The sequence below is a fragment of the Lissotriton vulgaris genome, chromosome 5 (genome assembly GCF_964263255.1).
Source record: "Lissotriton vulgaris chromosome 5, aLisVul1.2, whole genome shotgun sequence".
In the NCBI taxonomy this organism is placed as follows: Eukaryota; Metazoa; Chordata; class Amphibia; order Caudata; family Salamandridae; genus Lissotriton; species Lissotriton vulgaris.
Window position 1 is genome coordinate 259,703,318 of NC_141693.1, and position 72,089 is coordinate 259,775,406.

At 47.5% G+C, this 72,089-nt stretch overlaps 1 protein-coding gene across 1 annotated transcript; it reads right to left on the minus strand.

The window, feature by feature from the left end:
• Positions 1 to 9,405: 9,405 nt before the first annotated feature.
• LOC147710646 (TAR DNA-binding protein 43-like) lies at positions 9,406 to 49,841 on the minus strand. The gene is made up of 6 exons (XM_086921322.1): positions 49,701 to 49,841; positions 24,609 to 24,855; positions 24,302 to 24,462; positions 16,335 to 16,475; positions 11,307 to 11,474; positions 9,406 to 11,205 (listed from the first exon to the last, which is right to left on the minus strand). Exons 2-6 carry the CDS (start codon positions 24,847 to 24,849, stop codon positions 10,573 to 10,575), a joined length of 1,344 nt encoding a protein of 447 aa, XP_086777448.1. The 5' UTR covers positions 24,850 to 24,855; positions 49,701 to 49,841; the 3' UTR covers positions 9,406 to 10,572.
• Positions 49,842 to 72,089: the final 22,248 nt, after the last annotated feature.

Consider the following 72,089-nt stretch of genomic DNA (forward strand, 5'->3'; position numbering starts at 1 on the left):
TTGTGAACCATCTCCGAAGCCTGCTGGCGCTGCCGCGGCCCTCTTCAACGTGAACTATCGTCTTGGCCTGCTGGCGCTGCCGCAGCCTTTCTCGTCGTGCACCACCTTCGTAGCCTGCTGGCGCTGCCGCGGCCCTCCTCATTGTGAACCACCGTCCTAGCCTGCTGGCGCTGCCGCGGCCCTCATCGCCTCGAACCAACTTCGTAGCCTGCTGGCGCTGCCGCGGCCCATCTTTGCGGACCCCCAAGCTAGAGCATTGTGAGCTCCCCTCTTGCTGCTCCCGTACCGAACCGGTACTAAGACTGTCCCGCTACCCCTTTCCCCTACAGAGACTAGAATTGGGAGGATCCTCGTGTCCTGACCCCACTGTATCGTTTATCACCTTGCCTCAAGAGTCTTATATAAAGTGTGTTGAACTCATCCTTGTGTGGTGTCCATCTGTGGGGGGGGGGAAGTTACTTGTCTGTACAATCGCCGGAGACGGCCCTCACCGGAGGCCTCTCCCCCTGTACTCGGCCGACCCTCCGGGTCCCCGTCTAACATTGGTGGCCAGCGGCGCGATCCGAGCCAACGCATAATCGTACAGAGAGTAACTCATCCCACGACACACAGCCACCATGACGACAAAAGAGAGTGGAACAACGGAAAAATTCCAGATGGAAAAACTAGAAGAATACAGCCACAGAGAACTAAAACAATTCTGCATAGAACTGGGCATTGCTACCACAGGACTGAGCACGAAAGAGGACTTCAAACACGCCTTGGAATCTTGGGCGGAGACGGGTATGGCCGTACCCCAAAACCAAAGCCTCGAGACAACCGAAACAAGCACTGCTCCGACAGAAGAAAGAAGACCGGGTCTCTCACCGGAGGAGGCCCGAGAACGGGAGAAGAGCAGGCTCCACGAATTGTAACTGGCTTGACTTAGCTTAGATGGAGAACTCAAATTGGCGGAACAAAAAATAACTTTAGAACACTTACGGCTCCGAGAGGAGCGAGAAGAGAAACAAAGGCAGAGAGAGCTGGAAGAGAAAAAACTAGCCTACGAGCATGAGCGCAACTTGAAGGAACTAGAGAGTCGGAGGCAGAACAAAGATCTCGGGGTCCCCGGGCACCCGAGCCCCCCTGTCACTACGGACCCCAAGGTCCACATCGCCAAGGATGTCGTCAGAGAATATTACCGGAACGATGATATCCAGCAATGGTTCAAAGCCTACGAAGTAGCCATGACCTCCCACCGGATCCCCCGGAGCGACTGGGGAGCCGGGTTATGGGGGAGGTTTGTCAACGAAGGGCGAGACGCCCTGCTGCAACTCCCGGACCATCAGATGACATCCTACGACCACATGAAAGCCGCCCTCCTCACTCGATACGGACTCACGCCCGAGATGTACCGCCAGAGGTTCCGCGACTGCAACCGGATCCCGGGTACGACTTGGGTGGAGTACGTGAACTTCTTTAGCCGAGCCTTCGAGGGGTGGATCAAGGGCAGCAAGGTGACCACTTACGAGCAGCTCTTTGACCTTATTGTATGGGAGCACCTCTCTAACAACTGCATCGTCGAGCTCAGGCAGCACCTCCTCGACAGTAAACTGACTGAACCTCGGCAACTCGCCATCGAGGCTGACCGATGGGAGAGCACCCGAGTTCCCCGAAACTGGCCCAGCGAACAAAACCGAGCCTCCCAAGGGCCCCATCGCCCCCGAGGGGGAGGAGGAGGCCAGGGTCGGGGCAGAGACACCGTCCCGGTGGCTCCCACCAGCAACACCCCGCCCCCGGCCGGAAGAGGGAGCCCCCCGAAGCGACCAGGTTTCCGCGCCAACGTTACCCGCCATCGATGCCAGCGACCCGGCCACTACGCCAATGATCCCAACTGCCCGAAAAACCAGAGCCCTATGCCCCGCCAGGTCGCTGCCGCCGCTCTGGGAGAAGAGCAAACACAAGAAGACACTGAAGAGTACGAGCCAGACCAGCCCGAGTGGGAACCAGCCGCCATTTCCCTGGTCTGCCTAGGGGAAAGAGACCTGATCCCGCGGGCACTCCTTCCCGCCAACAAGCAGAAGTACAGCCAGTGGGTCAACATTAATGGGCACCGGGCTGAAGCCCTCCGCGACACCGGGGCCAGTGTGACCGTAGTCAACTGGTGACCCCGGACCAGATCTTACCAAATATCCTTTGCCCAGTACGGTCGGCCGACAACTCCGAAAGCCTGTGTCGGATGGCCTGCGTCCCCTTCGAGTGGGGAGGAGTATCCGGAATGCTGAAAGTGACTGTCCGCGACGATGCCCCCGTGGACTGCCTCCTGGGGAACGACCTCGAAAGTTCTCCCTGGTCAGCCGTCGAGAGAAGAGAGCACCTGGGGATGCTGGGCCTCCCTGAATGGGTCTGCGTAACGACCCGGTCCATGGCCGCCCGCGCCATCCCCAGTCCCGAAGAACCCGAATGGCCAGAGCCCCCTCCCCCGATCGTCCAAGAGGGAGCCACCCTGGAAGCCAGTTCTCCGGAGCACAGCGAAGAAGGACTTGATCGGCTCCGGGACCTTCCCGAACTGGCCCAGTGGCGTCAAGAGCGTGGCCCCACTCAGGAACAATTCCGACAGGAGCAGAGAACATGTCCCTCCCTCGAGGGACTCCGGCAGCAAGCCCTCGCCCAGAGCACAGGAGACACCTCGGGGGCCCACTGGATTTATTGGGACAATGACCTGCTCTACAGTGAGCAAAAGATTGCTGAGCTGGGGGCCAGCCGGGTGCTGGTGGTCCCCCTCCGCTTCAGAGACTTCCTCTTGAACCTAGCACACGATGTGCCTCTTGCCGGACACCTGGGGCAAGACAAAACGTACAGCCGCCTGGTGACCCACTTCTACTGGCCCAAGATGCGGAATGATGTAACAAACCACTGCCGGGCATGCCCAACCTGCCAGGCCAGCGGGAAGAGCGGCCGAAAGATCAAAGCACCCTTGCAGCCTTTCCCCATTGTCACCACCCCGTTTGAACGGGTGGGGATAGACATTGTGGGACCCCTGGAGCCCCGAACAGCACAAGGACACCGGTTCATCCTGGTCCTGGTGGACCATGCCACCCGCTATCCCGAGGCCATTCCTCTTCGGACCGTGACGGCGCCCGTGGTAGGCCGAGCCCTGATGGGGATCTTCGCTCGGGTGGGATTCCCCCGGGAAGTCGTCAGCGACAGGGGCACAAACTTTATCTCTAAATACATGAAGCCCCTCTGGCAACAGTGCGGGGTCACCTACAAATTCACGACCCCCTATCACCCGCAAGGAAATGGACTGGTCGAGCGGTTTAACCGCACCCTCAAGGGGATGATCATGGGCCTGGAAGAACCCCTACGTCGCCAATGGGATGTGCTGCTCCCGTGCCTCCTGTTCGCCTACCGAGAAGTCCCCCAGAAATCCCTGGGCTTCAGCCCATTCGATCTCCTGTATGGACACCCCGTCCGGGGTCCCCTCAGCCTGGTCAAAGAAGGGTGGGAGGTGGCCCCCCAGAAGACTCCTCCTGATGTATACAAGTATCTCCTGACCCTCCGCAACCAGACCCGGCGATTCAGGGAACTCGCCATGGCCAACCTTGAAGCCAGTCAGGAGGACATGAAGAGATGGTATGATCAGCATGCCTCCTCCATCGAGTTCGAGCCGGGACAACAGGTCTGGGTGATGTCCCCGGTTGAACCCTGCGCCCTACAGGACAAATGGACGGGGCCCTTCAAGGTGGTAGAGCGCAAGGGTCCCGTCACCTACCTGATCGACATGGAGTCCCCCCGGAACCCCCTACGGGTCCTCCACGCCAACAGACTCAAACCCCACTTCGTACACTCAGAACTCAGCCTCCTGATGGCTACCGATACCGATAGTGGGACGGAAGAAGACTCCGAGCCCCTTCCTGACCTGCTGAGGACGCTCGAGAAGGACGGCTCCGTGGAAGGGGTCAGACTCTCCGATGCCTTATCCCTAGAGCAACGCCAAGACTGTCGAGACCTTCTGCTCCAATTCGCCGACCTGTTTTCCCTCATCCCCGGGGTCACCCCCTGGTGCCTTCACGACGTGGACACCGGGGATATTCCCCCTATTCGACACAGGGCGTACCGAGTGCGCGCCTGCATCCAGAACGAAGTCTCCAAAATGCTGGCTCTGGGAGTGATCGAGCCATCTGACAGCCCCTGGGCCAGCCCAGTCGTGCTGGTCCCCAAGGCTGCCGCCCCGGGCGTTGCCCCCGAGCTCCGGTTCTGTGTGGACTATCGGGGCCTGAACGCCGTTACCAGAACCGACGCTCACCCCATCCCCCGGGCGGATGAGCTGATTGACCGCATGGTGGCCGCCCGCTACCTGAGCATCTTCGATCTAACAGCGGGCTACTGGCAGATCGGCCTCACCCCAGGGGCCCAAGAGAGATCCGCCTTCTCTACCCCGGATGGCCACTACCACTTCAAGGTGATGCCATTCGGCATGAAAAACGCTCCAGCTACCTGCCAGAGACTCGTGAACTAGGTACTGGCGGGCCTCGGAGAATTCAGCGCCGCCTATCTGGACGACATTGCTGTGTACAGTCGCCACTGGGCAGACCACCTCCACCACCTCCGGGAGGTCCTGCACGCCCTCCGGCAGGCCGGGCTCACCATCAAAGCCAGCAAATGCCAGATTGGCCAAGGGTCCGTGACCTACCTGGGACACCAAGTGGGGAGCGGTCTGGTGGCCCCCCTCCAGCTCAAGTTCGCTGCCATCCAGGCCTGGCAACCCCTGTCACCCAAACCGAGGTCCGAGCCTTCCTGGGGCTCACCGGGTACTACCGGCGGTTTGTAAAGGACTATGGCAGCATTGTGGGGCCCCTCACAGAACTCACATCCAAGAAAAACCCCAAAACAGTCAACTGGATTCCGGACTGTCAAGCGGCCTTTGAGAAATTGAAGGCCGCCATGTGCACCGCCCCCGTGCTCCAGGCCCCCCGACTACAGCCGGGAATTCATAGTGCAGACGGACGCCTCAGATCATGGCATTGGGGCTGTCCTCTCTCAACTCAACACCGAGGGAGTCGATCAGCCAGTGGCCTTCATCAGCCGACGCCTGCTGGCCCAAGAACAGCGCTGGAGCACCATCGAGCGGGAGGCCTTCGCCGTGGTATGGGCCCTCAAGAAGCTCCGGCCCTATCTCTTCGGTACCCACTTCCGGGTGCAAACAGATCACCGACCCCTGCAATGGCTGATGCAGATGCGGGGAGAGAACCCAAAACTGTTGCGATGGTCCATCTCCCTGCAGGGGATGGACTTCACTGTGGAGCATCGTCCAGGCCAGGACCACGCCAACGCAGACGGCCTGTCACGCTTCTTCCGCCTCGGCGAGGAGAGTACCCAAGAGGATGGGTGACTGTCCCTGCCTTCAGCGGGGGGGGGGATTGGGGGGGGGGGGGGGACCGCATGTTGGACAGGCCTCGTGGAAGGCCCGCTCCCTCCCCGCATGACAGGGCCCGGACCCCTGCTCTCCCTCTATCCCCGACAAGAACCATCCCGGCAACCCACCGGGGCAACCCACGACCCGTTCACAACAGAACTCCAGCTCCCGAACACCCCAGTATCGGCTGGCCCGGGCCCCCGTCAGCACCACTGCCCCGGCCCAGCCGCCATCTTTGGACACTACATAACAAGGCTGCGTGGCCTCGGCTCGACCCCAACCCTGGGCCTGGCCAGGCCCCGACATCGAGGCACCACCATCCACCCAGGAGGTGAAGAGACCACTTGGCAGGTCAATGGGAGGAGTGTCAATGGCTCCCCTCCGCCAGGTGTCGATCGCCCCCGGCCTCCCTGGGCGCTGGCTCCACCCCCCTGCTGGGTGTCTGGACTCCCTCATCCCGGACCTCCCGACCTCCAAGTGCGAGGGTCCGGACATCAAAGGAGACCAGACCTATAACTGGGGCAGCTCCAGAGCAGGAAGGCAGTTGTATCCTGGAGTCGAGAGACACTGAGACAAACTCATCCTTGGAGGCCTGCTGGCGCTGCCACGGCCCTTTCTTGTGAACCATCTCCAAAGCCTGCTGGCGCTGCCGCAGCCCTCTTCAACGTGAATCATCGTCTTGGCCTGCTGGCGCTGCCGCGGCCTTTCTCGTCGTGCACCACCTTCGTAGCCTGCTGGCGCTGCCGCGGCCCTCCTCGTTGTGAACCACCGTCCTAGCCTGCTGGCGCTGCCGCGGCCCTCATCGCCTCGAACCAACTTTGTAGCCTGCTGGCGCTGCCGCGGCCCTCATCACCTCAAACCATCTTCGTAGCCTGCTGCCGCGGCCCATCTTTGCGGACCCCCAAGCTCGAGGATTGTGAGCTCCCCTCTTGCTGCTCCCGTACCGAACCGGTACTAAGACTGTCCCGCTACCCCTTTCCCCTACAGAGACTAGAATTGGGAGGATCCTCGTGTCCTGACCCCGCTGTATCGTTTATCACCTTGCCTCAAGATTCTTATATAAAGTGTGTTGTCCATCTGTGGGGGGGGAAGTTACTTGTCTGTACGATCGCCGGAGACGGCCCTCACCGGAGGCCTCTCCCCCCTGTACTCGGCCGACCCTCCGGGTCCCCGTCTAACAAAGACCAATGATCGGGTGGTATGCACCCTAAGAAGTCTACAAGTCATTCTCCCATCAGCCTTTTTGCCCACGACCCTCTCACTTTTTCAGCCCAGGAGTTCTTACAATGGACTCAGACAGTAAAATGGTCCAACACAACAGTGAACCCACGGTGCACGGGAGAAAGTTGTAGGCGGAGGGCCACAGGGGACGACGCGCTCATGAGGCAAGGTACAGACAGGGTGGCTCTCGTCAGCGGAAGTGTACTCAGTTAGACCGGTCCCGTTCACAATAGAGGGGTTTGCAGCTGCCTCAGGCCTGGACACCCACTAGGGACAGGCAGGGCCATTCAGTCAGAAAGCAAGGAGCCCGTCAACGGGCGGAAGGCCGGATGTTCAGCAGATAAATTCCGTGCCCACAGGCAGTCAGTGAGGAACGTGGTGCGTTCAGCTGCGAGGCAGTGTGTTCGGCTGCTCCCTGCAGCACCAGGCTGGCAGGGTCGCGGGTGGGGCACTCCGTGGGTGAGCTGATCAACAATATCCGTTTAAAATTGTAACGACACCGCTTTAAGCCCGTCTGCCTTTAATTACTGAAAGCCACGGGCGTAGGTTTCGCTTAAGTCCAGATGAGCAATCTGGCGGGTGTCGGTGTGTCCGTGGATAGGAGCCAGTGGTCTGCACCACGGCTGGTCTCACGCACACCTCGCTGCAGCAGGAAGTCGCGACCTCCCATTCGCTCCCGCTCTGTGGCAGACCCGCTCTATCACAGTCTGAAGTGATGTGTTGGAGTTCTCCTTCGCTACAACATGATATGCTTACTCTGGGGCCAGGCTACTCGGGGTAGAGAGGGCAGCTGACTTCCTGTTACCAGTCACATCAGATTTCAGAATTGAGCTTTTCCTTTATAAATCATTATTTTAAAATTGTGTTCCTCCACTTCGATTGAATGAACCAAGACTTCAACTCACAGAGTGCACTTTTCTTAAAGCCCCGGTACTGGGAAATATTGTCCATGTTGAATTGGAGTCAATTGGCAACCTTCAATTGAGATGAGTAATTATGTCAAGTGTCCAGTCAGGCATTCACAGTATGATACTGGAGCCCGCTTTAGAGTTTTTTTTTGGTGCCCTACTCTTAAATACCCTTCTATGCCTTTCACGTTGCGGAGTCATGTGCATACAAGCAAATCAACAAGTTAACTATTTTACATTTACATTGTACCATTAACAGTAGTACATTTTGCAAAGGCACATACATAGTACTTTGCAGTTAAGTATATCTCAGCAGACTGGTCCACAGTCACCCCATGACCGTGGGCATACTTGTAATGCAATGATGAAAATCAAATTAAGAAGGAAAGAGATTGCGTTAAGAAGCCATGCATCTAAGTTATTATATGTTTAAAAAGTTGATCTCCGTGGTACGTTAAATTCGAGTCATGCTGCATGAGATTGTGTGATGACGTTATGTTGTTATTAGCACTCTTCTGAGCCTTCAAATGGCTTGAACGCTTTCTAAAAGCCACAAATCTAATTAGCAGTGCACGCATAAATGTGGAATGGACATTTCAGTCTTATGTTCACTTATTAGAAACACATTTCTTTAAGCGATACTTATATTTAGTAAAGTGAAAAACCTTTTAAAACTAGCTGCAGACGTTCATCCTTCACGATAATCATAATTTAATGGCATCTTAAGTTTGTGAGGTGCGGTGTAAAAAAACATAAGAGTATAGTAGCTGGAGATGTGACCCTTTATAAGGTTTGCGCACTGAATGCAGGGGTGCTGTGCATTATACATGACGGTGACTGATGGGAGCTGCTCTGGGCCTTCACGGAATCGCCATCCGTGCTGCCCTCTGCAAGAGCGGTGCAGGCGCAAGCTCTGTGCGCCCCGGATGCAGCCCAGCGCCGGAGCCAGCTGTCTTGTGAAGGTGAGTTCAAGTTGCATTGTGTGTGGCTCTGTGTGTGTGTGCGTGTGTGTGTGTGTGAGAGTGTGTGCGCGTGTGTGTGTGTGAGTGTGTGTGTGTGAGTGTGTGTGTGTGAGAGTGTGTGCGTGTGTGTGTGTGTGAGAGTGTGTGCGTGTGTGTGTGTGTGTGTGTGTGTGTGTGTGTGGCTCTGTGTGTGTGTGCGGCTCCGTGTGTGTGTGTGCGGCTCCGTGTGTGTGTGTGCGGCTCTGTGTGTGTGTGCGGCTCTGTGTGTGTGTGTGCGGCTCTGTGTGTGTGTGTGCGGCTCTGTGTGTGTGTGTGCGGCTCTGTGTGTGTGTGCGGCTCTGTGTGTGTGTGTGCGGCTCTGTGTGTGTGTGTGCGGCTCTGTGTGTGTGTGTGCGGCTCTGTGTGTGTGTGTGCGGCTCTGTGTGTGTGTGCGGCTCTGTGTGTGTGTGCGGCTCTGTGTGTGTGTGCGGCTCTGTGTGTGTGTGCGGCTCTGTGTTTGTGGCTCTGTGTGTGGGTGCAAATGCAATAGGTCTCGCATTTGCGAGAGTTAAGCTATTGGCATTGTAAATGACAATGCCATTTATTTATCCGTTTTCAAAAGCAACACATAAATAAAATATTTGTCATTTACAATGCCAATAGCTCTAACTTTTGCAAAGACGAGACCGTTGCATTGTAAATGCTTGTTTGTTTTACCATTACAAAGGCTTTCCTTTGACACACATTATATAGGTCTTGCTTTTGACTTCACTGTTATTCAATTAGTTTGTTGTGTTAGCAAAACCATTATCAGCTTGAAATTTCTAAAATAGTTTTAGAAAATGCACACTTAATTCCCCAATACCATATCTTGTCAAATCATTCACAAATAAATGATCCTCAACAGTACACTTGGTCCTCAGTTAAATGAAGAGAATCTTTTTTAAAAACGTTTATTTAAGAGTTACCGCCATTTGAAACTTGTAAAAAACATTCGAACGCACAACGCATAACAGCAGCAGACATCATTCTAATAGGTTTCTTACAGGCATTTTATCTCTTACAGGCATTTAGACTTCCATATTGTGACATACAAGTCCCTTGTCACACATCCCATTGCTTGCTCCATAAACACAAGCTACAGTGCATTTTACCACGCTTACAGGTTATGAAAAGAAATTAGACCAAGTATATCATTCACAACAGTATATAAGAATGGGAAAATACAAATTAATTTCAAAACACATAGGTTAACGCATGGAAGCTTGTGCAAGTCGTCCAACAGATCTGCGGTCTTCCGAGTGCAGGAAACATTCGTACGTTACTTGCTCCCATTGCTCTGCACACTTTCTCACCAAAGCCACAGAGTCCAGATGCAACGAAAATCCATGAATGCAACACCAGTTTTCTGCATGCGCTATTCTCTTTTCTCCTTTCGCTCATACCCAAACCTCTCATTCCTTGGCACCACCATCAATTCCACAAAGTTCAAACAGCCGTCTGGTCCATCTCTCAGCCTTGCGTGTCTAGCGCTGGTATGAATCCATGAAATAGTGGATAAAAATGCAACACCCACCGTGTTAAGACGTAGTATGTGAAACGAGAGTAGTTGATTGGATAGCAAGTAGAAAAAATATCCTGGACAGAACATTTACTGCGCTGCTTTCGCAGAAGTTGGCCTTTCGAGGTCTATGGTCGCAAGTTGAGTGTAGAGACCAGCTGAAGCTTTCAGAGGGTGCTTTGAACACGAAGGAAGACGGTGTCTAGAAAACCACTCTCTCAATTTTGAAGACATGTTCTCCAAATCACTAAATTCGCAGACAAAGTGTCCAAGACCAAACTTAACGAAAGGCCTGACTAAACAGATCTGTAACTCCATGTTAAGTTCAGCTGACCAATAAATCTTTACATAAGTCTCATCGTGTGATTGTTTACAGAAACAACAAACACCATCTCACTTCCATTGAATATATGAATTCCTCAAATTAACAAAAACATTGATTAAAAACTAGTGAACGTTTTTTGATCCACCAAAGGAAAAATAAAGTAAAAAAATGCTTTGTCCCACATGTATTTTACAACATACTTACCATGAACAATAAAACTACATACCCCACCCAGAAGATCTAGCCTCCATGTTTGAAGAGCCAAAGCCTCCACTATTAAAATTAGTACCTGGGCCTGGATTAGATGAACCCCATCCTCCTGAACCCATACTGGTTCCAAAGGAGTTACTCCCTGTTCCAAATCCCTGGTTAGGTTCTCGCGGCATATTGCCTTGCGTAGGATTATTTCTGGGTGGCCCACCAGGCTGATTCTGCTGTCCCGCCAGCATTCCCATCATTCCCCAGCTGCTCTGCAGCGCAGCTTGTGCAGCTGCCATCATTGCAGGATTGATGCCAAAAGCTCCAAAATTCATAGCTGCGCCTCCTCCTGCTGCGCCTACTCCTCCTCCACCACCACCGCCACCACCACCCATATTGCCTCCTGGTGGGCCACCAAAACCAACACCACCAGCAGCAGCAGCACCAGCACCACCACCACCACCACCACCACCCCCTCCACCCCCACGGATGGGACCAAATCCACCCTGGTTTCCAAAGCCTCCCATATTGCCGTCAAATCGGCCTCCACCTCTGGCAAACTGCCTATTGGTATTCTGTTTAGGCTCAGCATTAGAGATATGTACACTGACACCTTTAATAATTAAATCTTCTCCGCATAGAGACTGGACAACCTGAAGAAAGAAAAAAAAACAAGAAAGAAGCCATCAAAATCTATTCCAGCAAATTGCAGATTTATGAGCTATGGTATCAACTGATCTCATTTGTACTGTACCTCATCATCAGCAAACGTAACAAAAGCAAACGCTCTGAAAGGCTTGGGAATGAAGACTTCCACAACTTCGCCATACTGTGAAAAGAACTGTCGGAGGTCATCAGCGGATATGTCTTCAGTAACACGGCCAACAAAAACCTTCCGACTGCGCGTAGTTTCATCTGGACCCTGTGAGCGAAAGTGAGAAAATGAAACCTGTAAAATAAGTGCAAAACAACGTCTGCAGAACAAAACAAATTCACTTAACCTATTGCACTTCCAAGCCACAAGCAGTAATGCGGGGGCTATATCCTGATTTTCTCCACTTCCTAAATTACGTGTGTTGGTGACACCCAAGTGGCAAGATCGGGAACTGCTTATTAAAGCTGTTGAAAACCAAAAGCTTTGCTCAACCGCACATGTATGAATAGGTACAATCCTGCAACTCTTCCTTTACACGGCTGACAACCCCATCCAGCTCCATCAGCTTATCTTTTAAAAGCGATCGTGGGAACGCTCAACGTTTTCTACATTTGGGCGCCCAAGGTGCTATGCTTTATTTATTCTTCTTTTGTTTGCCTTGATCTTTTTAATGTCCTTAAACACCATAGATGGTATACTACTCGAGCAAACCAGTGTATGTATCAAAAGCTGAACAAACCCTCTCGATTTCTTTGGTACTTCAAGTCAAGAACTTATTACTGAACATGTATGGCGAGAGTACCACATCTAACTCTAGAAACCGAATTCAACACCTCTCATGTCAACTAAGACTGGCACAATACTCCCAGTATGAATAGGGGTAAGTTACCGATTAATTTGCCTTCACCTGAGAAAAGCGGTGACCAACAAGCAGACACTTGTTTCAGACAGTCACTAAATATCAATTCCAATTAACCCCCTGCACTTCAACACTGACTTGGTCACTGCCTCCTTTTTGTAGAATCCTTGGCCACCGTTCAGAATAACGTATGTAATGATCTGTTGACACGAATCACCTAAAAATCAAAGGACTTCTTTAGATTTAATAGGCCTTTTCACTTTTCCTAAACTGAGCCAGTCAGAACATTAGGTTCGATACACTTAACCTAAATTTAGAAGACCCTCATTCTTAGGAAAACAGTCTCAACTGTTCGTGCAAAAAAATCCTGAGAACACTGATTTGATTTTGTTATTTTCTGCCTCCACTCTTTTGAAGATACGTCATGCAAAGTAGTTGCTGCAGAGGACTATCAAAGGTGCTGTAAACCTCCCTAGAAAAACATATGTGGCTGTTTGAGCACTAGTGAGCCACTGCAGAGCTGGTGGAGTTGTAGGTTCTTTATATATAATTCCATAGCTCAAGGCTAACATTTTCCATCACTGAAATACAAAGGGAAGGCAAAGTACTAAGGAGAGGTAGACCACAGCCATCAACACACTGTGGTAGAATTCGGAGAGCATCACACCAGATTTCATGTTTTATTCCAGATTTTGTTGTGTTTGATTTTATGTCAATAAGGCACAACAAACATGAAACCCTTCCATCTGTCGGGCGGCGTGGAGCCATCCAACGCCATAGTGCTTGTGTGCAGACAGCTCCCAGACGTCCAAGCACATGGCACTGGAAGACCCTCTGGTGCGTGAATTTCATTTCCCCATAAACAGCATCTGGAGCTGGGAAGAGCTTGCCCAGCTCCGAGGCGGTTTAGTTTTTTTCCACTAAAATGATGATCAGCGCACACGTCGCGCTGACGTCATTTCAGTGAAACCGAAACTGAAATGAGACGATCGGCTAGTTTCACTTCCTACCTGCTCATGGGGCTATCTGACCTCCTGAGCACATACCAAGACAGGAGAGGTATTATTGGAAAGGGGAAAATCTCCCCCTTTCAATGGTACCCCTCCTTAGTGGATCCCTGCTTGGGGTTCGCCGCAGAAGGGCAATCCCCAAGCAGGGATCCACCCACTAGGCACCAGAGAGGGGGGAGCAGCCCCTTGGGCAAGGGATTTTGCTCCTCTCCAATGCTTTGGGCATAATTTGGTCTTTCTGTCCCCCTCCCAGGGAGGCAGATGGGGGAAATAGCCCCTGATCTGTCCCGGGGAGGGGAGAGGGGGAGAAGCACACTAGGCACCAGGGAATTTGTTTTATAGCTATAGGTTCGGGGCAGCACAAAATGGGCATGCCAATACCTCCACACAACCCCCCCTGTCCCAAATGCCACATTCTTTATGCCCTCCTGGGAGGCAGATGGGGGCACAATGCCAGGAAGGAGGGGGGGGGGGAGGGGGGGCAATGCCTACTAGGCACCAGGGATTATGTTTGTTTTATAGGTAGGGGTGGGGTCTGGTCAGACTTGGCATGCAAAACACCCACCCTCAAAAAAGTCTTTCTGCCCTCTTCCCCCCACCCTCCCAAAAGGCAGATCAGACCAATAGACCATTATCCCCCCGCCCACCCCCCCCCCCAGAAGCCAGGAGAGTTTGTGTGTGCATGAACTGAAGTTTGGCTGACTTTTTACTGGCATTTTGCTGCCAGTGTGGTGGACTCGCGCTTGATGACCGTGCATGTAGATAGGTGCTTGCCTGGTCGTATGCTTGGAGTGGCGAATGGCTGGCAGTGTACATGGACTGGCACTGGGCTGACAGTGTGCGTTGATTGCGCTTGACTGGCGGTGTGCGGGGATGTCGCTTGACTCTTGGCTGGCGGTGTTGTTTCCATGGATCCCCCAGCGTTTTCTTACCCAGAATTCTGTGTGGGTAAGTTGTAGGATCACAGCGCAATCACAAATTTCTGACCACCCAGCGTTCCTTGCTCTAGGGTGAAGAGAGGCTTCTCCCTCTACCAGTACCCTTATCTCACCCACGGACAACTACCACAAGGGGAGGTGCAAAAGGAGAAAATCTGGTAAGAAATGATGTCCCCATTGGACATAGAGGACATCCACGCCGAGAAGAGATGGTAGGCTCTACTTGCTCGCCTTTGGGTGTTGGTTCGACTTTGAGGAAGAGGGGGGCATCGACTTCCAGAGGGAATTTGAAGTTGAGACATGGTTGTACATAAAAACATGTCCCTCTTCCCAGGAAGACAGCAGAAAGTACTCCAGGAGTCTTTTCGTCTCTCCTTATTGTCTCTTCCCTGAATCTCTCCCCTTGCCTGCTACTCTGCCTACCCCCTGTCCTTTGTGCCCTTTGACTAAGCACTCCTTCTCCCCTTGTTGGGAAAAGATCCAATATTTATACTCTGGAGTCTCAGCGAACCCGCTGAGTGAGTCCACTGCGCCAAGGGAGCCACTCACACTTGAAGTATGGTATGGCACCCCTTGCCAAAGCACTCCCTCTCCCCTTTTTGGGGAAGGATCCAGTATGTAGGCCTCGGAGTCTCAGAGACCTCTCTGAGAGAGTCCACTGCGTAAAGGGAGCCTCTCGCAATAGAGATAGGTAAGGGATACCACTTCCCCTGGGATCACAGCTTACTGGACTTTGGACGTTGCCTTGACTCTCCTACCGGTTTGTGTCCTCGTCACCCCTCCCCTCCTCTTTCCCACCATCATTATCTGTCTACTTCCCCTACTCCAACCCCCCCATGAATCTCTCACCTTGCCTTCTTTTCCCCTTACGTATTTGTGCTTATTGTTTATCTCTACCTTACAAGTAACTATGTTGCCATGCTCTAAGAACTGTGTAACCTTTGTAACGATGTAACCTGTAACTATGATATGATGCTCATGTAAAGCGCTCCGATACCTCCGGGTCTAGCCAGCGCTATATAAAACTTTTAAAATAAAATCAAATAAGACTAAGTTCTCCAGTCATCATCCTGGACTGTCGCCTGAGCGACTGGTAGATTCTTCGCCTCCTACGGTAACATCAGCGGTAATGATAGCCACTTCTTCTAGGCCAACACAGTCTCCTGTACCAGTAGCACCTCCAACTAGTCGTACAATATCTTTGTCATGTCATACCAGACCTCGCTCTAACAAGTCTACATGGAGATCAAGATGAAGATCGCATAGTCATCACTCAAGATCTCAAAGATGATCACGTACCAGATGAAGACTAGATTCTCCATCCCGATCTAGATCTTCAAGGCCTGTCGTTTGGTGCGAGTCCCTCCACACTATCAGACTACCTACCACAACAGATCTCTCGCCTGTCGGCAATTTCATTATAAATACTTTCCAGATGGTCTTTATTAGAGGAGCTATAATTAGAGGAGCTAACAAAATAACTATTGACTTGCCGACTACCACAGTCTCTAGGTTGGTCATGTTTGCACCAACGGTTCATCTCTGCCGGTCCCACAGGACAAACTGATACTCTGTTAACTGCTGTTCTGCACCCTCCATGCGAACTGCGCCATTTCCCCATACTTTAGCCGTAGATTACTGTGCATAGTAATAGCCTACGGTCTATTCCACACATACTGTTGCATGTACAATATGATACAATTTCTCTTTCCGTCTGTGGTCCTTATAAACACTAAACCTATTCCCCCAATTTCTGACCATGATCCCATCTTCTATTGTGACACATAGTGGGGTGTCTAATGATGCATGCATACGATACACATGCTGTGCTGCCTGAAAAGCCAACCAGTACTAGTCCACATGTGATAGTCTGAAACCTCAATGTTCTGTGGACGCATACAATTAGGCCAAATTAAAGTCTAGATTTCCAGCCATGCCACAGACAGAACTTCGATATTATTGTGATGTTATTATAATCATTTTGAAAATCTTTCTATTACTTGTGGGTCTCAATAAATAAATACTGTGTACTATTATTTTGAATGTCTGGCAAACATTTCTGTAGTGCACCACGATGCAAAATGGAAACAAAGGATTCAAAGCACAGACCCAGAAAAACAAGTCTGAGCTGTTGGGAGTCTGTATCCTGGTGCATTGTGGATTTTAGGGGTGGCCCCATTGATCACCTGGAAACCGAAACTCCTTAGAATTTAAACAACTTGTAAGATTCTAGGCCCAACACTTGGTGACCAGGGATCTACAGCTACAAAGGCTTCAAACACTTATCCCTTCAATATAATCAACACAAACAGCACCATACCTTTGAGTTTGGGAACTTGCAGTCACACCATCGTCCATCGATCATGTGGCGCTGTGACAACACTTTCACCTGAGTTTCATATTCTGTAAACCGCACAAACCCAAATCCTTTTGATTGGCCTGTTTTCGTATCTTTTTTCACCTGTGGGATTTAGAGCGTAAAAAGTTAAAAACAAAGCGTTTTTCTTCACCTTAAACGGGAGGACTACAGATTTAAAAATGAAGTAAACAATTTTTTTTTAAATTAGAATAAAACTAAAGAAAAGGCAGTTACAACATTTGTTTTTTCCTAATGATAGGATTTCTTCAAGTCATTTAGCTATAAGCACAAGTTACTACTTGTGTAACGATATATCTGTAAGAGACATTAGTTAGTGATAGATTCCTTACCTTAGAATATCCCCAGGCGTCAGACTGGATCCGGAAAGTTTTGCGTAGCAGTACCCTTGCGCGTCGGCAGGCGTCGTCTGCGGCTCCACGTCCGTCGGCGGCGGCGCCGTGATGACGTCGGAGTACTTAGACGCCGCCTCCGCGTGCTGACGTCAGTTCTTAGCCACAGCTTTTCCGCGCCAGAAGCGCAGAGCTATGACAAAAAACCGACACTGGTGCCAAGAAACTAGGGCCCTGAAAGGGGATGACCTTAACCCTAGATATCGGTTCGCAGAACGGGGAGGATGGGTGGGTCGGTAAGGAATCTATCTCTAACTAATGTCTCTTACAGATATATTGTTACACAAGTAGTAACTTGTGCATCTGAAAGAGACATGTTAGTGATAGATTCCTTACCTTAGAATAGATACCCCAGCAATACCATCCCCGTGGTGGTGGGTCTGCGAACCAATATTTACACCAGGAAGTCCTGGAGAACCGAGCGGCCAAAGAAACCGTCTCTCCGGACTTGACTGTCCAGGCAGTAGTGCCTAGCAAACGTGTGCAACGAGGCCCACGTAGCTGCCTGGCAAATGTCCTGCAAGGGCACACCTCGGCCCAAGGCAGTTGTAGTGGCTCGAGTGGAATGAGCCCGCAGCCCCACAGGAGTAACACGCCTGGATGCACATGATATTCCATCGAGAGATGGTCCTCTTGTGCACCGCTTTCCCTTTCTTAGCGCCCGCGTACCCAACAAAGAGTTGATCATCCACCCGGAACTGGCGTGTGCGATCCAGATAGAACGAGAGCGCATGTTTTGGGTCCAGACGGTGGAGCCTCTCCTCCTCTCTCGAGGGGTGCGGAGGCGGAAAGAAGGTGGGCAATGTGATGGACTGCCCAATGTGGAAGGCCGTGACCACCTTAGGCAAGAAGGAGGGCCTAGTCCTCAAAACAACCTTGTCCGGATGGACTGAAAGGAAAGGAGGCTTACAAGAGAGGGCCTGGAGCTCACTCACTCTCCTGGCAGAGGTGACAGCTACCAGGAAGGCAGTCTTCAAAGAAAGAAGGCGAAGTGGACAGTTATGAAGTGGCTCAAAGGGAGCGCACATCAGAAATGTTAGAACCAGGTTCAAGTCCCACTGAGGCATCACGAAAGGAACAGGAGGAAAGGTATGAGTGATGCCCTTCAGGAATCTGTTAACAATAGGAGACTTGAACAAAGAAGGTTGGTCAGGCAGCCTCAGAAAGGCTGAAAGAGCCAAAAGATAGCCCTTAAGAGTGCCCAGAGCAGAGCCCTGCTGGGCAAGAGAAAGAAGGAAGAGAAGAACCTCGGAGAGAGGGGCATTGAGGGGGTCCACAGCCTTTGCTGTGCACCATGCCACAAATCTGTTCCACCTGCAGGCGTATACCGTCTTTGTGGAGGGACGCCTGGCTGCCAGAATGATGTTGCAAACTTCAGGAGGCAAGTCAAATGGCCTCAACTGTCGCCGCTCAATCTCCAAGCATGGAGGTGGAGACTGGACAGGTTCGGGTGTAGGACCGTCCCCTGCTGCTGCGACAGAAGGTCCTCCTGAAGAGGCAGACGAATCGGGGGATCGACTGACATGCTGAGCAGCTCGGGATACCAGTACCTTCGAGCCCAGTCCGGAGCCACAAGGATGACTTGTGCCCGGTCACGCTTGATCTTCAGCACTCTGGGCAGAAGTGGTATAGGCGGAAAGGCGTACAACAGACCGCAGCTCCACTCGCGACGAAAAGCGTCTCCGAGCGAGTGCCGCCTTGGAAATTCCAACGCGCAGAACTGATGACATTGCGTGTTCTCTTCGGTGGCGAATAGATCTAACCAAGGCTCTCCCCATCGCAGAAAGAGGCCTTGCGCCACGTCAGAGTTCAGACGCCATTCGTGATCCATCGAGCACCGACGGCTGAGTTCGTCCGCCCTGGCGTTCAGAGAACCTGCCAGGTGTTGAACCACCAGAGTCACGCCCTGATGTTCCAGCCATTGCCAGAGACGCAGAGCCTCCTGGCAAAGGGTCCACGACCCCACTCCGCCCTGTTTGTTGCAGTACCACATGGCGGTAGTGTTGTCGGTGAACACCTGCACTGCGCTCCCTCGGACAGACGGGAGGAATGCTTTCAGTGCCAGACGAATCGCCCGCAGCTCCAACATGTTGATATGGAGCCGGGACTCCGCCGGAGACCAGATTCCTCTGATCTCTGCCTCTCCCAAGGGGGCCCCCAGCCCTGGAGGAACGCGTCCGTCACAACTACGTGTTCCGGTTGGGGAAGGGAGAGGGATCTGCCGTTGACCCAATCGCGGTCCGTGAGCCACCACTGCAGCTGTCTCGCAGTGCCCTCCGAGATCAGGACATGGCCGGACAGGTCGCCCCGGTGCTGGGCCCACTGAAACTTCAGGTCCCACTGCAGAGCCCGCATCCTCCACCGTGCGTGATGCACCAGAAGGATGCAGGAGGCCATCAGCCCCAGAAGCCGCAGCGTCAACCTGACCGAAACCCGGGATAACGGCCGAAAGACCGGAATCAGAGCCTGTATATCCCGGACCCGCTGTTCGGGCGGGTAAACCCGAAACTGCGCCGAGTCGAGAACCGCTCCGATGAAAAGGAGCTTCTGAGAGGGACACAGGTGTGACTTCGGCACATTGATGGAAAATCCCAGCCTGTGCAGGAGATCCGCCGTAGTCTGGAGGTGGTTGAGGACTGCCTGGGGCGAGCCCGCCTTCAACAACCAGTCGTCTAGGTAGGGGAAGACTGAAACCCCTAACCTGCGCAGGTGAGCTGCGACCACCGCCATCACCTTCGTGAACACCCGTGGGGCGCTGGTAAGGCCGAAGGGGAGCACGGTAAACTGAAAGTGCTCGTGGCCTACCGTGAACCGCAGGTAACGCCGGTGGGCCGGCAGGACGGGGATGTGGAAATATGCGTCCTGCAAGTCTAACGCTACCATCCAGTCTCCTGGGTCTAGGGCAGCCAAGACCTGAGCCAGGGTCAGCATTTTGAACTTCTCCTTCCGGAGGAAGCCATTGACGTTCCTCAGATCCAAGATAGGGCGTAGGCCCCCTTTGCCCTTCTTGGGTACCAGGAAGTAGTGGGAGTAGCAACCACGTCCTACTTCTGGCCCAGGAACGCGCTCGATGGCCCCCTTGGCCAAGAGGGCCGAAACTTCCTCCTGCAGGAGCCGCAAATGATCCCCCGATACGCGGTGGTGTTGCGGTGGCATGGCTTGAGGGGTCGTCTCGAAGGGAAGGGAGTAGCCCCTTCAGACGATCTGCAGCACCCACCTGTCCGAAGTGACTGTGCGCCAGTGAGAGTGGTGATGGCGAACCCTGCCCCCCACTGGCGTCACATGGGCCGAAAAGCACGGACTAGGAGGGTTTAGAGGCGGATGCTGCGGGGGCAGGTGTGGACTGGCTCCGCTTGCCTCCCCGACCGCCTCCACGGCGGTTTCCACGGCCGCCGCCGCGCTGGACGACAGTTTGCGGCGAGTGGCTGGCGGCACGCGTGGGGACGCCCCTTCCGTGGCCACGAAAGGCACCCACTTGCTGGCGCGGGGCCGAGAGGCCCAAGGACTTGGCCGTAGCCCTGGAGTCCTTAAAGCGCTCAAGCGCGTGGTCTGCCTTGTCGCCAAAGAGGCGACGGCCATCGAACGGCATGTCCATGAGGGTATTCTGGACATCAGCCGAGAAGTTGGCGGATCTGAGCCAGGCGTGGCGTCGAATCGCCACCGTCGTAGCCATCGCTCTGCCCAGCGAATCAGTTGTGTCCAGTCCGCACCTGATCGAATATTTCGCTGCGTCCCGGCCCTCCACCAGGGCTTGGCCGAGTTTGGCCCGTACCTCCAACGGACACTCTGGCAGCAATTCCGCCACCGTTTCCCATATGGAATGGGTGTAACGGCCCAAGAGGCATGCGGTGTTGGAAGACCGCAGTCCACAGCTAAGGGACGAGAAGACCTTCTTGCCAAAGGCCTCGTACCTCTTGGATTCCCGATCAGGGGGAGCCGACCGGAAGGCGGTCTGGGAGTTAGAGGCCTGGATAACCAGACTCTCGGGGGTGGGGTGGGTGGACAGGAAACATGGGTCGCCCGGAGCCGGGCGGTGGCCTCGTTCCTATCTACAGGCGAACCTGTAGCGGGCCTGGACCAAGTGCCCAAAAGAACGTCCGACAAGGCCTCATTAAACGGCAGCATAGGCTCCATGGAGCTTGACTGCGGCTTAAGGACCTCAGTGAGGAGGTTAGTCCTCACGGCCGCAACGGGGAGCTCAAGGCCCAATGCCTTAGCAGCCCTCATCAACACCACACTATATGTCGCGCCCTCCTCCGAAGCCACGGAAGGAGGAGAGACGAATCCAGTGTCTGGAGAGGTGTCCAGGCCACTGGCCTCCCCAAGGTCTCCTGTCCAGTCCATGCTAGACTGACATTCCCTTGTCAGAGGGTCCTCAGACCCCTCCCAATCCTCCTCGTCCCCCATCTCCTGAGACTCAGGGTCGTTAGTGAATGAGGATGGTTCATAGGGATAGAAATCCCCGAACGGCGTCGGGATCGGCGCCGACGGGCGCCGTCCCGACGTCGGGACCCATAGAGAGGAGGTATTGGGGACGCCGTCGGCCGGGACCGACGCTGGAGGGGACACCACACGGACCGACCCCGGGGGGGCCGTAAGGTCCACTGGGGACGTTCCATCGCCCGACGAGGGTCGAACAGCACCCTGCGGCGTCGGACCCGAAGGCACCGACGACGCCGGGACCGCCGAACCCTGCGGCGCCGAGCCCGAGGGCAGCGGCGGCGTCGGGATCGTGGAGCCCTGCGGCGCCGGCGCCGAAGCACCCGACGGCGTCGGGGTTGTACCCGACCCCCTAGGGCCCCCAGACGGGTTCGCTGGGCCCGAAGGCGCAGCGGAACCCGTCGGAGAAGAAAGGGACCTCATGGCCATGAGGAAGCGCTTTATCTCCTCCGGCGTCGCGTTCAGCCCAGGGACCGGGGGGTATGGAGCCGAACGCGGCGCCCGCGACTCCCGAGGAGCCGCGTGGGCAGTGTCACCCGAACCCCCGGCTGCATCGCGCGAGCGTCGGGGGGAGTCGGAAGAGCGATGATGTCTCTTCGACTTCTTATGCTTCTTACCTGACGACTTGGACCCGGAGGAGTGGCGCCGACTCCCGGAGCTGTGACGGCTCCGCCCCCGCGACCTGTCCCTCGACCTCCCGTGGGACCGGGACCTCACACGGCGCGGGGCCGACTGGCGGATCTCGAGTCGCCTGCGGGACCGCTCCCGCCTGGCCTTCCTCGAGAGGGCCCGACAGTCGGAGCAGGCCTCGTCGTCATGGTCGACGCCCAAACACGTCAGGCACAGTCGGTGCGGATCCGTAACCGACATGAGTCGTTCGCAATCGCCGCAGTGCTTGAAGCCGGGCATCCCCAACGGCACCGTCGGAGTAGTGAAGACTTCGAAAGAGATCAAAAGATCCAAAAAGTTAGTCAGAAAATGACTAGGGAACTGCTTTTTCCAGATCTGCGCTGGCTGGCGCGGAAAAAAGAAGAACTGACGTCAGCACGCGGAGGCGGCGTCTAAGTACTCCGACGACGTCATCACGGCGCCCACGACGCCGACGACGGACGCGGAGCCGCAGACGACGCCTGCCGACGCGCAAGGGTACTGCTACGCAAAACTTTCCGGATCCAGTCTGACGCCTGGGGATATTCTAAGGTAAGGAATCTATCACTAACATGTCTCTTTCAGATATGAGTAGCAACGAGCAAATGAATTTGAATAGTACACGTGCATTTAAAAAAAGAACAGGCCCACTAGTCTGAACTTAGCTTGTTATTCACCAAGTACAGGCATAAGAGTGGTTCAGACACTTAAGATGTTGCACTAGCCCTCACAAAACATTATGGCAGATGTAGTCAAGTCAAAATAAGCTTGATCCATTTTTTAATTGAAAAAGAATTCGAGATTGTACGGCACAACATTAAGATCATACATTAAAAAACATACATCAATACTGAAAAATGATGACTTTGTTAAAAATACTTTTTTTCTCTTTTCAGGCTTGGCATTACAAATATAGACAGTAGGTAGGGACTGTAAAACAAATATAAAATGTACTAAACAGCGGAGGTTCCTTCTAAAGGGCAGCGTAGGGTCACCCTGTGTGCAGAAAACGCTCCTCTGCCCTGAAGACCATTATTTGACCATGATTACCATTTTATAATTGCAGGCAGTCAGGCACGCGCATGCTGTCAAAGTTTGAGGGCAGGGCCTACAGCAGTAGTAGGATGGGGTGATTTTTTGAAGCTCGCTGCTAGTGTGAATGTCGAATTGGCTGGCCGTCTTGCGATGGCCAGCCTGACAAGCGCTCTTCACACCACACAGCGCACGGCGGTGGTAACCTGCCAGGGATTGCAGGCACCTAGGCTCAAAAGGAGCCCTGGGTTAGCCTGCTCAAACCAATACTGGGGTTTCTCTTACGCCTGATTCAGGATCAGTTAGATTCACAACGGCCATACAAAGTGTGGTGATGAAAAAAACCAAAGGGGGCCCTATAGGGTCCCTTGTGCCTCTGCGACATGGGGTGCATGCAGGGGGACACGTTATGTCCACCTGTGGCCATGCACCCCAATATCTGCAACGCATGGACTGCAGCAGTGCATGCCATGCAGGTCCTGCTTCTGACTTTCCCATTGCAGTGCCCAATTCATAGGCACTGCCAAAGTACCCCCACAATACTTGAGAAAACTCCAAATATGGTGGATGGTTCAAACACGGGTTTGGCAGTGCAGGAATAGGGCGGTCCTGCTCGCGTACCGCCAAACCAATAAGGCCCTAAGCTTCTTTCTACTAATATGTTCAAGGGTTTGTCTGATCAAAAAATTCAGGATCACCCATAAAAAAATTTATGTATTTCAACCACTGTATTTGAAGGGCAGAAAGGGATTTGAGACAGTTAATTATACACACATTAAAATAGTTTGAGGAGTAAGCCGATGCTTTCTTTGAAATTTCAAAGCTGCTAGTAATTGGTTTCGATAGATACACCTAAATCAATAAATACTCTTCAAGGAATACTTCTCTGATTAGCTTCAAGAGCCATGAACACATGTGGGAACATTTCCAGAGCGAGCCAAGCTACCTGACTGCATGTGCCGTACTGCATTGCAGAAAGGCTATTGCCTCATGTTCATGGTGCGTCTCACACCTGAGAAACGCTAAAATAATCCTTTTGAGAAGGAGTCAATTGTCTGATACATTGGGGCTGCACCTATGCTTTACTTCATACATTACAATCATAGCTACTTGGCTTGTAGCCAACTCTAAAGGAAGAAAAACTCTGCTCTGATGATTGCCAAGCTTAAGAGCACTCCAATGCAGTAATAGTCTGTCTTTGCGAGCAGCAAGAACCATGTAACTGTTTTGGAAGATTTCCACCAGTGGTTGAGCATGTACTTTACTGCTTAAATAATTGAAATGACATTGAAATTAAGTTATTGAGCTGCATCTACCATAGTGGATTGTAGGAAGATGCAGCAACGTTTATAGCAAGCGCGCCTGACCTGTGAAACTTAATGTGTAATTTGCACTAACCTGCACCATGACTACTTCACCAAAGGTACTAAAGTAGTCCTTCAGGTCCTGTTCGGATGTTTTCCAAGGAAGACCCAGAACAATCAAGTCTGATGTTTTCACTGCACGTTTCACTTTAACTGCAGATGATGCGTCATTTTCATCCATTTTCCTTTTGTTGTCTGTAATAAACAATTGAACTTGATCATGTGTTCCCACTAAAAACCGCAAGTGGTAACAGTAGCAAACACAAAGTCCTAAAAATACAACATCCATTAAACTATGCTAGATTGGTGCTTTCAAACATCAAGAAGAAGAGGAAAATTACCTTTAGGATAAGTTACTTGATAAACCAGGTTTCCCCATCCATTTTCTGGGGCATGCAGTATTCCTTCCACCAACCGCACACCCCTCATACACTGATTGACCGGATTTCGGTATCGGAGGCCACACGCTCCAGGAAACTGGGCAACAACAGTAGAGAGAAGGATTGTCCCATCGTCCTCAGAGGGGATCTCCATGGGTTCGTCGTTCTCATCTTCTGTAATGCGGATATATTCCATCTCCATGGTTGCCTAAATGAGAAAGTCTGGAAGTTAGACCACTACATGCAAGACAAAGTTCACAAAGATAGTTTTCTCATAGTGCATAATAAAAGTGTAATCACCCACTCACAAGTTAAAGCACAGTTCACAATGCCTTTTTTTTTAACTCTTACTGTTCTTTGTATTTGAAATAACAAACATACAAAAGATAACAAAACAATAGTCAGCAGGCATATCTCTCATATCTCCCGGTTATGCGGAGTAGATGGTGAATACAATAGGTGGGAATATGGAATATAACATTACATTTCACTATTTCTAGGCCTCTCGTACTGTTATCCCATAAATTACTTTTTTAAAAGGAGACTACAAACACCCCCACCCCCTTTGAAGGCGCTTCAAGAAAAAAGTAATGGAGATGAATTAGAGATGGGGGGGGAAACAGTAGGATAGCTATCCAGAAAATGAGATGCATTTTCCTAAAAACGATACTCTATAAGCGCACTATCCAACACCTTTGCCCATCAAAAAGGCCTGATTACTTGTTGCACGTATTTACCTTTATGTGTTCAGTTCACAAAGTGTTCAGAGTATAATCTATAGTCTACATTATTATTTTACTGTGCAATGTCCATGCTGTTGGGAACATTGCATCGTGACACGGCTAGACACGAGCATGACATTCAGTCATAGCTCGTGGCTGTCTCGGGTCATCTGGAGTTTGTTTGCTATTGAAATGCTTGGGAGGTGGAATGATGGCTGTTGCTCCGTCTACGCTTCTTCATTCAAATTGGACTCGCGGACTTCCTACACATGCTATTCCTGAAAGCGTGATAATCTCAACATGGATCCATCTTAGTTCACCTCCAGTGGTCAGCCTGGACCCTGACTCAATAATGACAGGCCAAATTGCTCAGTTTTTAATGCATTGGTTACTTAACAAGTATACATAGAAAATCAGTTTAAAAAATATGCTTTAAAATGCATGTACTTTTATTCAATAATAAATCAAAATAAAGTCGTTTTATTTATGGTCCAAAGACTTGCTCCCAATGTCAACCTGTGGGTCCAGTGCCACTTGCTAAGGAGCAGGAAACCGTTCTAAGGCTGGAGAATTTAGAGGTTTAGAGGCTTACATGCCTGGAAATAGGTTTGCAAGTCAAAGACAGCCTTCCCATTCCTAATGTCAGCGTGCACCCGATCTATCTCCTTTACTCATTAAAGGGACCCAGTGTACGTATATGGTTTGACTGATAGATGTGGACATGGGGTGAACGTATTGGTCAGCCTGTGGAGAAAACAGCCAATGTTGAAAATGTAAAAAAATAAAAATAGAAAAAAGAATCGTTTTCATGTACAGGAAGTTCTAACTGTAAATTAATAACGAAATAAATGCAGCGTCTATATATGAAAAATGCAATAAAAACCCTATGCATACAGAACCCATAATGAATGGCAGGATGCACAATTCGAAAAGTACATTACAGAGACAAGTCACATCACCGAAATTGGATTCCAACTACTTTTTAACCACCAAAACTACGTAACAGGTGGGACAATAAATAATGTAATTGGCAGTATCATATTGCATTAAAACCTTGGAGAATATATAGACACGAACAAACAAAGTAGCTACATGCTTCCGATGACCATAATGACCAAGGAAAGACATTTCCTTTAAAAACCAGACAAAAATGAATGGCAGACATGACACGATTCACTATGAAAGTAACTCAAAGTCATCCTTGCTTGCTTTTTGTTGATGGCCAGATTGATTGCGAGGTGAATAGCATTTAGAAAATGGCAAAATGCAATAGGTAATAAAGCACTACAAAGAATTTAAAGGAGTGTCCACAGACACTTGGGTGCAGAGTGTCTTATATGGAATCCAACAGTGGGTGATACAGGAACTAATGCATCAATCAGTGGTGATCTTGTGCAAACATCTGTGTGCGGCTGATGGGCGTGTGCTTCAGCCAGTCTCTGTGAGGCGCCTAGAGGTCAGTTTCTGAGGTGGCACCTTGCAGTATTAAGTTCAACTGCATCAATGATTTTAAACGTGAGAGGCAGGCAAGGTAGTGCAGTGTGATAATCCACATGCCGTATATATCTGTGCACAGTTTGTGGTTGAGTGTCAGTGCTGGCGTGGCCTAACCAGCCGTCCTTTCTTCCAAGGACAATAAATGAAAGGCATGGCGTTGGGCAATCGAATACAGGTTCCCAGTAGCGCTATGAACCTAAGTCAACACGGCATAACGATTGGAAAAACAAGTTGTCATTATTATTCTTATTGGGGTCGAGTGATGCTGGGCTGGGATTCTAAACGTCGTGAACCGGAGTAGTTTTTTCTCTGCCTTTAATCGAAAGCCCTACTTTCGACACCCAGGTTTTATGAGTGTATTCAACGCTTGTGAGCCATCTGGCTGCCGGTTGAGGCCACTGGTGTCTGAGGCGCTTCCCCGGGAGCGGTCACTCCTCATTTTGTCATCCTCGACTCCAGATGTGGGAAAACCTGGATCCTGTTAGGGCACATTTGGCGCACCCAAGATGCTCAGGACAGAAAGCTCTTAGGACTGGGTCAAGGAACAGCTAACAATACGCAGGAAATGGCCCGGCTGGGTTCCCCGTCAGTCGTCACGATGCAAAAGAAGAAACAAAGGCAGGCACCACTCCAATAAACCAACTCCCAAAGATGCGAAACAATGCCAGGGGGTGCCTCAGAGGATGGTTTCACCACTGTGCCATAAACTTCTATGGTTGCGCCCAAACGCACACCTGATTCACACTTTTAATGCTTGCATTTGTGATGTCTTGGATTGTGCTGTGGCTGAACGCACTGCAGTCTGTGTGCTCAATTAACTATACCTTAGGTCTACTCCGGGCACAAGTCCCCAAAAAATAATCACATCTGTCCTCACACAAAAACATATCTAGCGGATTGAGCTAAAAAAAAATAACCAGCTTCTCTTTAAACAAGCTGTCGCAAAGGCGGCTGCGTGTTTATTTTTGCATCACGCTTTCACTTTACAATAACTACCGCCCCACAGCGCACTCGGCAGGTTGTCGGGGTAGGTGGGGTGGTACGGTACAGCTATTGTTCAAGTGAAAGCGGGATGCAAAAATAAACATGCGGCCGCCTATGCCAAAGGCGACTGACAAAACATAGTGCCTACTGACTTATGAAGGAGCAGGTGTAACGCCGCAGGTAAAAGATCCAGTCCTGATTGGCGGGCACAAAAAAAAGACAGGGCGGTAACAAGGACGGACTAAGAAGCTTTATTATCAATGGGAAGCCAGTGTTCACCATGGACTATGACGTCAGCCAATGAAAAATATGGGCGGGGCTTCCACTCCACTTCTAAAACGTACCCTACTACAATATGCCTCGCAGAGCGAGCAACGCATGTGTGCTGCAACGCTAGGCGAGGAATAATGACAACGGATTCAGCTTAGAAAGACCCAAACCGACCCAGCGAGGTCTTCTGCTGGGTCGGTTTGACCCAGCGATGCGATTGGAGAGGTCCATTTTGTAGTCTCACCTACACTAAATGTATAGCAAATGATTCCGCTCGCACTTGCTTGGCCCCACCAAAGGACCTTGGAGGCCTAGGACATCACTTATGTAGGTTGGAGGAGTTACCCCTCCACGATGACCCCGCTCTGGCTAGGGGACACACTAGAAGAGCCTGAAATGCTGCCAGGGAAATCCTCATGGGGCCAGATAAGGATTTCGACACTTCGAGATGTGCAGGGGAATGGGGGCTCCTTTCAGGAATTATAGGCAGAGTATGATCTGGAGACACAATCTTTTGTTACACTCACATACACCATGTCCTGCAAACAGAGGGAATACCATGGGATATAATAGAGTACGACAATGCCCTTGAAAACAGGTAACTCCAGGATGAACTGCTCTCCAAAGTTATTTCACCAAAATATCGCGTCCTCCAAAACAGACCCGATGACCTTGGCTCACTAAGAATTAAGTGAGAAACCAACATGGGTTCCATGGAGGACATTGACTGGGAACCAGCACTGACACCCATGGGAGGCGGCAATAAAAGCTAGTCGGAGACTCACACAGCCCAAGGTCCTTCATAGGGTGGATTATACTAGACCACAAATATACACAGTGAATAGGGTACGAACCCCTAACTGTTGAGGACATAGGCACCGTTGTCCACTTTATTTGGTCGTGGAAATACATACAGGCATTACGAGTGGAGGTAGTGGCTGAGCGTGCACAGGTTCTGGATGCTGCAGTTTCCTCCACACCACTTTCCTTACTACTAGGAATATAAGGAGTCCTGGATCTCCCAAGAAGGCAGCTTCTACTCTGCGCTGTAGGCATCTGTATAGCAAAAAAGGGATATAGCTAGCAAATGGGGAAGCCCTAACCAACCACAAAAAGCAAGTGGAAGATCAGCAGGACGTGCTGCATGGAGGCAAAAAGAGTGGTATATAAGCAGCGGGGTTGCCCAAGGACATTTCATGAAGTGGGGACAGCGGTATGCCTATCACCATCTGTACTGGGAGACCACGGCCTCTGGAACTACCCCCAACACAGGATGGGCGGGTTGGACGTAGTCAGGGACAGGATGGGGGTCGTGCTCCCCCACCGTGGGAGGGAGGCTCCAGACCCTCCCATCTCTACTGCAGTAGTAACACTGTGATTACCACTGTACAAGACTACTTGGAAAATCTAGTAAACCCTATCTGTGACATGATGGTAGGTTTTGCTTTGTTTGCTTGTTTTTATGTAAAACAAAAATTAAAAAAAGAATTAGAGAAACAAAAATATTGAAAACTTTAGTTCTGGGTGCAGGTTTTATGGCAGATTCTGGGAAGGAGAAATAAACAGGATTTTAACCAGTTAATATCCGGATTGCTGCATGGTCGCAGCCTCCTCCCCCCCCCCCAGATTCAACCCTTCGGATGTATTCACAACAGTGGCATAAGGTGGTTTGGTACAGTTCTAGCACTGCATGGTGGTATAGTGCGCACCTCTGCAACCCCATCAAAGCCAAACAGTTTTTTTTTGGTAGGTGTCCCTTGTGGTCTCTTGGTAGAAGACCCAATGCTGGTCTGTCCACTGGCATACTTTTAAAAGTGTAATCTCCATACCCAGGCCCGCCAATCTGTGCTCTGGTACTCTGGCCTCAAATTCTGGACTTCAATGTGCATCCGTTACATGGCCGTTAAAGCATGCCTAAACCCGATGGCGGGGGAAAAAAAATCTATGATGGAGTCTGAGTCCTGGTGCCTTGTGGGATTCAGGGGCGTTATCACAAGTCACCTCAGAATCAAACCTCATTCTTTGAACAAAAACAACTTGAAATATCCCAAGCAAACACTACATTTATAGTATTTTCTAACGCCTAACCTAGCCAAAAGGCAGCTGAGTGCTGTCCATGGTCAACAAGTATAGGGAGATCGAGCTGGGTTTAGGATGGTTAATCCATTGTAATGTAGTGTTCGTAAAGAGGGAAGACATTGACTCTCTCCTAAACAGTACAGTTGGAGCAGTCCTGATGAATACAAGTATGTCGTTCACGATCCTGGGTAAAATGCAAGCCAATGGAGCTCCATTAGGATGGGGAACGATATGTCTTCAGGACCTGTTGCTACAGCATGTGGGATGCTTAAGGGATCCCAGCATGGCATCCTTCTGGACATCTCCGCAGCCTTCAACACTGTCTCACATCGCACCCTCGCAGCCAGACTTCACAACGCGGGGATCCAATGAACCGCCCTCGACTGTATTTAATCCTTTCTCTTCAGCCGAACCCAGAGGATCAGACTCCCTCCCTTCCTCTCCGAACCCTCTGACATCAACTGCAGAGTACCCCAGGGATCGTCGCTCAGCCCCACGCTCTTCAACATCTACATCTCCGCCATCGTCAGAGAGCTTGGGCTCAGCATGGTATCCTACACCACCCAGCTCATCCTCACAAAGAACCTCGAAGACACCAGACTCTGCTTCCAGGAAGGAATGAAGAACGTGGCAGCCTGGATGAAGGACAGCTGTTTGAAGCCCAACTCCGAGAAGACTAAGGTCCTCATCCCCGGACCCTGCACCTCTGCCTGGGACAACACCTGGTGGACCACTGCCCTTGGGAGCCCGCCCACCCCCACAGACCACAAACAGAACCTAGGCCTCATCCTCAACTCCTCAGACTCCATGAACCACCAGATCAACGACGTCACCTCCACCAGCTTCTACTGTCTGCGCATCCTCTGAAAGATCTTCAAATGAATCACCCCTGACTCCAGGAAAACAGTCCCCCACGCATTCATAACTTGCAGACAGGACTATGGCAAAGCCCTATACGCCTGCATCACCAGGACCCTTCTACACAAACTACAAACCATCCAGAACGCCGCAGCTAGACTCCTCCTCGGGACCCCCCTCCCTCAACGCCTTTAGACCCTCACTGGTGAGTAGTGTGCTCCACAAACCCCTGATTGATTGATGGCGTAAGACATAACCACCATCCAGATTGGGCAGTACCTAGCCTTGAACCTCAGTTTTGAAGTTGCTTTCTGGAAAAAAATTTGACTGTTTTTTAGAAGAGAGAGCTGGTGCCAGTAGGTCTGTTTTTTTGGCAATAGCTTCCTTGAAGGTGAGGTTGAGTCCAGAATGAATCTAAGTAACATGGGACTTTCGGCAAAGCAAAGGTAACTGTAAAAGTCAACTTTCTAAAATATTTATTATGAATCTTGTTTTCAACCAGTGAAATGGACATGGAATAAATATTTCATAAAGTCACAGAAATTACTTTTCTAGGTGGATAAAACATTTATTAAACGTCATATCCCAAAGCTTTCCTATGGAACAGTCAACCCTGATCCATTGAAAATAGCTTTTGGGGTATGTTTAACAATCTACTTTTATATGGCCTACTTGGAAATACAGTTAACCCTGCCTTATAAGCAATAAAGGCTGATCTAGAGGTGACTTATAAATATTTAAAAGGGCGGTCCAGGTACTGTCAAAAAGGGAACATTTGGACAGGCGGAAATTGCAGTTAAAACCCTTAACTCCCAACATGAAATAATAGCCACCAAGGGATACTGTGATGAAATATCTTACTTCTACTCAAAGTTGCAAAAATTAAACACTCTACTGTCCATGACAACTCCAACTTCCCAGCACGCCTGCCCCATTGACACACCACCACCACGATAAACCCACCCCAAGATTCAAATAATAAACTGGGGCCCTCCCAAAAAACTAAAGCGAATAATGATCATTTACAACTGAAAAACAATGCTAAATGGCTACAGAATAGCCGCGGACATGAAGCCCACATCCCACACCACTGCCCCCCTTCCACCCTAATACAGAACCGCAACCATATCATCTCTCCGTTTTAGACCTAAATCATGTCCTACTTGCAACATCGTTCTCAACAAATAAAAATCAACAATTGTCTCCAAAAGCCTACCCCAGTTTCACAAGGTCCAACTGAAGGCTCTATACCCTCTTCAGCCCTATTTAATTCCTTCATTGAACAGCTCATGGTTATTCTGAACCAAGCATGGAGTCAAATATCACCTATATGCTGATGACACACAACTCTACTACAAAATAACATCACCCAGAGACACAAGTCCTCTAAATACCACATTAAATACGATACAGGTCTGGTTAAACACCAATTACCTAAAGCTGAACGCCCAACAAAACTGACCTACTACTCCTCTCTCAAACAATAAACCTTTACCTATCCAAGACTGGATCAAGAAAATGGCTGCACTAAACTGTCCTATTAATTTCTAACTCTCTAAAGTCCTTGGGTATCACCCTGGACAAAACATATCAAGGAAGTAACACATTAACAACTCAGCCAAAGTAGAACTCTACACACTAAAACGTCTAAAGAAAACCCAACCGTTAATTCTCCCTGATGACTATAAGACGTTTGTTAAATCACTAGTTCATTCAAAACTCTACTACGGTAACACCATCATCCTTGGACCTCCAACAACCTTGCACCCCTAATTGTAAACATAAATGTGGCTGCCAAACTACTCGCAGGAATCAGTTTGATCACATCTCGCCTGCCCTCAAGAGTCTCAACTACTGGCTTCCCAGGGAAGGAAGATGCACCTTTAAGACAGCTTGAATTACTCACAAAGCCCTTCATACTAAGAGCCCCAAGCACCTAGATGCGAAACTGTCGAGAGCAGGGAAAGGCCGGGAACTGAAATGCTCCAACTCGCTTCTACTCATACCTCCAAAGATAAAGAAGAAATCATCCAAGGCGTACTCTCTCAGGAAATGCTCCTCATATCCGCTGCAATCCCTCATGTTCCTGCTTAAAGCAAGTCCTCAAATCACTACTGGTTAACAACTACTTCAACACATTCACAATTGGAGTTAATGCACTTAACGATCAGACCTTCATCATCAGGATCCCTTGTTGCATTCAACTGACTCAGTCTCTTATCTGTCACTAATGTGGTTACCTTAATGCTACATTGTTATATACTTTTGTGACTCATTTAACTTCCTAAATGATGTAAGTAGAAGAAACATTCGGAAAAAAGCCTAGGTTAGTAGATTCAGCAAAATGTAAGAACCATGAAGGCGGAGATGATGTTACGACACACTCCGCATCAGTTTTCTGCTTGATTATCTGGTCTCCCCATGTTTCTGCTTCGCTGTCAGATCCTGTGCTCATCCCAGCTTGACCCTGCACCCACTCCCCCCCCCCCCCCGCCCACCCACCCGGCCCTGCCCTATTCCCCTGCCATCTCAAATGAACCCTGGAACCTTTTGTTGTTTCCCCTAAGTACCAAGAAGATCATCTTAATGTGTACATATCCTAACCATCATGGCCCTCACCAATCATTTCTCAATCCCAAAAAAGGCCTTCTGTCCTCCTGAAACACTGCCAGAATTCCCAGGCTTATTACCTTGTAGGATTTGTAAATTCTTCCAAGGCCTGGCGGCCATCTTGTCAGCAGTTCTATAAATACTGAATCCACCATGCCCAGCCTTGCTTGGATTAGAGTTCTTTCCAGACAAAAGAGCTCCGAACTCCCATCACTGTAACTTACCAGTCTAGTTACAACTGCAGCAGTACTTCGGCCTTAGTCCTGTCTTCACATGTTTTCTCCAGCTCTCTTCCCACTGACAAGCAACACCCTCTCAGCAATCGCAAGAGTAAAACCAACAAAAGAAAAAGATTTGAGACGACGAGAATCCTCCACTGAGGTCAGTACACAGAAGCCCTTCCAAGACTTGGAAAAACAAGAACCTTTTTGTTAAGGTTGAGCCTAGAGTCAGCGCGTATGCACTGCGATACTTGTTGTAGAGTAGAGAATAGAGGCCCCGCCCACTCTCTGCCCATATTTGCCATTGGCTTGTGCCATTGTCCTTCCTAAATGCTGGCTTCTGATTCGTAAATAGGCTGGTTAGTCCCTCCTTATTACCGCCTAGTCTTCATTTGTCACCTCCCATGACGACTGGTTCTTTTACTTCGTTTTTACAAAGTACTTGTTGTTTTGCCTTTAAACACCATTTTCTTTGTCGTGTTTCTCTTACTGCAGGCATGACGTGCTTTGGTGCCTTCTTTACCCTCCCCTCGATGTCTGTGCCTCTTTAAATCCCCCACCCTCCCCCCAGCCCTACCTCCCGTTGTTGTGCCTTTTTTACCCGCCTCCCATTGTCTGTGCCTTCTTCCCTCCCACACTCCCACCCACCCTCGCTCCCTCCCTTATGGTATCCGTGATGCCTACCATTTGCAATGTGATAGGTCTCGTATTCACACGAGTTCGAGCTATTGGCCTTGTAAATGACAATGCCTTTTATTCATGTTTTGTTTTTTAAAACATAAATAAAACGCATTGTCATTTACAATGCCAATAGCTTAAACTTATGTAAATGCGAGACCTATTGTATTGCAAATGCTTGTTACAGGATAGTGGAGTTGTTCAAGAGTAAACAATTCACAAGTGAGAACAGTTTAAAGAACGGGGGGGGGGGGGGGGTAACAGAAACATTTATAAAAATGAACTTGCTGATTTAGCAACAGAACACTTTGAAGTAATAGGACCAGACTTCAACATATAGATATTACTTTCAGGGTTCTTGGGGAGTTAAACCTTACTTTGAAATGACAAAGGAAGGGTGAGGGGTTTATGACAAAGAAGAAGTGTGCACAAGGTTAATGCTCGTCACCTTTTGTTGTTAATGCAGAATTCAGTTTAGGGATTTTCCCAGACAAAACTAGAACCTGCTATTTGAAAAAAAATGGGAGAGTTATCCCAAGAAGCTTTAAAATCTTGTTTTATCCCAATCCTTCTTACTCTGGGGGTCTACAGCCACGGCCCACAGTGACCATGAGTTGCTGGCACACCTGAAGAGATTTGAAAATCTTGACTGGTGATGTAAACTTTGTATAATAGAGATGCCCATGGATTTTTACTCTCCAGGCACATTTGGTAGATCTCAATGACCGCCTGGGAAGGTGTACACAAGTAAGGTTTGGGATAGTCTAGCAACCTTAGATACTTCCTATAACTCACCTGTTTGGCAATACCTTATTAGGACCCATTAATGTGAGCTCAGTGATCACAGAGTATGGAGCTAGGGGCACTTATTCCACCTTTATCGACTGCCTACCTCTTATTCTATTATATTACTAGCAGCCCGTCCCGACGTTGTCCGGGTATGAATTGCTGCCGGCCAGTAGTATATTGTTTTGTAGGAATTCGTTTTGATAACATTTCTTATCTGTGACAGGCCTGTGAAACGCTCCCATTCACAGTGCACTGATGATGCACTTAAGAGTGCGCGTTCAGTAGTGTGTGTACTCTAGTTTCCCTACTTTATTTTTCCTTGCAATATTATATAGCGCGAACTCGACAACATGGCATGAGCACAATTTACATTACAGAAGAACACATTCATTTGTGGTAGGCACAGCGAGACATCACAGGGTGTTGAGCTGATGCCGAGATTTGAATGTAGCTCCCCAGCTCTAAAGTTCGCAATTCTAGAACTTGTGGCAGGAGGTGTGTCTAAAAGTGTATGTCGGTGCTGGCCATCAATGAGAGAGACCAGTGCATTTTTCAAATGGGTGGTGAAAAAATATGAGTCAGTTGCTGGAGATGTGGGCCGCCGTGCCACCAATGTACTTACTGGGGGAGGGTAAACACCCATTATTCCGCAACTTTCTTTCCGCATACTTTTATTACGAAAGTACCATGACTCCGCAATGCCATTATAACGCATGGCATTACACTTTACATGCTTTTACCACACATACATTTACAACAAAATTCATTGTAAATGCATGAATGGTAAAAGCATGTTTTTCTAAATGTTTGGATAAGGTAAGTATGGGTATATGTTTTGGGGTACTGAGGTATATGTTTTGGGTTATGGGGTACAGGGGTATTTTTAGGGTTATGGGGTAGGTTTGGGTTTCAGGGGTATTTTAAGGGTTCAGGGCTAGGTTTGGGTTTTGGGGTACAGGGGTATTTTTAGGGTTCAGTGCTAGGTTTGAGCTTTGGGGTACAGGGGTATTTTAGGGTTCGGGGGTGGGTTTAGGTTTTGGGGTACAGGGTTATTTTTAGGGTTCAGGGCTAGGTTAGGGTTTTGGGGTACAGGGGTATTTTTAGGGTTCAGGGGTAGGTTTGGGTTACAAGGGTATTTTCAGGGTTCAGGGCTAGGTTTGGGTTTTGGGGTACAGGGGTATTTTAGGGTTCAGGGGTAGATTTGGGTTTTGGGGTACAGTGGTATTTTTAGGGTTCAGGGCTAGGTTTGGGGTACAGGGGTATTTTTAGGGTTATGGGGTAGGTTTGGGTTTTGGGGTACAGGGAATATTTATAGGGTTAAGATGGGTTAGTGTTTAAGGGTGTTGGGGTATTTTAAGGAGTAAGGGTGGGTTATTATAGGGTGCAGGAGTATTTAAAGGGAAGAGTTGGATTAGCACACAATATGAGACATGGCATGAAGGGCGGAGCGTACCACACGCCCCTAGCGTTTGTCACGCCCCCAGCACACGCCCACAGCACAACGCAGACACGCCCACAAGAGACTACTTTGCTGGCACGGTTCTTTTACCTTTTAAATGTATATGGTGGGCGTCTGCATAGCCTATGTCCTTCTGCTGCAACTGCCCTTTCCAACGCTGTATTGGGTGTTGTGATTGGTGCTGTGGTTCCTCAGATTACCCGCCTCAAAGGTTTGGGCTCTCATTTTTTTATATTAGTATGGATTCCGGCCTCGAGAAATGTATTTGCCCACTCGCTATGACAAGTCATATTGATTCAGAAAGAGATATTTTTTGGACCTACTGGCCAGTTCTGGCAAGCTGAAAACAGGCATTTTGTTCACTCAGGCAGCGAGTGAGCAATAAAGAGGACTAAGTTGGGTTTAGGATTAGCCTAGATGCGTGCATGCGCAGCTCTGAGAGGCATCCTGTATTCACTTCAACGGGCTTTGGCAGCGCGCTTGCTGCTGATTGGTTAACTGGTGTGGGGTTCAGAAAAGTTCTTTTCTATGGTTTTGTGTGGTTAAACGTCCCACCTTCTTGTGTCTTACTCCTCACTTGGATCATTGACCTATTATGGTATCCATTCCCCGAAGGCTTTTTACTTTGCGTTTGTGCACTCTATTTACTTCTGTAGCATTCGCCACATGCCTTTTTTTTTATTTCTGCACAGCACTGCTGTCACTTTAAATGTAAGAAGCAGCAGAGCTGAGTGCTGAGCTTCTGCAAACAGCAGCTATGTGGGAGCCCGATGCGGGGTTGTTGGCCATTTACTGAATTCCATCTTGTTTCTTACTTTTCAAATTACTTCCTCGTCTCAGCTAATTGCGCCTTCCTGCCTCTATAACCTCCCCCTGCAGGAGGGCAGACCAGCCCCAAGAAATGACCATTTCACTGTTTGGAACTGCTTTCACTTTAAGTTTAAGGAACAGCAGAGCGGAGCGCCGCACTTCAAAACAACGATGGTGAATGGAAGTACACCTATTCATTCCCTGGCCCGTAAACACCATGCAGCCCGCTGTCCGACAGCCCCTTCTATCTCTAGTGCCTTTTGGCCAGGCAGCACCTCCTATAAATCTTCCTTCTCTGGCCTGTGGTTGATAGGGTTTCTGCCCTGCTCTGTCCGGTGCACTAGGCATTTCCATCAAGTACTCCCAGGTTGATCGCCCACTGCCCCTGTGTCCCTTGCATTCACAAGTTGCCCTTTTCCAGACAAGCATTGGAAATGCAATAGGTCTCGCAAAAGTTTGAGCGATTGGTATTGTAAATGACACTTTTTTTTATTTATGTGTTGGTTTTGAAAATAGCTAAATTAATAGCTTTGTCAGTTACAATGTCAATAGTTTTAACTTTCGCAAATATGACACCTATAGCATTTGTAATGCAATGTCTGTTGTATTTACGTGACTTAGATGTATTGATATTACAAATAACAATGGCTTTTAATTTTGTAAATAATTAATACTTAAATAAAATGTATTGTAATTTATAATGGCACTAGCTTAAACGTTTGTAAATAACTTTTGTGAAGATTAGGTTCAGTGTATTTTATTGTAACGAAAATTCAAGAACATTGCATTTGCACCTACACACACACAGAGCCACACACACACACACACACACACACACACACACACATATAGATGTGGTGGTGGTGGATCTGGGGGATATGGTGGTGGTGGATGCGGTGGAGGATGTGGTGGTGGTGGGTGTGGTGGTGGATGCGGTGGTGGTGCATGTGGTGGATGTGGTGGTGGGTGTGGATGTCATGAATGTGGTGGTGGATGCGGTGGGTGTGGTGGTGGATGCGGTGGATGTGGTGGATGTGGTGGTGGATGCGGTGGTGGTGCATGTGGTGGATGCGGTGGTGGTGCATGTGGTGGATGTGGTGGTGGTGGATGTGACAGTGGATGTCAAGGTGATGGTGGATGTGGTGGAGGTGGATGCAGTGGATGAGGTGATGGTGGATGTGATGGTGGATGCGGTGGTGGATGGGGTGGTGGTGGATGGGGTGGTGGATGTAGTGGTGGATGTGGTGGTGGTGGGTGTGGTGGATGTGGCGGTGGATGTCGAGGTGATGGTGGATGTGGTGGTGGATGCGGTGGACGTAGTGGTGGTGGTGGTGAATGCGGTGGATGTGGTGGATGTAGTGGTGGTGGATGCGGTGGTGGTGGATGCGGTGGATGTGGTGATGGTGGATGTGGTGATGGTGGATGCGGTGGGGGTGGTGGATGCGGTGGTGGATGGGGTGGTGGTGGATGGGGTGGTGGATGTAGTGGTGGTGGGTGTGGATGTGGGTGTGGATGTGGTGGTGGATGATGTGGTGGTGGTGGTGGACGTAGTGGTGGTGGACATAGCGGTGGTGGATGCGGTGGATGTGGTGATGGTGGATGCGGTGGTTGATGGGGTGGTGGTGGTGGATGTAGTGGTGGTGGGTGTGGTGGATGTTGTGGTGGAGGTGATGGTGGATGTGGTGGCGTAGTGGTGGTGGACGTAGTGGTGGATGTCGTGATGGTGGATGCGGTGGTGGATGGGGTGGTGGTGGTGGATGGGGTGGTGGATGTAGTGGTGGTGGGTGTGGTGGATGTAGTGGTGGTGGATGTGGCGGTGGGTGTGGCGGTGGATGTGGAGGTGATGGATGCGGTGGATGTGGTGGACGTAGTGGTGGTGGATGCGGTGATGGTGGATGCAGTGGTGGTGGTGGATGCGGTGGTGGATGGGGTGGTGGATGTGGCGGTGGATGTAGTGATGGTGGGTGTGGTGGATGTGGCGGTGGATGTAATGGTGGATGTGGAGGTGATGGTGGATGTGATGGTGGTGGTGGATGCGGTGGATGTGGTGGACGTAGTGGTGGTGGTGGTGGATGCGGTGGACGTAGTGGTGGTGGACGTGGTGGTGGTGGACGTGGTGGTGGTGGACGTGGTGGACTTGTTGGTGGTGGATGTGGTGGCTACCTACTCTGTCAATAGCCTTCCCTTTGACCTGGTACAAAATAAATGATTGTACTATGGTCTTGAGTATGTGCAGTTTTCTATCATATTACAAAGACCAATATATTGGCGTTACTCTATATTTTGCACCAGTGCAATTATTTTTAATATGGCAATGGGCGCATACGTTATTAAACTACACGCTGCCAAAGTAATCGGGTGAATTTGATTGTAGAAATAGCAAATCGGATTTATGACGAGCAGAAATCTTGTAGAAAACATGTACGAGTAAAACACGGAGCATCAACTTGACCACCAGATGGCGCTACATCGTGCCCGGTTTTAAGAAACATTTGAGTCAAACAAACTAGTAGAAGAAACCAGCATTCCTCGGTGGCGGCGTGGTTGCAAAGCAAGCCCTGCAGATTGCAGGGATCTGAACAGACTAATAATGTCTATGTAAATAAACAAAAAAAATACAAGACTATGCATGCAATTTATACCTGACCACAAGTTCATGCTCCCGTTGTAATCTATGGACCGTGCAACTACATGAGACATACTTGCATAACATACCTACACTCACTTTCCAAACTCTACCTCTGTAGAATGTAAGGAATGCATGCCAAGCTTATATGTGGCTGAATGTGCCTTCCTGTAATGTAACTGATGCTTATGTAAAGCGCCCACCTCTGTATCGAGTTTATGCTAGATAAAACAGCAAAGGGAAACAAGACGGAGGGCATTGCTGTGGGGAGGGGGGAGGAGAAATGCGACACGGCGGGCAGGGGAGGGGGCGGAGCGGGGAGAGCAGCATGAGGGTGTGAAGCAGCAGGGGCCTGAGACGCGGCCGCCTTTGATGTGGTAATGCAGGCAAGCGGCTGGTGGCATTGTGCACGCGCTTTCACATGCACTGCAAGAAATCGCCTGATCACGGTAAGCTCTGTTTAAGCCGCTATATATCGAGCTCCCGCTCAATGCGCATGCGCATTGAGATAGGTCGCTCGACCTAATAAAAACTTCCTTCAAGTTGTTGGTTGTTCATTACCAAGCCATGTCGGCTGTCTGACCAGCGCGTATATCTGCAATATCAAATCAGATTTTGTGTTTCTTGTTTTAACACAGACACCACCCCAACTTCAACACCACGATTCAGCTGGAATTCATGGTCTGTGTCCAGATTGTTAAATGTATGTGGGCTGCGTGTTGTACAATAAAAGGATAGCTTCACTGGAGTCCTGGATCATAAAACTAATTGTGTTGCCGCTCTCTGTGCATCTAATTTAATTTCCTGCTCTCTGCACAGTGTTACAGGGCAAATAGCCAATTAAATCATCCAGATAATAGTTTTTCAGCCCTTTATCGGACACATATGGTTAGAACAATGTACAGCTTTTAAATCTGTAAATATTGTGTTTTTTGGGATACACCAACAACCTCTAAACACGTACTTTAACCTATTGAGTGTACTGGGCACGCTTACTCTGCCATTCATTACCTTACGGGTTACCTTGGTCACTGTGCACACTCACAAAATCACTGTGGCCAAACAATACCTTTAAATCAGTCAAGACACTGGTTAAGACTTTGGTTATCAGGAACTTTTATTGGAGAGTGCAGAACAGGGGATAGTGTTCAGAAATATTAAATGAGTTAATGAAACAAAGACAACATAAGTAAACAAACATTTACAACACCAAAAGCTCTAACTTTCACAAATGCGAGACTGGTTGCATTGCAAAGGCTTGTTTTATCTCTGCGTTCAGAGAGAGAAGTCAATGTTCAGTTTATGTCTTCTTACAATAACTTCTTTCTCTGACTGCAATTGTGCTGTACAAAGAGTGTCTAACTAGGCTATGGAATGTAGGGATATATCTTAACACAGAACATTTAAATAGCTTGTAAGTTAACTGTACAAACATTTCGAAATATATTTCAGGAGTTATTAAAGCACATTTTTGTAATTCTATGTGATGAAAAAAGATAAAACCAAATCACATTTTATATGGTGAGGTGCAAAAGTTTTAGCTGAAACCCAAGTTCCACAGATTGTTTATATATTAAATGTTTTTTCCAGTAAAACGATGTTAGTGGAAAGGTTCGGGCTGGGCTTCGGGAGAGAACAGCGGCGCAATTGCGGTGTCTGTTGGTAGAGTCCAGACACCGCGATTGCGCCGCTATTCTCTCCCGAAGCCCGCCATTACGCCGCAGGCACTCCGCACAGGATTCCCAACTCTCCTGCATTGACGGCTCCGCGCCTCCCTTGATCCTTACTAGATCATCACTTCCCACGATACCATGTCCCAATTGTAGGGTCAACATCCATTACGAATTTTTAACCCTTGTTACCGGCATCTGAGGCTACAATTGTTAGGCATAGAAATTATGTCCTGATGATGATCCGTGTATCAAGTTAACGGATCGAAACGCCGTCGACTACAAATAACACCTTATGCAAGTCCAAAACTGATGTAAAGGTGTTGGTTATGTTCTGATGTACCATGACATGGTGTAATTACTGGTACCTCAAACTTTTGCCTACAAGCCCTTGTGTTCCAGTTTTGTCACAGTATGTCAGTTACACATGTGTTAAGTAGGGTGCAGGCTTGTACCCCACTTTGTGAATTGCTGTGTAACATTTCTTATAATCTACTACAAGTAAATACTAGACCTCTGTCCGGCTGGACAAGTCCCAATCAATATAGCTTCGACTGAGTCTATATTTATTCATTATGTATATTTTTTCCTAAATGGGACCACTGTTTGAATAGCATTATCCCAAAGGTCCCTTTCGACTTAATTGGATCCCCTTGTTGTTTCTAATATATATATCCACACGGGTTCTCAGCAAGCAGCGACGAAGTATCCTGTAACAACACCGCCTTCAGAAAACAGCAGACCCAAAAGTTTTTCCATGAGTTAGTTTATTCTGCAACACACAGACAGCATAACGTTTCGGCCTCCCAGAGGCCTTGGTCACATGGTGTTCCACGGGGGAACGGCAGAATTTTAAAGTGCAAGTGCATTTAGCGTTAGCCAATCAACATAGCGGTATTTACAACGGTGTAATAAACATAGTAAACATACTACATGTTAACTTAAAAATGTTTGAAATTCACCATACACCGCAACATTATTAAAATGCCAGTATTAGGATAAATCCTTAAAAACTGTAAAGCCCTTAGTTACATGCAAAAAGTGCAATACATGGTTAAATCCATATATAAACAAACAGGTCAAGATTTGTCTAGGCACATATGTACATATTGATCAGTATATACATATACAAATGCAGGGCCCAATTATACATCACATGACCTATATATGGCTAAATCCATAATTAAAACTAGGCTGTGCTATTTACTTAGCTTGTAAAGACATTTGAGACCATTGTGTTTACCGAAATATTTCATATTATGGGGATCATCAATGAAAAAATTCATTAGAGACAAAAAAATTGAAACCCTTCAGTAATATGTAGACTATTGTAACAAATTGGGCTGGCATGGAAAGTAGTAAAATTCCCACGTTGATTGCTGAATAAATGTGAACATGAAGTGCTGAGTGAATGTGGTTAAAAAAGACAGGCAACCTGATATTATTACAAGTACATCACAGATGTTAAAATGATTCTAATCAAGTCTGTCTATCGGAGTGATAGGATCTCTGAGCATCTTCTTGGACACTATGACAACACATGAGAAAAATGGGTCAAAAATCGCTCCGGCCAAGCTGGAAATACATACAAATAGCCGTTTAACGCGATTATTTGAAATGACTAACTGTGTTGTCATGAAGGAACAGCCATGCAACATTAGGAGAAATAAAGGAATAATCTAAAGACAGGTGTAAAAATCTTCCAATGCATTAAGCCCATTGGGTGCCTTGCTATCTAGCATGAGGATGTACCTGGTTTCCAATCTCCTTAATGCAGCTTCCCTATTGCCACCCCTTCTCATAGGTGCGATGGAATCAATGGCATAATACTTCAGTAATTCACTGTTGCTGTTATGCTTTTCCCTGAAGTGTCTGGCCACAGGGTACACCGGGTCATTGGTCTTTATGGCCCTTAGATGTTGTAAGACCCTTTTATGTACCTGTAGCTTGGAACTACCCACGTATCTTAACCCGCACGGGCATTCCAGCACGTATACTGAGAAGTCGCTTTTACATGTGAGCTTTTTATTGATCTTACAGGGGGCATCGGAGAAGGGGGTACAGTATTCTGTCTTATTAACCCCATGTATGCAAGCTTTGCATGAAGCACACTTCCTGAAGCCTTTACTGCCTGCCAGCCAATCTTGCCTAACCACTAATTCGGGACTCGATTTCACAAGTGCGTCCTGTAGTGAAAAGGCTTTCAGGTAAGTTATTGCCGGTTTCTTGGGCATGCTATTACCTATGATCGGATCACATTTAACCAAGCCCCAATGCTTGTTCACGATCCTACGTAAAGCCCCATGTTGGCTGTTAAAAGACCATATAAGTCTGACAGGTTGTTGCACCGATGTCGTAATGGAATTGTGCAACCTCTTATGTATTAAGGCTTCAGAACGGGGTATGGCATTGGCTTTTCTTATTGCTGCCGCAACTACCTTTTCATGGTAGCCACGAGCCAAAAATCGCAATCTGCATGCTTCTTGCGCTGTTTTGTTTTGGGCTTCAGTGCTATACACTCATCTAATCCTCAGCATTTCCCCATAGGGGATGCTTCGGATTAGATGTGGTGATGATGACTGTGAGCATGCAGCACTGTATTGCCTGCTGTGGGCTTCCTAAACAAAGAGGTTTCAATTTCTCCATTATTGACATCAATTGCTACGTCAAGAAAGGTGGCATGTGAATTGCTGATGTCTGAGGTAAAAGACAAGTTGTAGTTGTTAACATTCAACTCAGCGATGAAAACTGCTGCCTGTTCACTAGTTCCCTTCCAGATCAAAAAGACATCGTCGATGTATCTATACCACCGAACGATGTGATCCCTACATATAGCAGAGTGTTCGCCACTGAGGACCTGTCTCTCCCAGTACCCCATGTGGAGACAGGCGTAACTAGGAGAGAAACAGGCCCCCATGGCTACCCCTCTGACCTGCTGGAAATGTTGTTTATTGAACATGAAATAGTTGTTATTTAAGCAGAAATTTATCATGGACAGCAGCATCTTGTTATGTTCTACCAATGCAATCGGACGTTGCCCCAAGTAATGCGCTACAGCCCTCAGCCCATCCGCGTGGATAATGCTAGTATATAGGGCGGTAACATCAAGTGTGATCAGCAGGTAAGTTGGATCCCATTGAACACTACTGAGCTTCCTCAGAAAATCACTTGAGTCTTGGATATACGAGGGCAGTCCCCCAACAAAATCCTGCAAAAATGAATCCACATAGATTGTAGTCTTTTCAAGTAAACCCCCACATGCAGAGATAATAGGCCTACCTGGGGGCTTCTCGGGATTCTTGTGAATTTTAGGGATCAAATAGAGGACAGGCATTATGGGGAAATCCTTTTAAAGATATTTTAGTTCATCCATGCTGATGAGGCCCGATGATCTCCAACCCATAAGCATGGAATAAAATGTACTGTGAGATTTCTTGATGACAGCCAGATCGCAATGTCTATAACAGGTGATGTCATTCAACTGTATGGCCGCCTCCTCCAAGTACAGTTCTCTCGCCCATAATACAATATTGCCCCCCTTGTCCGATTGGCGAACAATAACATTTCCATTTCTCCGGATTTTAGCCACCAAATCTGTATATTTTTTGTTGCAAATGTTCTTATATTTGTTGTTCCTCAGTGTCTGTGAATATAGTGCCTTAATGTCCTTAACTGCAGCTTCCTGGAGTGTGTGCGATATATATATATTTTTTGTTTTTCTGCACCGAACGGTCACCGCCGTTGCTCCGCCCACGTCCCGGGTGCTGGCGTCTCGCGGTGGTGAGCCGCGTAGATATCGGCACACACTTGCTTCGTTCCAAGAAAGCAGACGTCACTCCAAGCTAGTAGTTGTTTTCTTGATTTATTGGCAGACCCCCTACCCCAAAGAAAGACAAACGCCCCGCCAGACGACCTGTTTGTCGTCTGGCGGGGCGACAGGCCCTCGGCTGAGGTTTGTGGCGACGCTAGATGACAACAGTCTCAATTTGAGATTCACCAGTGTGATCAGTCCACTATCTTGACCTTGAGGTCTTTGCGGCAGGGGGCACAATTCAAACAAAACTCTACCGCAAGCCAACGGCAGGAAATGCCGTACTACATGCGGCCAGTCACCATCCTAGATCCATGATAAAGAACATTCCGTATGGTGAACTTTTGCGCCTGAAACGAAATTGCTCAGAACACAGCGATTTCCTACAGGAACAAAAGGCAGCAGTCTCTAGATTTCTAGAGAGAGGCTACTCAAGGATATCACTTTCAGAGGCCTCTAAAAAAGTGGAGCTCACGAACAGGAGAGACCTCTTAGTAAACAAAGTGGAGTCAAAACCAGTGACAAGAATGATCACGACCTATAACATGAGATCTAAAGAACTGGTTCAGATTTTCAATAACAACTGGCACATCCTGAAAACAGATAGTGTCTTGAAGAACAGACTACCACCAAAACCAGCAATCACTTATAGGCGTTGTCAGTCCCTAGGTGACCATCTGACAAGGAGTCACTACAAGGACCCCCCCAAACCATCCACATCAAAACCTATCCAGGGTTTCTACCCTTGCATGGACTGCAAAGGGTGCAAATATAGTCATAAAAAGACCAAGTATGACGGTAGACCAAATGACCCACGACCCACAAGAACTATCAACAAATTTCTGAACTGCAATTCAGAATTTGTGATATACTGTCTAGTTTGTCCGTGCTCCAAGAGGTACATTGGGAGCACGATCAACCCAGCAAAAAAGCGCATCTTGGAGCACATGCGTGCCATCACCAACAAAGATAAAAACTACCCGGTGGCACGCCATTTTGAAACCCATCACAACAGCAACAGAGATTTACTATCTTTCTATCTTGTTGACCAATTGGAAAGACAGGAAAGAGGTGGGGACAAAATAAGAGCTTTAAGGGCAATGGAGTCTAAATATATCATTGACCTCCAGACGATGAAACCTGTGGGTCTCAACAATGATGAAGAACTTTGGGTACACCCGGAATAATTTATAGAGGTGGGGTTTAAATGACCGAACAAAAAGGGACATCAATAACAGAGCTATGAGACCATCATCTGCCAATCTTTCCCCTACGCCCCATGTCCACTAGACTGTTCAATCTGTAAAGTTAGGATTAGGGAGACCATAGCCCATACAGGGCAAGAGAAAGGAAAACAGAGAATCTGCCCATACAGGGCAATAGAACTACGGACTTGCGCGGAGCATGTACAATAACATAAGGAGAGTTATTAGAGATACACGGTGTAGAAACGTAAAATGTGTCTATATACCAACTGCAAATTATTGATAGGATATCTCAGATTTGGTACAGAGTTATGAAATGGACAAAATTGCACTCTCAATGTATAATTAATCCTAAAGACACTTTTTTACCTCTAATTGTTTTGTTTATATACCGCGTTACCTAAATGCATGTATGAATTCATTTGGTTAAATGCATTTTTTTCTCCAAGGAAGCAAAGTATAACACAATGAATTATATGGGGTTTCCCCGTTTGTTTTTAACTGCACGAGCACTTTAAGAATTGCCATTCTCCTTGCACAAATTCAAAAGACTGTATATTTGCACATTAAAAGATGTCTGCCGTATTACCAACAAGGCTTGGTTTAGTCCTCTCTTGATGTTGACTGAGAGGGGGAGATATAATGGTGTGATTTGTTATTCACTTTGACACTGAGGTAGCCGTTTTACGGCAAAACGCGTTTGTCTTTCTTTGGGGTAGGGGGTCTGCCAATAAATCAAGAAAACAACTACTAGCTTGGAGTGCCGTCTGCTTTCTTGGAACGAAGCGAGTGTGTGCCGATATATATATATCTACACACACTATTCCCATGAGGCACAGGGTCAAGACTCATTTTCATATGGCTGGATCTGAAATGAGGCAGGGAAGTGAGCTAAAGAATGGTGATGGATTCAACCCAGATCTGTAACCGGATGAGTGTCTGAAAGTTTCAGCGCTCCATCAGTCATCCCCTTGTGTTTGCTTTGTTAGCCCTAAGTTCACAGGGTATGCCCATACATGGGTCCCTTGCTGACTTTGCCACCCGATTTAAGCTAGCCTGGCTGATGAAGAGTGTTGCTCAGGAACTGGCCCCAGGATGCTTGTTTCTGGTACAGGGAAAACCTGGCTTTGCAGTTCAGGCTGGACTGTTCCCAAGAGGCACAGTCAAGACTGATTTGCATATGACTGGATCAGAACTGAGGTGGCAAAGTGAGCTAAAGAATGATGATGGAATCAACCCAGATCTGTGACTGGGCATGAGTGTCTGAAAAGTTTCAGCGCTCTGTCCATCATCTCCTTGTGTTTGCATAACTAATTTATACCAGGAGAGCACGGCACTATGCCATTACAAAACACCACCTCAATGGCCGCAGGCAAACGGGAGGTGTGAAAAGGTTCATGACAACTATTAAGAAAAATCGGTGAATTAGTGTAGCACAGGGCGAAAACCGTAAATGGGCAATCTACAGCTGCCTACGTAACTACAAGAACACTTTACAAAGTTACTGTGCTCAAGCTAATTGTATCTTTGGCCAGACTGTCGTAGATTCTCTTCCTCACTGTTAGTTAGACATGATATAAACTAGGGTCAATCAGCAATGGAGGTTGATGAACAACCAATATTCCAACCTAAAGAGGTATGCCCATCCGGCCAAAATGAGAGGGTGATAAAGTGCTTTTAAAAGACCAATAATAACCAGGAGGAAAGTTAAGTTCGCCTTTTGAGTGCGGTCAATGAACCGAGAAAGACACGTGATAAAATCCAAGTTAAATGGTCACCTGCCGTGTAATTAAAGATGACTTGACAGAGTATTCGTCTACAGACGTACTATTATCAATTCTTTAATATGCACATAGATTGAATTTTGGCTCACTAAGGAGTATTGCTTTCCCCATTAATACGATTTTCTGATTCGTGCATCCTGCCTCCTACGGAACGGTTACATTAACAAGGATGGGGGCTATTTTACATCTAAGAACTGCACATCACACATTACCACAGCTATCACCATTGTCTCCACTACAACAGTCACCAGCATTACAACCACAGCACATTATCCATGCGTTTGCACGCTTTATCACATGCAGGCCAGAGCCACTGGCTATGAAAACCTTGCCTTTCAAGAGGATGATTCCCATCCTCTATAACCTGTGGTTGCAGATTATGAATATGTGATCAGATTCAGTCAGGGGAGGAACAAATTAACTGCCATGCTACACCAGCAAAAGCAAGACCATTCTCGTCTCGTCAACTCAAATATCCGTCGATGTAGCCCGGTACACCATGCGGTCCAGTCAAATCAACCCACACTCTGCGCTCAACTTCGGGCACTGGTCCGTGCAAACGGGAAAATACACTACTGTTAAATAAACTGATGTTAAATTGAGGAAAAACATACAAAGGGGTGCCAGGCTTTTAAATAGGTTCACAAATCATTTCACAAACCTCACTAAACCGATTCGCGTAACTATTGCGGTCTCTTCATTCGTCGGGCTTGTTAGGGCATTTTATTAGTGGAAATTGCATCATTTTTTGTACGTTGAGACTACGAACTGTTCAACCTCTCTGAATCCGAAATCTAAGGCGCAGCCCGCCACCAACCACCGTTTAAACTATCAACAAGCAGAGGCGCGCTGACGTCAGGCGTCTGCAACAATGACGAACAGCTTGCCGACAGCAGAACCCAGAATGTCCGAGGCAAACAAGACCTCAGACTGAGAAGCCCTTCGCGGAACAAAGTACTCAGTCGATGGAAGATACTCACTAGCTCTTCGGCCGCGAGGCCAAGCGGAAGTGTCTCGGAGAAGTCCGTTCTTGTTCCGTGGAAATTCACTCTACGCAGCTTCCAATCAGTCTTCCCTGCACCGGAAGAAAATGGCCGCTCGACAGTGGCATGCGCCAGGAGTACGACACCGGTAGCCACGCCCACTGACGTTCTACGGGCTGTGACATAAGAGTTTTAGCGATCGTATTTCCACGTTTGTGTTGTCTTCCTGTTCTTCCGTCATGGCACGAAAGGCCTGCTCTGCAAATGCTGGAATGTATTCGATCTCCGTACAAACCTTTCTTAGCCCAGCCCAGCCAGGATTATGCATTTCTTACTTCACTTTTTATTACAGCAGGTTCCAAGGTAAAAGGGAAAATAAGCACTACATATCATATATATATATATATATATATATATATATATATATATATATATATATATATATATATATATATATATATATATATATATATATATATTTATTTATTTATTATTATTTTTTTTTCCCGCTGGTATATTGTTGTACTGAATAGACGCAGGCAGTAGACTTCAGCCCGAAAGTCTCTTTAATCAAAGCGGGTCCGCTAGGTGGCGCTGCTTTGCGCCGCCGGAAGGTTTCTGAGCGTATCACGACTTATTTATTTATTTATTTATGCATTTTTATATAGCGCGGACTTTACCCGAAGGTGTGAGGGCGCTTCACAAAAGGAACAGAAATGAAACATAATGAGAAAACATTACAAAAGAACAGATTACAAAAGCATACGTTACGTTACATAAGGTAATAGTGACAATTGTGAGCAAACAAAATACATGAGGTAGTAAAAATTGTGAGCAACCAAAAATACATGAGGTAGTAAAGGTAATAGTGACAATTGTGAGCACACAAAATACATGAGGTAGTAAAAATTGTGAGCAACCAAAAACATGAGGTAGTAAAAAGTGCACAAGAGGAAAAAGTGACAAGTGTGCAGTTACAAGAGAAAACAAAGTATAATTTGAGGTATAATACTGCAATAAGTATATAATAACTCAGGCACAAGAACAAGCGTTACGTAGGCAAAGGTGGCACTTGTGCAAGTATCAAAGGTAAAAACATGTGAGAGGTAGCAAACCGTGTGTTGCAAGGGCAAAGTGGTGTGTACATGTTACAAAAGGGCACCAAACACAAGTACATGGAAAATACTGCAAAAAGGCAGACACTCCAGCCCCAGGAATACACTGGGAAGGCACTTCCATGGTCATGGAAAGTAGAATTTATCAGTAGTGGGAAGTCTTCCTCCAAATAGCACGAGGACGTGAATTACTTTTGGAGGTGTCTCTGGAGGAGGAGAACTTTGAGGTCCCTTTTGAAGGCCTGGGAGGAGGCGGTGGTTCGGAGCTGAGGCGGAAGGGAGTTCCAGATTCTCACTGCGTTGCCTGAAAAGGATTGGGCCATTGTTCTCTCCTTCTTGAAAGTGGGAGGTTCAAGCAGTAGATTCTCCGCATTGCGTGAAGGTCTAGAGCCTCCAGAGAGTTTCAGTTTATTCGCCAGGTAGCGAGGAGAGGAGGAGTGCAAGGCTTTGTGGGTGATACAAGCGGTCTTGTAGATAGCTCTAGCCTCGAAGGGAAGCCAGCGGAGGGTGGATAACATCGGTGTGATGTGATCGCTTCTTTTGGCCCCATAAATGAAGCGAGCTGCTGAATGGAAAACAGACTTAAGTGGGGACAGGTGAGATTTGGGGAGGCCAGTAAGAAGAGAATTGCAGTAGTCTAGTCTGGAGAGGACCAGCGATTGCACCAGGGTTATAAGGTCCTGCTCCGGGAAGAAGCGTTGGATTCCCCAAAGAAGGCGCAGTTGGTAACGAGCAGATTTTGCAATAGAATTGATGTGAGGAGTTAGATTGAGTTTTTTGTCTAGAATGACACCAAGGGATTTTTCGCTGTCGACAATGATGGGTTTATTGTTTAGTAGATTCATCTGATCCATCCATGATTAAACCGAGGGAGGAGAGAGTGGGGGGAGGAGAGAGTGAGGAGGAGAAGAGGAGGAATTCAGTTTTGGAGGGATTCAGAATCAGTTGATGAGTTGACATCCAGTTTTGGATGGAGTCCAGAGTAGAGCTTAGGATGGAGAGATCATGAGTGGAGGCAACCTTGAGGTAGAGTTGAGTGTCGTCTGCATAGAGATGATAGTGAATCCCGGATTTGTTTAGGAGGTTTCCCAGTGGTTCTAAGTAGAGATTGAACAATGTGGGTGCAAGTATAGAGCCTTGAGGAACACCCTGACCTACCGCCATAGGAGAAGAAAGACTGTTCGCTATTTTGATCATTTGGGATCTGTCAGAGAGGAAGGATGCAAACCATTTAAGCAGAGTGCCCTCCATGCCCATTCTCTGTTGAAGGATATTGAGGATGGTGTTGTGATTGACAGTGTCAAAGGCTGCAGAAAGGTCAAGGAGAATTAGAAGACAGGACCCCCCCGAATCGAGTATCCTCAGCGCGTCATCAACCACTTGCAGTAGGGCTGTTTCAGTGCTGCAGTTTTGGATGAAGCCGGACTGACAATTGTCCAGAAGATCATTGTCATTGATATGACGAGAGAGTTGTTTTGCTACACATCTTTCTGTGATCTTCGCAAGAAAGGGAAGGTTAGTGATGGGGCGGAAGTTGTTGAGGTCCTTCGTATCAGCAGTGGGCTTTTTAAGCAGAGGGGTGACCTGACCAGTTTTGAAGGAGACAGGAAGGGAGCTTTGCCAAAGAGAGAGGTTGATCAGAGTGGTCCAATAGGAAAGGGGATGGGTATAGAAGTCAAAGGCAATGGCACTGGGGATAGGGTCAAGAGAATGGTTGGAGGGCTTTGTTTCGCGTATGCACTTGAGAAGGGCATCTTCAGATATGGGGTCAAAGTTCTCCCAAATGGCTAAGGATTTGCGCTCCTCTGGAGGTGTAGAATGAGCGACCTGATCCACAAGTGATTTCACTTTTTCATCGAAGAAAATAGCGAAATCCGCTGCTCTCTTAGTAGAATCCTCCACCTCGGAGGATGGGGGAGAGCAGCTCGGAATCTTGATGAGATCGAATAGTTTTTTGGGTCTATTTTTGGCGGAGTCAAGGAGGGTTTTGAAGTGTGCCGCTTTCTCAAGGAAGATATGCTTGTGGTACTTGGATCTTGCTGTGCGAAGCATGGCTAAATTGTCTGTGGAGGGCACTTGCCTCCATTGCTTCTCCAGGAATCTTAGCTGCTTCCTTTCCTCATAAAGGGATTTGTTGAACTAAGGTGCTGAGGGAGTGGGCCTTATCCTTTTGCTTTTGAGTGGAGCGACGTTATTAATTTCAGCTGCAAGAACTGTGAGGCATTGGGAAGTGAGATCATCAACGGCTATGTTCGGGTCTAGCCTTGGAAGTGATAGCAAAGCTGATTCACAGAGGGGACCGACATCAATATTTTTGGCATCCCGGAACCAGGAGATGGCCCTCTTGGGTTGGCTAAGAGTTATAGAGTGTGAGAGTTGAAGAGAGAATGGGATGAGGTGGTGGTCAGACCAATCTACATGGATTGGGGTAGTGGTAGAAAGCATGCCTGCTTTAGAAATAACAAGGTCCAGGATTGCGCCCTTAGAGTGGGTTGGTTCAATGCAGTGTTGGATAAGATCGTTTGTAGAGAGGAAGGTGGCCAGAGAGTTCGCAGAGGAGTCTTGCGTTACGCCCCAGTGGAGATTGAAGTCACCCACGAAGGTCTGATTGGCACTGTGTGTGTATTGGTCGCTGATGAAGTTAGTGAGATCTTCTATAAACGAAGGGCCACTACGAGGCGGGCGGTAAATGATATGGAATCTGAGCGGTGAACAGTGTTTCAATTGAAGCTCAAGAGAAAGGCATTCAAAGGTGAGGGAGGAACTGATTGGAGAAGCCTTAAGTTGGAGGGCGTTTCTAAAGATGACTGCAACACCTCCCCCCGTGTTGTCAGTTCTGTCATTCCTAAATATGGAATAGCCTGTGGGTAAAAGGAGATCAAACATAGAGTGAGAGGTATCTTTGAACCAGGTCTCTGTGAGGAAGAGCATGTCAAGTTTGTGAAGGGTGATGGTATCGGAGATTTCAAGTTTGTGTTTTACTGCCGATCTGCAGTTGTGAAGCATACAGAGCAGCTCTGTCAAGACTGTTTCGGTGACGGGGGCACTTGGGCTCTGAAGGGTGATTGGGATATTGTACTTATGTGGGGGTGCTCGGGAAGGTTTAGGTGGGTGCTTTGTTCTGACAGATGTGATGGTCGGAATAGTGTAGATAGCGGGGTTGCTAGGGTATGTCTGTTGAAGAAGGGTGGCGTTCAAGGGCTTGTGTGAGTTAACGACGTTTGCAAACGAGAGGTTGAGCTTGGCTGTATTGGGGTGAAGGGGCGAGGTGCATCTCATGTGAAGTTGGGAGGGAGTAGAGGTGCATGGATGGGTGGAGATCTTAGAGCATAAGAGTGAAATGGCAGCTGGGAGATGGAGGTGATCAGAGAGCCTAGCGTATTTTCCAGTGAGAATGAGGCAGAGCACGGAAGGTTGGGTGGCTCGATTGAGACAAGGGGGGGTGGAATTGGTGGCGGAAGGCAGGGAGAGGTGGGGGATAGGAGGTAAGTTGGGGAGAGGTGGGGGGACAGGAGGTAAGTTGGGGTGTGGGGTTCACAGGTGGAGTAAGTGAATTGGGCGTTAAGGGAGAGTTGTCATTGTTGGTGTTGCAAGCGGGAGAGGAGTTAAGGACACATTTAGAGGGAGAAAGGTGCAGAACACGGCGGTAGGGAGGTAGGAGGGGGTAGGCCTGAGTGTCGTCATGGGAATGTAGGAGGTTTGGGAGGAAACGAGGTGCAGTGGTTGTGGAGGTTCTGTCAGTTAGGAGAGGTGGCATCTTGGCGACGATCGGGAAACTCCACCTTACCTACGCTGAATTTTAAACTATTTTCTATTCGGCACCTCATTCTGATGTCAGCGTCTTCGGCAAGTGTTTCCTGTTTGACAAGGAACAAGAGCTTCGCAAGTCAACCACGAATCCTAATAGGCTATTGAAGGTTTCTGAGGCGTTCCTTCATTTGTCTGGTTTGTTTTACTTCCTTTCAAGAACAAACCTCGCCTATTGGATGGTTTCGATCTGCTGGTTGAAACGATGATAATCATTGGATTTTCATTCTTCATGCTTGGTTCAGGTTTCGTGTGATAATTACCAAGACGGAAGACGTTTCTCCAGTTCAAATTTATCGTTCTGCAATATATTTATTCTCTTCAAAGCGTTTCTTCAACGATACGCTCGTTTGACTTTTAAAGTGCTTCCATTATCACTGCGTGTCGCTACAGCGATACGCACGCTTTTCAATCTGGCATATTTATTTATTATTGCTTCAACGATACGCACGTTTAACTTTTAAAGAACATTTCTTTACCGCGTATCATTACAGCGATACGCACGCTTTACAAACTGGCATATTTATTGATCTGTTACTACAGCGATACGCACGCTCAGCACTACATGTTAATACTGTGCGTTATTACAGCGATATACACGCTCTTCTAAATTGTGTATTCATTACCATATTTTATATACCTAATTACAAGGTTTTATTCTAAGACATTTGACTGCAATTTTTAATATTCAACTTTGTGTTATATCTGTGATAGTTACACTATTTTAATATATATATGTATGTATTTATATTTATTCATATATATATATATTCAACCTATTTTCTAATTTAAATTTATTATTTCTCTTACTAAGTTGTTATTGAACATGGCTAATAGTCAATGGCACCAGATTACACAACCACCACCTTTCTTGAGCAAACCAGGTACCCCTGACATTATATTGTCCGAGTGGTTTGGTTTGTTTGAGAATCATTTGATTGCCATTGATGCAGCTGACTACTCTGCTCAAAGGAAATTCGCTACTCTTTTTGGTTGTTTGGGTCAAGCTGGTCAGCGAATTTTTAAAAGTATTGTTCCTATAGCTCCGCCTATTTCCCAAGATGAAAGTGGAGATAATCCTTGGAATACATATATTGAAGCCATTGCTAGACTTAAAAAACAATTCTGTGATGAGCCTAATATCATGCTAGAACGACACAATTTCTATTCCAGGAAACAAAAGGAGGAAGAGAAGGTTGAGGAATACATTGCTGCTCTCAGAGTACTTGCTATAACATGTAATTTTGAACCTTCTCCAGACAACTTTATAAGAGATCAATTCGTGTTCAACTGCGTTTCTAGAAAAATTAAACAGAGGATACTTGGATGTAAGAATCCATCTTTAACTGAGGTAATTGATCTTGCTCTAAGTATTGAGCGCTCTACTCTGACTAGTAAAGTGGTTATGGAACCATCCAAACAAGGAATTAATGCACTGGTTTATTCGGATTCTGACCAAGATGAAGCTGTTTGTTCTATTGTTAATAAAAACTAAATTCAACCTAATAAGCCTTTTCAAAAGAAAAAGAACTTTTTCTGCTATAGATGCGGTTCAAAAGACCACATAGGAAATGCTCCGAACTGTCCTGCACTCAAGAAGCGTTGTTCTATATGTAAGAAAATTGGCCATTTCCAAGGCGTTTGCAGATTTGCCAAGAAACCTCCTAGTGTAAATGTTGTTGATGTTGATTCTTGTTCAAATTCTTTTAGGAACATTATAGTAACCCTGGATTTCAATGGTGATGTAGACTCAATTAAGGGTCCTTTATGCTCCGCTATTATTGATAATGTTCATCTTCAGGTTATGGCTGATTCGGGTTCGCCATTTACAATTCTCAGAGACTCAACCTTTTATGAGAAATGGGACAGAAGAATTGAGTTAATTGAATCTGATGTTAATCCAAGAGCATTTGGCGAAAAAGATATTAACATGCTGGGTTACTTTGAAGGATTATTTCAATGCCTTGGGAGGGAAGCAGTTACTAAGATTTATGTTGCCGAAAAAGGTAAAAATATCGTAGGCTGGAAAGATTTAGCCAAGATGGGCCTTTATTTAGTTCCTGGAGACGATGGTCCCATCAAGGTAGGAGAGTTGCCTAAGTTCAAGACTGTTTCCAACGATCTTCCTATAGCTGTTGTGGAGAGTTCTAATGTTAATGTACAAGACATTGTGTCAGAATTTAAACCTGTTTTTAAGGAAATGGTGGGGAGTGTGAAAGGATTTGAACACAAGATAAGGTTAATACCTGGAGCTCAGCCTGTAGCACATAAAGTTAGAGCGGTTCCATTAAGTGTCAGATCAGAATTGAAAGAAATGTTAAATGATTTGTGTAAACAAGGCATCATTACTCCTGTCAATTCTTCTCAATGGGTCGCACCAATTGTAGTCGCCCGTAAAAAGACAGGAGAAATCAGATTATGTGCGGATTTACGCTCATTAAATAAGAACATAATCGTTGACTGTCACCCGCTTCCAAGAATCCATGAGCTTCTGGCGAACATTGGGGAGGCAAGATGGTTTTCGCTGATCGATCTTAGGTCAGCGTACCATCAGGTTCCACTGGCTAAGGAGTCCCAAGAACTTACATCTTTTATCACCCCCTTTGGGGCCTTCAAATTCCTACGCCTTCCTTTTGGTTTAGCGTCTGCAGGTAGCGTTTTCCAGAAGCTGATGGATGTATAATTTCAAGGGATAGCTGGTGTGCAGGCATATCTTGATGATATTTTGATTTTCGCCAAAACTCTAGACGAACATAATAAAATTCTCAGAAATGTTCTTTCAATTTTGATGTCAAGGAATATGACAGTTCGCAGTGATAAATGCAAATTTGCAATGAACAAAATAGATTATTTGGGTCATACTGTCTCAGCCCAAGGTATTACTCCCAAATTTTCGGTTATTAGAGCCATTGAGGATGCAAAACCCCCTCCAGATAAGGACGCTTTGCGATCTTTCCTCGGATTAGCGGAGTACTACGCTAGGTTTGTCCAATCATATTCACAACTGGTTGAGCCTTTAAGGCATCTTTTAAGGAAGGGGTCCAATTTTATTTGGACTGACGAGTTGAACAGGGTTTTTTGTGAAGTTAAGAAAATGATTGTTTCGGCAAAGGCCATACATGCTTTTAGGGAGGATGCTGTCTCTGTTATCACTGTTGACGCGAGTATTTCTGGTCTAGGGGCGGTTCTTACTCAGAAGGTTAATGGCCAAGAACAAACAGTCGCGTTTGCTTCTAGAGCCCTTAAAGATTTTGAGCAAAGGTACAGCACGATAGAGAGGGAAGCCCTAGCTTGTGCTTGGGCAGTTCACAAATTCAAGATGTATATATGGGGAAGGAGATTTGAGTTGGTTACCGACCACAAACCCCTGATTTATATCTTTAATAAGTCCAACTCAGCTTCCATGTCAGCACGGCTTATGAGACTAGTTTCAAAATTACAGGAATTTAACTTTACGGTAAAGCATATTGTAGGGGGCAAAAATTTTCGTGCCGATTGTCTATCTAGGATGGCTATGACCAAAGATGATGATGAGGATTTTCTAGTGGAAGATGTAGAATGTGTCACCTTTGTGGACACTGTGAATGAGATTAGTGACGTTATTTCTGAGGATGATTGGAAGGAAGCTACCACTGTTGACAATGTGTTGTTGAAAGTTGTTGAATTTACTACTCATTGTTGGCCTGAACCTAGGAGTTTGAGCGGGGATCTACGTAGTTTTGCGCAAGTCGCTGAGGAACTTTCTGTTGAGAACGGTATAGTTCGGAGAGGTGAGAAGTTTGTTCTTCCTTTTAAACTGAGAGAATCCATTATTAACAAGGCTCATCAAGGTCATCTAGGGGTGACTAAGACATCTATGCGGATTAAACAGCATTATTGGTGGCCATCAATGGATATCCAGGTCAAGAATTTAATTGACTCTTGCCCGGAATGTTTGTTGTCTGACAAGCATTGGCGTACGTTAGAAGTACCCTTACATCCTACCGATTTCCCTGACTCACCTTGGGAGAAAGTTGGGGTAGATTTTTCAGGTCCGTATTCCATTCTGCATCAGGAAAATAACTATGTAATCCTTTTAGTCGATTATTTTTCGAAGTGGATGTACTTTGATTTTGTTAAATCACCAGACTCTGATTCTACCATAACTTTTCTCAAAAAGGTTTTTGATTTAGAAGGGTCCCCAAGGTTTATCGTCACAGATATTGGGACTCATTTTGTGTCTGATAAAATGTGTACATTTTTGAAAGAATTGGATATTAAACAACTGAAGGTAGCATTATGTTCTCCAGCTTCAAACGGTCTTGTGGAGAGTGGAAATAAAGTAATTAAAGAAGGTATCCAGACTGCAGTATCTTGTGGCTACAAGGTAGGAGAATTTATTAAGAAAAAGGTCTGGCACTATAATACGTCTCCTCATTGCGTCACTGGTGTATCTCCTTTTTCACTTTTGAGGGGGAGGGAAAATCGTTCTGTTTTGTTCCCTTCTTGGTTGCATCAGGGTTCGGAAAGGAAAGTTGCTGATTTAGATTCAGCTAAGAAAGCTGTTCAAGAGAAACAAAACCAAATGAAGTTGCATTTTGATGGTACCTCAGATGGTAAACTGGTGGATGTTCTAGTTGGTGACTGGGTATTAATCAAAAATCCTGGTAGAGTTGTTAAAGGGCGTTCGAAATTTTTTGCACCTGTTCAAGTGGTGAAAGTTAGTAAGGGAGCGGCTTTCCTTGGCAAGAAGGGTTGGTGGAATAAACGCCAATTGGTGAGAGTGTCAGACCATCAAGCCGAAATTATCAAAAGTAGGAAGTGTGGAGATAATTCTGATAATTTGGATTGGAGTTTTTGGCTGAATGGTTCCAATATACCTTCTGATCCCCTTGTTTCTAATCACACCTGTGTACAGCTTCCTGTTAGGGGTTTAGAGAAGTCTCCCGATTCTTTCATTAATCTTTCCCCACAGAATTCTGCCATTAACCAAACCTTTTCTTCTTTTGGCAGACGTATTAGAGCACCGGAAAGATATAATGAATTTGTTAGATTCTGAATGTTATTTTATTTATTTGTTGTTCTCGCTGTTGTAAGGGGGAAGGTGGTGTAATGTAATGCGCGTCTTACACCGCGTGATGTTTCACGCGGCGTTCGACCATTCTAGTTATGGGCTCGGCTCGAGATCTACACGAGCTGCAGCCCGTGCATTTACATGTTATTATATGAATATGTTGCCTCCCGTGCATGGGCGGCTGATCTACGGTTGGCATTGTAACCGTTGGCTGGCCGCTGATCGGACGCTCCTTGTCCGGGTGGAGTTTTAACTATAAGAATAAACTTCACAGTTTATCTTTCTACAAAAAGCCTCCTGATTTATTCATAACAAACGGTCATCTGGCAGAGTGAGGGGGGTTGAGAGAAAGGGAAGTTGAGGAAGGGAAGTGGTCCTGCTGGGCCCGAGGGAGGGAGATGGAAGGGGTTACTAGGAGGGGAAAGGGGGTAGTGCAGCAGTACTTGAGGAGTAGGAGAGAGGAGAGAGATGCAGTGGGAATGTGGCGAAAACGGGATGAATGGCGAGGGGATGAAGGGGTGGAGAGGAGGGATGGAAGGAGGGATAAGGGGAGCATAGGGAAAGTTAATTGGGGGAGAGGGTTGGAGGAGAGGTGGACTAAGAAGGGGGGTGATAGGGAGAAGTATGGGGGAGCAGAAGAGATTGGAGTATCGTGATAGTGCAGATGGGATGAGGAGCATATTAGCTAGTGGTAAGGCTGAAGTAATGTGGGAGGGGACATACTGTGAGGGGGGAGGAATAGGAGATGAGGTAAGTTGGGGCGGGGAGGGAAGAGGGCCGACCTGTGCTTCTGGAGAGTGCAGCCAATTGGAGTGGGGAGGGGACGGCGGAGGAGAAAGGGAGTAATGGGTGGAGCTGGAAGGAGAGACAGGGGGAAACCAGGTTGCAGAGGAGGGGAGTAGGGAGGGGAAGAGGTGGTCAAAGAGCGAGAGGCAGGTGTCTTTGCCTTGGATCATGACAGTACCGTTGTTATAGAGTGAGATAGTGAGGTAGCCATTGAAGCACTCAGAAGGGGAAATTTTTAGTTGTTTCCCATAAGGGATAGAGGAGGAGCAGGTGACGTTGAGGGAATTGTAAAAACTGTTGGACCAAGAGGGGGTGTCGCGAGTGAAGAAAATGAAATCGTTTTTGAGCCGCCCAAGACAACCATTGTAAAATTGATCAACAAAAAGGGAGTCCGGGAAGCGTTCAATAGTGTTATGCTTCAGTCGTTTTATTGTAGCTTTAGATTGGTCGGGAGGATAAATGATTTTGTAGCAATTGGCTCCAGTCTTAACTCGAGAGGTGGCCATGTTGGGAGGATGAGGCGAAGAAGGTTGGGGAGGGATGAGAGGGGTGTTATTGGGAAAGCGGTGGTGAGGAGAAATAAAAGGGCAAAGAGGGGGCGCATAATCCAAACGTTTACGGTGAGATAACCGAGTTAATGTGCCGTCAGGGAAGTGAGGTGGGAATTTGTTCAGGGCAGCGCCCTGCGCTCTTCTGATTCGTTAGAGGCGTGTTATTGAAATTTGTAACAGGTAAGGTAACCGCGTTGGTCATCCTTATCTACCTTTTTCTCTCCAAACCTGGCAGACAATTCCACGGCTGTTGGTTTCCTTATTCTCGGCCTCCCGGCCGTTGTTTCATATCCCACCTAGTCCTTGCGGCATCACTTCTGGAGCACCTGCGAGGGGGCTGCCCCATAAGAGTTTCACTGGCCGAATTTATTATACATTTTTTGCTCAGTCCCTCACTGTCGCCTTCCCCAAAGAAAACCACAGGAGCCAGGAGCAGTTATCAACACGTCTTTATTCTTTCGTGTCTGCTCACAACTGAGAGCTAACTTTCCCTTTCCTGTCTGGGTCCCCGCCCTTTCCTGCGCTGCCTGCTCTGTCCCTAATGTGGTCAGGCACAACGATATGACACCTCCCCCCTTTGTACAAAAGTCTTACTGTCTCTCAGATTTCTTCAATCAGACGCGCTGGTCGCATGGCATGTCGTTGGGGGCGACTGAGCTGTTCTGGAGTCCTGCTTCGGGGGCTCGCAGATTCTTCATGTCTTGCTGGACTGGGAGGCTCTCGGTCACTGTTCTCACTTTGACTCACCGAGTCAGTGGATGATTCACGTCTTCGGATCTCATCGTGGCCGCCGGAATTGCATTTCTTGAAGAGTGAGATATTTCGGGTTATCCGCTTGTGATCGCCTCTGCTGTAATCGTAGTCCCTTTCCGGCTGCAAACTCTCAACGGATGAGCGAGATAACGACTGTCTGCTTTCGTTCTTCGGTCACGCCTAACCATCACCCAGTCTCCTTCTCGGATGTCTGTGTGTTTCGCATGTCTGCGGTGGTCAGCGTAGGTCTTCATTTTCAGTTTCTTTTCATGGTCTATTTTAACTAGAGTGTCATGATCGACAGTCACAGTTCGAGATGGTATCGGATTGTCTAGTGTGGGTAGCCGGGTGCAAGGGATCCTACCCAGCATCAGTGTGGCTGGACATTGGTTCGTGGTGTCGTGGGGTGTGGTGCGATAAGCTCGCAGTACTTCATTTAGAGCTTGCTGGATATCTTGGCGGGCCAGTTCTGCTTGTTGTACGCTTTCTTCAGGGTTCCCATAAAACGCTCCACCATGCCGTGTGATCTTCTTGTGTTTGAAATTGAGGTGTTTTGCGAATTCAGCGAATTCATGACCATTGAACGGTGGCCCATTGTCGGATTTGACTCTCAGCGGAATACCTCAAGCCGCAAAGGTCTCATCAAGAACTGGTATTACTGCGGTTGCTTTGGTGGATGACACTAGGTGCGCAATCGGGAATCGAGAATATTCGTCCATAATGACGACGATATATTGGCCTGATTTCAACGGCCCAAAGAAGTCAATGGCGATTTGTTGCCAGACCCCATCTGGTAACTCTGACATTTGCAAAGGGGCTGGCGGTTCATCACGACTCACTAGTTGACAGGAGGTGCAATCCTTGAGAGTGGCCTCCACCATCTGATCCAGTGACGGAAACCAGACGCGTTCTCGTAGGGCCCTTTTGGTAGCGCTTATTTCTCTGTGGCCCTCGTGAGACAAGTTTATTACTCCTTGCCGTAGTCTTTGTGGGATTACTTCCTCCCCCCTCTTAGCAGCAAGCCATCCTCGCTGATAGACAGTTCTTCCTGGATGTGCTTGAATGCTACAAGTTCCTGGACTCCCTGAGTCGAGATATGAGTTGTGTCTTTTACATGTCTCCATGAACAGTTGCATATGCAAGTTATGACCTCCTGGAAGACGGGATCTTGGCTGGACGCTTCACGGATTGCTTCCAGGGGTACTGTAGGCGGACATGCAGAGTCAATGACGAAATGGATGTACTCCTCCGCTAACAAGGATTTCTCACTGGTGTGTGTCTGAGGGTGTCGGGACATGTAGTCTGCTGGATTTTCCACCTTTCCTGGTTAGTGGACGATTGTGTACATGTAGTCCTGGAGTCGTAGTCCCCACTGTTCAATGCGCGGGGGCATTTTGGCTTTTGGATTTCCAAAAATGGTGATGAGAGATTGGTGGTCCGTGATGATGGTGAAATGTTTACCATATACGAAGAGGTGGAAATGCTCGCAGGCCCATACCACCGCAAGACTCTCCTTCTCAGGTTGGGAATATGCCTTCTCGGTGTCGGTGAGGCTGTGGCTGGCATAGGCGATGATGTGGCGTTGATCAGAGTCTTCCTGGTATTGCGGTAAGATGGCAACCAGACCCACTGGACTGCCATCGACAGTGATTTCAGTCTTTTTCTTGGCGTCAAAATAGGCAAGGTTGATGGCAGCGCTGACAGTTTTTTAAATTTTGTTGAAGGAGTGCTCACAGGCATCTGTCTTTAGGAATTGCTGGCCTTGACGGGTGAGTTCCCTGAGGGGATAGCTGATGGTAGCGTAGTCCCTAATGTAACGTGCACAGTAGCTTGCCATCCCTAAGAACGATCGAAGGTCACTGACATCACGTGGTGTTGGGGTGTCTGCAAGGGCGGACACCTTCTCTGGGTCAGGTTTCATGCCATCTTTGGAGAATATGTGACCATAGAATTTCAGGGTCAATCTGTGGAACTCGCACTTGTCTTAGTTCAGGATCAAGTTGGCGTTTAGTAGCGCGTGGCACACTCGATCCAGAGCGGTGTCATGTTCCGTTTGATCCTTTCCGAATACTAGGAGATCATCGCTATAGTTGAAAGCGTTTGGGATCCCTTGAATTACTCGCCGGATTGCCTCTTGGAAGATCTCGGAAGCAGAGGATATGCCGAAGTTTAGGTGTTTGTAACGGAATAGTCCTTGGTGGGTTGTAAAAGTCATGATATACCGAGATTTCTCGTGTAGTTCCAATTGGTGGTAACCTTTATTGAGGTCGAGTTTTGAGAACACCGTGGCCCCATTGAGGCGGGCGATCATGTCGCTAATGTGTGGTCCGGGATGACGTTCCCTCTCGATAGCTGTATTGGGTGCGCGCATGTCCACACACAGGCGCACTTTTTTGTTCTGTCCTTTCTTGGGCACCACCACCACTGGTGACACCCATGGGGTTGGTCCTGATGTGCGTTCAATGATGTCTGTTATTAGGAGGTCCTGGAGTTCATCATCTACTGCTTGTTGTAAGTGGAATGGCACCTTCCTGTGGTGTTGTGCCACTGGGGTCACTCGTTCGTCAATGTGTAGTTTCACTTTAAATTGATTAAGTTTTCCCAGTCCCTTGAATAGGTTTGGAAATTTTGAGTCGATGTCTGGGGCATTTTCGGTCATGTAGAGGAGGTCCACAAGTTTCAGGCGATCGCCATTGGCAAACTGAGTAGACAGTCGCCAGATCCGGGCCTTCCACAACGGGAACGTAGGCTGAAATCTGTCGGTCCTTGTAGGACAGAGTCGTGCTGAAGCGACCTAGGCAGGGCAATGGTTTCCTGGACATCCAGGTATATATCCGTACAGCTGCAGGTTCTAGTTTTGGTCTTGGCTTCATGGTCTGATATTCAAGAGCACAGATGTAATTTAAAGAGGCTCCTGAGTCCAATACGAATTTTGCAGGATGGTCTCCTATCTTGATATCTAGTTTCGGGTATTTTTTTAGTCGGTCCGGATCTGAGACCATACAGATATATTCGTCACTGTCTTGTGACACCGGGGTGGGTAGTGATGATTCACTAGATGTCGATCTTCGTGATCGATATGAGCTGGCGGAATGGACACTTGACCGAGAAGAGCTTGAGGAGTGACCTTCTCTCCCTTTCACTGTACGAGCATGGTGGTGCGTGTTTGACCGCGATGTGGACGATTTTCGCCCCGACTGTCGAGCTTGGCAGGCAACTTCGAAGTGGTTCTATCTTCCACAGCGGTGACATCGCTGACCAATGGCTGGACATTTGTCCTGAGTGGGGGTAATCTTGGCCGCACCGGAAGCATGCTGGTGCCGTCTTGTGAGACTTGGAGTGTCGCGACTCGTGACGTGATGATGTTCTTCGGGAGGTCGTGGCACGAGTAGGTTTATTTGACTTGCGACGGTCAGTCCAGTGTTTTTCTCTTTGTGTTCTTGCAGTCTGAAGGCTTGTTCCGTCATTCCAGTCTTGTTGACTTCCATTTTCTTTGCATGATCTTCTGCTTGATCGTTGATTCGTGTCATTTCCTCGATTTCCTCAAGAGTGTAGTGTTTCTTTAGTAGTTGCCGACGCAGTGATTCAGACTGGCAACCTTCAATTATGCGCAGTCGCAGCGCGTCTTCGGTGCTAAAGGCGTCAAACTCGCAATGTCGGGCTAGCCGCCGGATGCGCACGATGAAGTCTCACATGTGTTCATCCTTTTCCTGGATAGCTAGATTAAAGGTGTAACGCTCGTAGTCTAAGTTGCGCTTATGTCAAAACCTACGATGAAGGGCTCCCTTTACGTCATCATAAGAAGTGGCATTTCCGGCAGGTAGTTCTTTAATGATTTGCGCAATGTCTTTTCCCACCAAATTCCGCAAAGCTATTAATTTTTGCTTAGGATCTTGCACCTGAGACCGGGTCATATAGTCCTCGAAGTCCTCAGCCCAGCTCTTCCACTTGGGCCCCATACTATTTCCGGACGTCAACTCTAAAGGGTCTGGTGGCCGCAGGTAGGGTAGCCCCATGAGTGGGTGTGGAGACGGTGCAAGTGGTGGTGGCGGCGTGGCCAGAGATGCTGCTCCTCCTCCTGGAGCGCCCGTTGCTGCTCCTCCTCCTGGAGCGCCTGTTGGGTTCGTGACGGACATTGTGGCTTGATCAAGTCACTCAGCAGGCTATTATTTGATTTATTCTGCAGAGGTGAGTGTGTGAGCCAGTATTGCTTGGCCCCGCTGAATTTCCAGCAATTTTATTGTTAAATTTTAGTGTTGCCTGACTCCAAAATGGCTGACACCAAAAATCTAATGGGTGCCTATGGCCGGCGCCTGATTCTAAGATGGCCGCCGTTTGGGACACGTGGTTCCCACTTGTTTCACAGTTGCCACAGCTAAAGTCTCTTATTTCAAGATGTGCCACATTCAGCTCAGTTCAGGCAGACTTTCTAGTGCTCGGGACTCACCCCCACGCGCTTGGCTTCAGATGGCTGATTTTGGGACGTTTTCCAGCGTCCTTGCTGCTTCGCGCCGATTTCTCTCCATAGGCAGGCAGTTTCTGAATGATTGCCGAGTCAGGTAGACTCCAGGCTGCAATCGGATAGCGCAGGCACTTCTCGAGGCAATGAAAACTGCTGCGCTCTTGGGCAGCAGTCAATCGCGACGTGTGGAGTGTCTACATTCTTTTTCGCGCTCTTTACACACCGCGCTGACACGGGCTGCAGGCTCGCTGTTTCGGCCGTTTCACGGACGGCGTGGATTTCAGGCGTGTGGGGCTTCAGTATTCCATCCCACCCTCGTCACCAGTGTTGCCTTCCCCAAAGAAAACCACAGGAGCCAGGAGCAGTTATCGATACGTCTTTATTCTTTCGTGTCTGCTCACAACTGAGAGCTAATTTTCCCTTTCCTGTCTGGGTCCCCGCCCTTTCCTGCGCTGCCTGCTCTGTCCCTAACTGTGGTCAGGCACAACAATATGACACTCACTAACATGGAATCTTACAGGGACCATGGTGATATTCCAAATCTTGCATTAGATAAGGAATGGTCTCCTCAACCTTGCTTTCTTGCTAGCCGTTTCTAGGGCACTTGCACCCCTGCAGGAAGAAGTTGACAAGTTATTGCACCAGGTACCTTAGGGTTCTGGAAACTACTATGCAGCAGGGGCAGAGCCCAGCAGATGTTGCGCCTGAAGCGATCTGTATTCCGGAGGTAGTGGCGCGAAGCACGGCCAGTTTAAAGCTGGCAACCACCAGCCGGATGCTGATTTGGCGTTTCAGTGTTTCGCACTCCAGCTTCCTGCTGTTGGTTCATTCACCTGTTTCTTCTGGGTCACTGCACAACGCGTCAGCGTCTTTGGCGGGCTCTCATCAGGTCTTCGTTTAAAGTGGTATTCTTTTGGTGTTCCGGAATTACTTGTTGTGTCCACTCCTGCTCAGCTTCTGAAATTCCTGCAAAGAAGTAAACAAAGACTAACGCACATGTTTAACCCCTTCACTGCGGCGGCTATTCCGCCGCAGTGCTATGGGGGAGGCGGGGCCACGCGGCGGTCCCGTACTCGTGACGGAACCGCTCCGTCACGGCACGCAGGTGAGCTGTTCTTGTGACGGAACGGTTCCGTCACGGCCCCGCCCGTGCTTCAAAACATCAGCGCAGGCGCAGAATTCGCGCCGCGCAGGCGCGGCAAGCGGGCAGTGACGGAACCGTTCTGTCACCAGCACAGCCCACCCGAGGGTCGTGACGGAATGGTTTCTTCACGAGCATGGGAGGGGTTATAGAATGAAAAATTTGGTAGCATTCGTGCTAACAATTTTCAATTCTATTAAGGACACAGAGGCGAGGATTATGCTTTCTCTTTCTTCACTGTAATTTTCAGCAGCCAATGAAAAACGTTTCAATATATACAAAAATCAACATTTCCCATAATGCCATGGTGCATATCTACCAAATCAAATCAAAGTCAAATTTTTTTTATTTTTTTTATTTGTTTTGGTACTCGACAGAGGACCACAAATATACAATAAGAAATGACATAACTACAGATACAGAAAATAGGAAGATAAATAGATCACTGGTTAATAAAAAAACAACATAGTTTTAAAAAACTTGTAGAAATTATAACATACAAATTCGTTCGGAGGCAATTTGCCTACTGTTAGTAATTCTTTTTCCTTAGTTAACCTGCAGGTTCGATATATAGGCTCAATATAGGATGCTCGAGCTTCTACTACTTTAAAATTAGGGCAAACAAATAATAGATGCTCCACCGTCTGTTCGCCTCCTTGACATAACGAACAGAGATAGGGAGATTCCACAACTGACCATTTAGATTTATACGATTCGACAGGTAAAATCCCTAATCGTAACATCAAGATCACCCTCCTTGCACTATGAATCAGGGAAAACATGATATAGGGCTGAACGTGTTTGTACTCTATAAGTTCTGTAAATGATTTAAATGTTTTTAGTTTATTGCTATGCGCATAGTCCAGATCAAAGCTCAACCTAGGAGTAAAGCATTTTAGAAATAATTTTAGTTGCGATACAGACCATGTGAGTAGAATGTCAGTAGTAATCTCAGCCATTTTAAATACAGTTGACATATTTACTGAAAAAGTTTGCTTGGCTGCTTCTGTTTCGAAGGTTTCCTTTTGGAGCAGAAATCTAAGTGTTCCCTCCTTTGCATGGAGGAGATTATAGGCCCATCGAATAGTGTTTGCCACAGCCGTGGCATAGGCACTTGTTATTGCAAATTCTAACCTTAGAACCTGTACTGGTGTTGAAACTGGAACCTTCATCATTCTTTTCAGAATTTTTCCCTCCTGGCGATCCATGAAGCCCCATTGTTTTATAGGGATATATTCCGTGGCATAAGAGAGGACTGCAGGGATTTTCACTTTATAAATTTTGAGTAATGATGAAAAATGTCTGCTCCCCGTGGCACTATAAAGTCTAGAGAGTGCTCCGGCATGTATCTCAGATTTCTTTGTTAATTTATCTATGTGTTTTAAATTTGATAGATTCTTTGAGAGAATCCTGCCAAGATATGTATATTCTTTTTCTTCATCAATTTTTTCTTCTCCAAGCTTCCAAGTGTATTTAACACTTTTTCTCCTCCCAGAGAAAGCGACAATTTTTGTTTTCTTTACATTCGGAATTAAGAAATTTTTGTTAGAATATTGAAACAAAATATCAAGTGAATTTTGCAAACCGAATGGTGTTAAATCAAACATTACTATATCGTCTGCATAGAGCAACGAATGTATACTTTGTTTGTTTACTTTTGGAGGCAGGCTAGAGCCTTGCTGTAACTGCTTTGGCAGGTCACTGAGATATAGCGAGAATAACATAGGAGCTAGTAAACAGCCCTGTTTGAGACCATTTTCTGTATTTATTACTTTCGATAGACCTTTTTCGCCCCCCATTTGGACTTGGCTCCACGTTGTAGAGTGGAGGCTTATTATCACCTGTAACAAATGATTGTTGATCCCAAAACTCTTCAGTTTGTTCCATAAGGTGGGTCGATCAACGCGATCAAATGCGGTTGAATAGTCTATGAAAGCCATATAGACCGTCTGTTTTCTTTGTGTCACATATTTATCAAGGATAACTTGAATTATTGCAATATTGTCCGTAACAGAGTGCTTTGGTCTGAAACCAGCCTGGAACATTGGTATCAGACCTAGCGAGAAAGCCCAGTTTTTTAATTGCATTAGTACTTCAGCAGCGAAAATTTTTCCGGTCGCATCCATTAGTGCAATTTGACGGTAGTTCCCTGCTTCCGTTCTGCATCCTTTTTTATGAATAGGGATGATGATGCTCCCCTGCCATGACTTTGGTACTACTCCAGTGGTCAGAATATAGTTAAATAGTGGGGTTAAGAAAACACTCCATTCCTTGGGATTCAGCTGCAGGGCTTTGATAGGAATTTGGTCAGGACCAAAGGCACCTGTGCTTCTTGCCTTGCGAATGTGAGTTTCTACCATTATTGTTGTTGTTTTAGGAATTAATGCTTTTATTTTTTCCTTTACATTATGTAGACAGTTTTCTTCAAGTTTGACCGTGTTAGTTTTATAAAGATCTGTCAGATAACTTTCCCACTCTTTCGGAGGAACCGGTACTGCTAATAATTTCTTTTTTGTTCCTGTTATTTTTGCTATTAATGACCAATAAGTTCTTTGGTTCGGTTCTTTTGCAGCAATTTGTAGATCGACCCAGTTACGATCTTGATAGGTTTTTTTCTTACTTATTTTTTCTCTTCTCAGTTGATTTTTCAGTTTGTTTATTTCTTTCTTTTTGGTAGGAGAAGAGTGTAAATATTGAGCTCGTATCAAATTATTTAATTTTTTCTTTGTCTGAGTATTCCGGAGTATATTTGGATTTTTCTTCTTTGTATTACAAGTATTCCCTTCAAGATTCATTTTTTTTATTAATGCCTCTTTGAGTTTGGTAAGCACATTCTCAAAATTTTCTATAGGATCTTCAGAATAGTATTTCTTTAAAAAGTGTGTTTGCTTGACCAGTGTTGCTATTTTGTCCATATAGGATGGGTTCCAAAATATACGTCAATCACAGTGTCTCCTATAACTAGGACCTTCCACATGATCATATCCTCTTCCTTTGCCTCGAAGGAGTACTATACTTAACAACTGCAACCGTCGAACGTCAACAGCTTGTAGGAAAATCCAAACCGACTTCATAGGAAGTTCAAACTTGAACGAAGACACAAAAACGTAGCGAAGAATCCTCCTCCTTTCTATTCTGCACCTGAAACAGAAATTCAACCTGTAATAAGTGTGGAAAAATACCCATATATAAGGCGGGTAATAAATTACAACTGTAATGATAATAACATATTGGGAGGGATAAATCTCTCCTCTGTGTTCTTAATAGAATTGAAAATTCTTGGTGTGATTACTAGCAATTTTTTTTATTCTATTACAGGACCGGAGGCTTCGGATTATGCTAGTTTAACGCTTCTCAAGAACAACAGATGCAATATCGCCCACAGGTTTGTCATAAAACTGCTTAAACGTAGAATCAGAAGACCAATCAGCTAATTTCATTATATCTTGTACACTTGAACCCAACATAAATGACTTTGACGCCATAGCGCCTCTCTCAGAATGAGCACCAAACATTTGTGTGTCAATGCCAGCTTCTGCCATTACAGATTTCAGCCATCTAGCAATAGTGGCAGATGTAACAGGCTTGAAAGGCTTTTGTAAAACAATTAATACTCTTGTACAACCCTCCGGATGTACAGGTCGGGTACACTTTTCATATGTCTTTAGACATTTAACCACACATAATATATCATTAGATGGAAAAGCATTATAATCAATAAAGCGTGAAAACATTTTAGTCCTAGCATAAATAGTAAATGAAACTCCTTCTGGGGAGAATACTCTACCTGTCAAGTCCAGAACTCTCACGTCAGAGACGCGTCGACAAGCAGATAAACAAAGAAGCATGGCTATTTTGGCTAATAATTGTTTCCTAGATAATTGTGAATTGTCTGGCTATTTTTCAGAAAGGTTAAGAACCTTAGAGACATCCCATAACACAGTGTCATGTGCTTATCTAGGTTCCTGATCGATACTGTGACCTTATGCCCCTATTCGGCTATAAAGCCCTTTATTCCCTATATTGGCATAACCGTTCAAGTGCGATTTTCTGAAAAGTCATCTCTGGCCTCACACGAGCAGAGCCACAGAGCCACATTCCAGCATGACTCTCTGCTACTTCCTTTGCGACCAATTAGTGCAATGACAGAGCAGCAGTCACTATCTGATATTCCTAGATAACACTCCGAGTTCTTCAACAAGATAAAAACTTAGCAAACCTGGAAATCCCCGCTTGCTATGTTTTGATTAGTAATAGAACTCTAATGAGCAACTGATAGCTGCCACTTCCTAGTGACATCTTTTATTGACGTCTTATGTCCAGCAAACTTGCGTCAAACCCGGCACCTGTCAGGTATAAATATTACCAACGTTGCCTTAAGCAATGCGAAGCTAGCTGCTGTTGAGCGAGAGCTACTGTTGCTGATGCCAGCTGCCTGCATGACCAGTGTTGGTAAAAACTAGCACTCTGTCGCTGCAGCCTGCTATCCTGTGGTGGTGAAGCTACTGATTACCATTATCGCCGCTACAGCGCGAACTGTGGTTCAGTACGCTTGAGGAGCCGTGCAGCCGTCCTCTGCGAAGACATCCAGCCCAGCTGCCCGCGGACGCTGTCACCCCTCCTTCCTCCCGACGCGCTGAGAGAAGCCGCTGCCTTTCTCGTGCAGAGAAATCCAGTCCCGGCGCTTCCAGTTTACCCTCGCAGGTGACTGGGATATC

What these genes read in the sequence shown, in the direction of transcription:
- LOC147710646 (XM_086921322.1), bottom strand. Translation starts at nt 24,849, where the DNA reads ATGGAGATGGAATATATCCGCATTACAGAAGATGAGAACGACGAACCC. An exon ending in TCAAGTAACTTATCCTAAAG is followed by an intron (nt 24,463 to 24,608) that starts GTAATTTTCCTC and finishes TGTTTATTACAG; the next exon opens with ACAACAAAAGGAAAATGGAT. An exon ending in GCAAGTTCCCAAACTCAAAG is followed by an intron (nt 11,475 to 16,334) that starts GTATGGTGCTGT and finishes TTTCGCTCACAG; the next exon opens with GGTCCAGATGAAACTACGCG.